Source organism: Papaver somniferum, chromosome 3 (genome assembly GCF_003573695.1).
Source record: "Papaver somniferum cultivar HN1 chromosome 3, ASM357369v1, whole genome shotgun sequence".
In the NCBI taxonomy this organism is placed as follows: domain Eukaryota; kingdom Viridiplantae; phylum Streptophyta; class Magnoliopsida; order Ranunculales; family Papaveraceae; genus Papaver; species Papaver somniferum.
This window is the reverse complement of record NC_039360.1, coordinates 55,146,515-55,218,603: the sequence shown is the minus strand read 5'-3', so window position 1 is coordinate 55,218,603 and position 72,089 is coordinate 55,146,515. Positions and strand designations below refer to the sequence as shown.

The window sequence follows — 72,089 nt, the reverse complement described above, 5'->3', positions numbered from 1 at the left end:
AGAGTAAACATTTCAATAAAATTATGTTAAAATAAAATCACATAATTGTTCATATGGGAAAAAACATTTAATTCCAAATTCTGTCGTCGTCTCAACATTAATTCCTATTCTGCCCATATATGTGTCGTAAGTCATCGCGCAAGCGAATATGCCGATTTTGACTGATATGAGTCGGCGTTGCTCAGCTCTAATTTGGGAAAAAAATCACTGTTGCCTCTAAATATAACCGGTGTCGGGTTGCTACGATGATATCATAAACATGTGGCCATTCACCGGGTAGACGCTCATCTCGACTATAATGTAAGATAATACACGTTTTTCATGATATAGGCAAGCACATCTGATTCCACATTCTAGCAGGGTTTGATGATTCCAAACTGTTGTTGAAGTACACCAATGCCCCGCTCTACGTCTTTTCTTGCACCTCCTGCATCGCTGAAAATATCTCTTTTTCCTACCAAGCGGAGTTTAAACACCATAATAATAGTAGCAATTTTTGGATATATTCCATCACCTAGATAATACGGCATGTCTAAGAATGACCGTTTACCACATAGTTCACCGGTGGTGCTTTCCGTGACCAGGACTTCGAAAAACATATGAACGGTTTCATCACTTTCGTTGTTAGAGCCTGGCATACCAAAAAAATGCTGCCAAAACCATAGATCATACGACACCACCGCCTCCAACACGATACTTTCGCTCCCTTATACGCGGTGTAAGCCCCTGATTCGGCAGATGGACATTTATCCCATTTCCAATGCATGCAATCTAGGCTACCTATCATCCCTGGAAATCCTCTATCTTTGTTTTGGTTGAGCAACAACTCAACATCACCAGCCGTAGGTTCACGCAAATATTCTTTCCCATACACATTGACAATCGACTTGCAGAACCTCCGAGTTGCTTCCAACACCGTGGTTTCGCCTATGCGTAAGTACTCGTCTATTGCATCTGCCGCACATCCATAAGCTAACATTCGCACCGCTGCAGTTACTTTTTGATGAGGGTTTAATCCTAAAACTCCACACGCATCGGGCCTTTGCACAAAATATCTGTCTTCGGCTGTAACACCTTCCACTATTCTGTTAAACAATTGTCGACGCATCCTGAATCTTCTGCGAAAAACATTAGGTGGCTGGTTTGGATACGGAGAAAAATAGTCGTTCCACAGAAGTTCAGCACCAGTCTCACGATCTCTTGGTATTTTGATACGAGTTTGAGGCCATTTAGAATTGGTAACAAGGACTCCCATACTAACGGCCATGTTATTTTTCATAATTGCTATTGAATCATCATCCGAGGAATAAAAACTACTATTAGAAGAATAAGAAGAAGATGAAACAGAAGAACAATAGTGAGCGGTATTCTCATATGCTTCCATATTCTATCCGAATCAGAATAAGTGTGTGATTGTAAAAAGAGGTGTGTTGGTATTTATAGAGTGAGTGAGGGAGATCACATGCTTCCATTTTCCATCAGGATTAATAAATAAAATAAGATAAAGTATTTGACAAATTTTGTAAACTGTTTGTCAGTGAGCTGTTTGTCGTATTGAAATGACTACTCGCTGAAATTTGATAAAGTATTCAAATAACTACTCGCTGAAATTTGATAGAAATTTGATAAAGTATTGAAATGACTACTCGCTGAAATTTGATAAAGTATTGAAATGACTACTCGTTGACTACACATAACAAAGATAAATAACATAATAAATGTCTAGTATGACTACACATAACAAAGATAAATAACATAATAAATTCAAAGCTAAACCATATAAATAGTCATCACAGGCTAAACATTTCCCGTATCCGGGGGCGCCGATCGCGGTGGGATAAAAGCCATTCTCGGAATGGGCCTGACCGAGGACGTTGAAGATGATCCTTGACTCATAGAACTCCACACTTGTGGTGGCAATGTTTGGGAAAAGGCGCCGAATCCAATGGAAGGTTGGATGGTGTGTGGCGTTCGGAAAAGAGACAGTTGATACTCCAATTCCGTGATCTTATTATTCTGGTTTCCTATAAGTTCATCTTTCGCTAATAGACACTCCATCCTATCTTTCGTTTCTCGTAATGTAAAATCTCGAAATTGTTTAGTAAAATCAGCATATTCTTGGAATAATGCATAACTTTCGCCCTGTCATGAAAAAATGAGATAGATGAGATTTTTTTTTTTTTGGAATTAGCAATGTAAAGTTGAACGAACACTTACGGGCGATAATTGTTGTTGCGGTGGAATAAGAACATGTTCATCTGGTTTTCCAAGTTCGGTAGAATAGAAGTCACCGCCGTACCCAAATGATTGGACCTCCCAATCAGGATGTGTCACATATTTTCTGAAATTAGTAACCTTTTTCCAATACTCTAAATATACTTCATACTGCACAACTTGCACCACCTCGGTTGCATCAACAAAACCGTCCGCTAGCAGGAGTTTTGCTTGGTCATCACCTAAATGCCCAATAATTATATGTAGTTTGATGGGAACAGCAAACGAGGGATGGTTTTGCCTCCAACATCTTTCTCCCATGTAAACATTATGTTGTATAACCAAAAAGGGAATATAATTGTAGTGAGTACGTTATTAATTAGATAAATAACGAAAAATAAAAAACTATGTTATTGACGATTAATATTAATGATATAATATAAAAAATCATGTCTAACTCACAACGCCATTCCAAGAAAATATCCATCTCGAGTCCGACAGCTTCCTAGCAGACTTTCCCATCTCAGAACTGAGGACGTCGGTGTATGATTCCCATGGGTGCCATGTCACTTGGTCAATCGTCAGCTGATTCAGTAAAATCCTACAACGAATAATATCATTCTGACACCTCCTTCCATTCCATCTAGAAATTACAGGCCATTTCTGTTCATTACCGGTCATTGAGATGTCTGGTCGACATATGCCTAGGTATTCATACCCCCAAAACTAGTCCATAAAATTAATGAATCAAATTAATATATCCAAGGAAATAAACTTTAATGAAAATATACTTTACGTTGAAAATTAAAATAAAATCGATTACCAAAATACCTCTAATATTTGGAAGGGCCCGCTTAGTGCCTTCTGTTGTTTCCTACAAGCTTGTCGGAGACCTGCATACAATCTCGAAAAGGCACTACCGCCCCAGTCAAGGTCTTGTATTTTATCAATTTCTTCGAAAGCAGCTAACCATCCAGCATAAATATAGTTCTTTGCATTAGAAAAGAAAAATTGACCCAAAACATACATAAAAAAGGCAATTGCTATTCTATGGGCGAGGAGAGAATCTTCATTAGCCGCCACCAACTTATCTTCTTTGAAGTATGAGCTTAAATATGTAATTGTAATTGAGTTTGATACCCACGACGCGCCTCTTGTTCCCTGTGTGATATCCGGAAAAATCTTCTCACGGACATAGTCAAATTGGTATAGGCTCGAATCATACGGAACTACATAACCATCACCGATACTCAGTCCAGTTAACATGACCCAATCTAATGGCGTGAACCCCATCTCACCAAATGGAAAATGGAACGTGTTGGTTGTATCCCAAAACCTCTCAACAATATAATCAACAACGGCATGTTGGGTAGCGCTACACTCTATGTTCAACAATTTTTCCCACCCCGCTTTTTCAATCAAATATTTAACTCTAGGACAATGTATTGAAATAAATTTATAATAATGAATTACCGATGCCAGACATCCACGATGTTTAAACTTAAATGTTGGTGCGTCTGAAAATGTAATGTCTTCAGTAGCGTGCGGCTTATCATCTTCCACTATAGGAAACCTCCCTAACCCGGGGACGTCGACCTCCTCAATTTGACCGGTAGAGATTAAGTTGTAATCAGCTTCGGTAGATTTTTGTCTCTTGTTGGTCTTTTGGCGACCACTAAACCTCGATATAAACTTGTTCATTCTACGCACAAACATGTTAAATACAATTTCATAATTAAAAGACCAATCCACGAACCATAATAGACATAAATTTAACCGAACAAAATTTCAACATCATAAAATTCCATAAACATAAATTTAACCAAAAAAATAATTATCCAATTAACTATATTTATAACTATTTATAATTAACAAAAAATTCAATTAAAATACGAAACTAAATTAACAAAAAGATAAATTAAATTAAATCACGTAACTAAATTAACAAAAAATAAGTATCCAATTAACTATATTTATAACTATTTATAATTAACAAAAAAATAAATTAAATTACGAAATTAAATTAACAAAAAAATATATTAAATTAAATCACGTAACTAAATTAACAAAAAATAATTATCCAATTATTAATATTTATAACTATTAAATAAAACAAAAAATTAAATTAAATTCCGAAACAGTAACAAAAGTAATAACATTAACAGTAACATACTATTGGATTAAGATGTGATTAACCCAATTTTAATAAGATTTGATTAACCCAATATGAATATCCAATTAGTAATAAAGTCTGATTCAATTTTCAACGTAAAAACCCTAAATAAATTCGAACAAAAAATACAATACATGATATTATTATTACACAAATTGAATAAAGAAAGTAGAAAATACATACCTTATAATGGAGTTTTTAGGGTTTTTGTGGAGTTTTTAGGGTTTTTGTGCGGTTGGTAGATGGGAATGGAGAAGAAGAATATGAACTGAAGAGGGGCGGTGAAGAGAAGAAGAATATGAACTGTGGAAGAATATGAACTGAGAAGAAGAAGGCTCGTGTAGAAGAGATGGGTTGTGGTTGGGAAGGAGAGGCGGTATTTGTGGAAGGGGCGGTTGCTTAAGAGTACGCCCGATTTCATCAGACGGACAGGGGAAGAGTACGCCCTAATGAAAACCTAATGGGCGGAAATTTTGGATACGCTTGTCTCAGGCGTAAAAATATTTTACGCCTGACAAATTCATCACGCGGACAGCAGATGTCCGTCCGTACAATTCATCACGCGGACACCAGATGTTCGCCCGTCTGATCTCACACGTGCTGTGTGACCGTGTTTAACTCGGGCGGAATTTATTTTTACGTTTCTTCGAGCGGTCATTTGGAATCCGTCTGATCAACGGGCGGAATTTAAGATTCCGCCCCATACGAAACGTAATTTATATTTACGCTCGATAACAGACGTGATTTATATTTACGCCCGTTTGAAACGTAATTTATAATTCCGCGCAGAAATGAAACGTAACTAATACTTCCGCCCGTCTTCATGCGTAAAATTGTTTTACGCGCGACCAAATTTGGTCTTCTCCCCATAACGTCACAATACAGATTAAACTCATATTTAGTCTTTTTTTTTGGTCTTTGATCTTTGAGTTTAGTCGTACCATTGCAGTCGCTCTCATACATATTAAACAAACACTTGTACTGCAGAGCTATGAATTGGATATATTTGATTTGTAGATAGTTCACAAATCCTAAGCAACTGGGAAGCAATTTTGTAAGCATAACTCCTTCTGTCTAGACATATTGCGATGTATTTGGTTTGGCTTTTTCATTAATATAACCTTTTCTTTTACGGAATTTTTTTTTATTTTTATAAAATCCGATCATCTCAAAGATGTGTGGAGAAAAAAAAAATGATTTGTGCACCGTGAGAATCTCCCGGAAGACACAACCCTAATGGAATCCCTGTTTTCTCCATATGGAATCCCTGTTTTCACGGTGAACGTAGCATTGTGGTGGAAAAAAATCTCCCGGGTAGACGATTCTTGCACCTTTACAAGTTACATCAAATCAATAGATGTTTTTATTTACTCTTTACATTGATTTGTTCCAGAACCAAATTACTTTTGACGAAATTCACAGTCATCATCCAACATGGGTTGGTGGGTCCACATCCCCCAAACTACTTGTCCAGCAAAATCATTCTTTTAACCAAAAAGAAGAAAACAACCAAACAGATTACCACAAAGAAACGAGAGAGAGAGGAGAAGAAGGAAAGCATAAGGTCCATGGAATTACCAAATCTCATTTCCTTTCCTCCTTACCTATATAAACCCCTTCAAACACAACTCAATTTTACGCCTTTCAAAACCAATACTACAAGTTTGTTTGTAGGGGAAGAGAAAGAAGAAGGAAAAACACAATGCAAGACGAGAAGAAGATGAAGGTAAAGAAGGGATGTGTTGCCGTTCATGTCGGACTCGAAGGCGAAGACGGTGGATTTCAACGATTCGTAATTCCGATATCTTGTTTGTATCATCCTCTCTTTAAACGACTTCTCGATAAAACGTACGAGGTTTACGGGTACCATTCGGACGGACCGTTAACGTTGCCATGCTCGGTCGATGATTTTCTTCATTTACGGTGGCGTATCGAACGCGAAACGTCGAGCAGTAGTCATCATCATCAACATAGTAGTAATCATCAATGTCATCGTAGTTCTTCGTTCTCCTTTAGTTCTTGTTAGCTGTTCATGATGAATACATCACATAATTTGAGGAGGTCGTTTACCGTCCCAATTTTGTGTTGATTCTACAATATATAGGAGAGATCTTACTTGATTAATTAGGTGCTCTATCTAATATTAAGCTATTAACCAGTGGAGATGGGTACTGCTACTTTAGTTAATTATTGCGATTACTGTATGTTTAACTCTTAATCACCCCTTTTTTGAGGGCTTTACACTATTAATCATAATAATGACTTTTCCATTATGTGAAACTCCATCAATTCATTCTTCCCTTTGATTCACGTTATCTGAAATGTCGATAAGCCATTCAACGGTCAATAACTAATGATGGAAGTATATGAAGAGAATTGATAATGGTGAAAATAGACAAGTAGCGATTCAATTATTGATGGTTAGTGGCGTTATAATTGCTATATACTAATCATAGTTGCGACTATGAGCACTTGGTTTATTAGATAATCAATATTCATTTGGACTTGGTTTCCGGTATGTCTTATTCTTGGATGTCGGATGGACCATTGATTCCCCGTTGACATCATTGACTCGCCTCAGATTAGCCATGTGTTCTCATATTACGCCGCAAGGAGCCAAATATATCTGAATACAGTAGAGCCAAACATATCTGCCCGAGGATTTTCAGTTTCTCCAGCTCTGGTTATCTACAAGTTACTTAGCAGGTTGGAATGAGTCAAACTTCTCCTGGGTCTGGAATCATGCATATGCTTGAGGAGGTTAATCATGTCTGACTTCACGAGACGCTAACAAATCATATTCATAACCAGAGAGACCTTTATCCGAGAACAATCACGTACATTTACTTTGCGGAAAATTCAGTTACACCGGACTCACTGGACTCATTGTCATGTCATGCGACTTAACATTGGTCACAGTGAGGAATGAGATTATAAACACGTATACGTGCTGCATTATTGTTAGCATTCTGAAACGCTACAACACCGTCTTAGTCTTACGGAGTAGTGGCAGTTTTACTATTTTTTTGTAGTTGTACGGACAATGTTTCTCCCGTCCTTTCTCTTGTCACACACAACTCAACCGAGGTATTCGAAACGACTGAAAAATCTTTCATACCGATTTCACAACTTGGCTAAATGGACTTAACACTACAGAGCAAATATTCTTGCCTGAATAATCAAGATGTTCCAGTTCCAGACCCACGTTTTTCAAGTTGTTTTTTGAACCACAAGCTTTAAATGGAGAGGGGTCAAATGAACTTTTTAGGATCCGAAACATGTCCCTTCGCGGAGTGTGTGTTAAATGTGTAGTGTCAAGTGATATCTTCGTTTGGTAGTGGTTGTTAGTTCAAGCAGGATACGTAAATGATTAAAATATTAACAGGGCCTAGACAACGCAAAAGTTTTCTCATGGCGCATTCAGAGGTTCGTTCCGAAAAAGAAAGTGAAATGGCATACTCATCGGTTATCATTTGGCAGTGGAGGATAAGCTTTTGCTAAAGCTAATCCGTGTTCTCAGCACTATCAATCTCTGATTGCTTAGAACCATTAACTGATCCATCCTAATTTCAGCCTTACAAATATGAGTTTTACGTATTTGACAGCATGCATCGTATACAAAGTTTCAAAACAAATGAAATCATTTAAACCAGAAAAATCATCATCTGAAGACAAAACAGCTGAGTTTGTAACTTAGGCCTAGGCTAATCAAGATCTTCCGTACGTTTTAAACAATAATTAGGCTGCTGGCTGCATTTGCTTCAACGAACACCACATTACCTTATTCTTATTTGGCTTCCACCCTAGAGGAACTCCAGAAGGCCGATATTTCGTGTTGGTTTTCCCCCATCAATTTGTTCCTGGATTCCTGGGCCTCATGTCTGCATTGGCAAATTTGTTGTGTGCCTCCTTGAACTTTTCCTATCAGGATTTCCCCTTTCCCACCAGAATTGGGTTAGTTATTTCAAATGGCCTAACACCAGAATTGGCCTGCAATGTATAATATCTTGCCTTGACAAAACAAAACCTAAAATATACATGTAGGTAAAGAGTTTGTTTGTATTTGGAAACATTAATTCACTCTAGTTCCTTTTGCAATCGTCAATCTTTGCTGTGACACAAGCCGACTGCCAAGCTGTTACCCAAACATATCTCGCTGACCACAATTGTAATAACTGGACCGTCAACCTCATAGGCATTGATAAAAGGGGCTGACAGATTCTAAAATGTTAAATCAAGAAGTAATGATTAAAGCTAACTCTGCACATTTAGTGAACATGGTTACGGCTGAACAGTAGATTAAAATAAGTAGAAAACTTGAGAAAACGAGCAATCAGGGAGCTGGAATTGAAAACCGCGGCGACTTGTCATGAAGACTAAATACAAGCAGGGCGGATGCCCAAATTTGACGGCACAAAAAAAAGAGTAATGAAAGTTAAAATACTACAATAAATTAGTGGGTGCACTACAAATGAGTGACAGCAGGCGAAACAAAACCCCACAATTTAATCACAATGTCACCATGATAATTAGTAAGTTCGTCAAACCCACCAACTTATGACAACACATAAGAGCAGAATTCCGATTTGATATCTGGATAGGGGGATCGCGGATGGTGCATCAGAGGTACTTCCAGTAGGTCCATTTGCTGGAGACATTCCACCAGGATGCAAACCAGTTCCTGGAATCACAGTCCCAGGATTTGTTGATATCACACCTTCTAGAGAAGGTGCAGGGGCTGGAGCAAATAATGGGTCCCTAACCGTTAATGCAGTTGGAGCTATAAGTGGGGGAAATTGATGTGGCGCTGCATAGGTAAATGAAGAAATATCAGAAAACACAAAGCTATATGTGGAAAGGGAACAAGCAAACAGATGGAAAAAATTAGGAGAAAAATGCAAAGCAGTTTTACCTGGGCATCGAGGTTGAAGAGTTGTGGACAAACTGCAGTTATAAAAATGAATTGATACATCATTGTTTCATAGGAAAACTAGATAAGACAAATAAGGTTAGAAACTCACCTGGCGACAATGCTACCATTGACAATACCGCCGTATGTACAGGCATTAACATTACAACCACCACCACTTGGTTGCGTCGTAATATTTCCAACCATGAGGTTACTGCTTTTGCATTGCATGCTTGAACACGAAACTGCCAATGAAGCAGGTTGGCAGTATAATCTGCATGAAAGTTCCCAGTCAAATAGCTTTACTTACAGGATTTAAGGTTGCAAGCAAAGAGGAAAACAAAAAGTATAACTGTATATACGCACTTTAGATTTCCAGGTCCACAACTGCACTGAACACAATGACCTGCAGTAATGGCGTAGCTCCCATTTGGCACAGTTAAACCAAAATCCGCAGAAGTTTTTGGGAAGTTTGACGCACAAGCTGTAAAATACAGAACAAGATACTCGTGAGACACCCACAATTCCATCTTTAACTTGTTTTGAGAAAATGGAACACCTATCGATCTAATAGATTTGACATCTGAAAACACTATGTAACCAAACACGGTTGCATGAAACATATGAAAGTTACCAACACTGCGAGATTTATCAATATTACTTGTCAATTGTAATTACAATATTCTGTTTTATGCATAACACGCAAAATAATAAACCCACATAGCTCCAAGTACTAAAAGATTATTAAGTACTCCCACTGTTTCAAAAAGATAGGCTTGTTTCATGTGTACATGAAACAAGCCTATCTTTTTGAAATGGAGATAGTATTAACACGACAGAATACTAGATTAGACACATAAGCATATGTCCGCATTGATTCCTCAAATGATTCAACTAGAAATCTTAAAACAGCAGAATCATGGAGCACAGCTGAGTTGATTTAACTTAGTGACACCGCCTAAAAGCTCAATTACTTATCATTGCATAACCAACTCAATCCACAAAATGATGAACTCATACAGACAAATAGCTTAATCAACTCAAATCACGAAATGATGAAAGCAAAGTTCATGAAACTCATAAACAAACAAAATAGTTCGACTGCGCCAGAAGTCCAGAACACCATTAACAGTAGAAGTACTATACTAGCCACGGAATGAAATGCCAGAATTGTTTACTCAAGATTCAGCTCAAAGCCTCAAACCAGCAGATTCATGTCAATGACGCCACTACCAGTGCAAGTACTTGCCGACTCTGAATCAACTCAAAAACCACAAAACGACGAACTAATCCATCCCCACAAAAGCAAAGTTCAAGAAATTCTACCTAAGCTAATTCACATTAGACACACCAGCCAAAAGTCACCATCAAGAGTTCGCATACTTCACCATCGACTAAAACTAGACCAACAAACAAAATTGATACAAAGAGGCATTTCCCAAAACTCAGCTATCATGTAGTAGTTCCAAGGACCAAAAGACCACTAACAACAGAAATTCAAATTTTCAACAAACTGCAATGGCGTAAACAATGAACCAACTTAAACCCACAAACATATACAATCAAAATCAGCTAAAACATCATAAATTCACCAAGCACATTCATACTTGTACCTCAAAAGAGTCGAATGCATTAAAGGGAAAAGGTGAAATACAAAAAAAATACCAGGAATAGGAACTGCAATTATGTCACCAGCTCCAACAGATGGAACACCCATAGCATTAACATTCATAAGATCAGTAAGAGTAGTGGAATACCCAGCTGCAATCTCCGCTAAAGTATCCATAGGTCTTACAACATAAGAAAGATAGACTGCGGGTAGATTATTATCACTTGAGTTGAAACAAGTACATGGCAAAGGCACGGTAAGAATCTGACCCACATCAAGAACAGAAGGATCAGAAACAGAATTAGCTTCTCTTATCTGATCAGCAGAAACCAACCCAGCGTAAACACTATCAGCTATCAAAGACAGTGTATCAGCAGGCCGAGTTTTATACCGAGTTGACACCGATTTACGAATACCATCCACACAAGAACAGGTAATGGGTATTTTCAGAAAGAGTTTAGCTGGTAGAATATGGTTTTCAACATCTGGGTATGAAATGTCTATTGCATTTGCTGTGAGTAGAGAGATTGGATCTACCTGGAATAGTGAAGCTACTTGTGATACTTTAAGATCTGTGTATAGTGTGTAACCTACTAGTGCATTACAAGAATCGGAGTTTGAACATGGTTCTATTGTTGATTTTGAGCTAACAATAGAAACACCCAAGATGAACATCAACAAGTAGAACAAGAACTGATGAGTGTGAGTATGTTTTGACATTTTAGGGTTTTGGGGTTTTGGGGATTTTTTTTTCTTGCTTCTGGTGAGTGAAGGAGTGAGAGTGAAAGGGTGAAGCAGGTTTGAAAGTAGAGAAAGGTAAAGTATCCAAAGGTGTGAACAGAGCTGTCAGAAACTCCTGAATTATGTGTCTACTGTTTTTCTCTAAAGGACCAAATTGACCTTGGTTAACTTTGTTTATTTCAAAATAACTTTGTTCATTCCCTCTCACGGGATTATCCGGTATAAATAGCGTCAACATAGCATCGTCCGGGTGGGAGACCCCGCATTTATACCCTAACGATTTACACCACTACGTGGCACCGGGGCCCGGTAAAATAAATCTAAACACAAAAATCTCTCATATCTGTGCAGGGATATTTCTTCCCAACAGGTAAAAGGGAATCAGATTAATAAGGAAGGAAAATGGCATGAATACTCAGTTTCCATTTAAAAAGCTGGTGTAATTTTGAATGGAACTTGAACCCGGAGAAGATATGGTGAATTTTCTTGAAGATGGTTCTGTGCCTATTAACAAGGTTCTTAGAACTGAGGGTTGGGATAAACCACTTGGTGAAGTTATTTTTGGAGGTGTAGCAGAAGTGCGTATTGCAATGAAGAAATACGAGTTAAAGTCTGGGTATGTTCTTCTATATACTAAGAATGAACCTAGCAGGTTCTATGCAAAGTGCTCAAAAGAAAACTGCCCTTGGGAATATAAGGTTTGTGATGTTGATGTTGAAAACATGATTCTTAAGGTTAAGAAATATGTTAGCAGTCATCCCTGTGGTGTGGGATGTCAAAGGATTTTACACAGGCTCAGCAATAAATTTGTTTCTTGTCTGATCAAGGATGTAATCAGAAGTGATCCGAGTTCCAAAGCTTCTGATTAGAAAAAAAAAAATCTAACTATGGGATCAATGTGAAATATTACCAAGCTTACAATGGAAGAGAGAAAGTGTATGAGCATATATTTGGGGATGCTGTCATGTCGTATTCGCATCCGGTATGGTATGTAGATGCCATTCGCACCACAAATCCCAGAGTAGATTGATTTTCAAGTTGAAATGGATGAAACTAAATTAAACGAGGATTGTTCAACTGATTTAGAAGTTGAACCACCTTCAAATAAGTTTGTGCATATTTTTATTGCTTTCGCGGCATGTATCCATGGTTAACATTACATTCGTCCCATGATTTAAGTCGATGCTACCTTTCTTACAGGGAGATTTAGAGAATGCCTTATGGATGCAACCACACCCAATATTTCGTTCGGCAATCTGAATGGACTAACTCCAATATGTGTTCAAGAGAATCAACTAGACAGTCAGACTCAATCTTTAGAAAAGTATATCAAAGAGTTATATCTTTGTTTCTTAATGTAATCAGCAAATCAAACAGATAGAAATCCGCGAGCCTGATTATTATAAGAAACAACTTGGACGGTATCAGAAACCAATATCCAAGTGTCAATCAACCTAAAGACTGGATTCAGGAACTGATTGAACTTAACGCACAACCTGTGATATTTCAATTATATAAACAAATATAATCCGGAAAAGGAATAACACAGACACCAGAAATTTTGTTAACGAGGAAGCCGCAAATGCAGAAAAACCCCAGGACCTAGTCCATCTTTGAACACCATATTGTATTAAGCCGCTACAGACACTAGCCTACCAATGAACTTTGGTATGGAATGTAGTTAATCCCTAACCAATCTCACACTAATCAAGGTACAGTTGTGCTCCTTACGTCTCTGAACCCCACCAGGATTCTACGCACTTGATTCCCTTAGATGATCTCACCCACAACTAAGAGTTGCTATGACCCAAAGTCGAAGACTTGATAAACCAATTTGTCTCACACAGAAAAGTCCATTGATATAGATAAATTTGTTTCCCACAGAAATACCTATGAGTTTTATTCCGTCTTATGATAAATCAAGGTGCATAGGAACCAATTGATAAACCAGACTTGTATTCCCTAAGAACAGCCTAGTATTATCAATCAGCTCACAATAATCTTAATCGTATGGAAGCGAAACAAAATATTGTGGAATCATAAACGATGAGACGAAGATGTTTGTGACTACTTTTAATCTTACCTATCGGAGATAAATCTCAAGAAAATCTTAGAAAAGATAGTACTCAATAACAATAGTAAAAGTAAGATCAGAACACGTAACTACAAAGAAAATAGTTGGGTCTGGCTTCACAATCCCAATGAAGTCTTTAAGTCGTTAACCTACATGGTTTTGGAATAAACCTAAGGTTAAAGGAGAATCGACTCTAGTCGCAACTAGTATCACACAGGAGGTGTGGGGATTAAGTTTCCCAATTGCTAGAGTTCTCCTTTATATAGTCTTCAAATCAGGGTTTGCAATAAATGTTACCTTGGTAACAAAGCATTCAATATTCACCATTATATGAAAACCTGATTAGACTCAAGTTAATATATTTCAATCGTTAGATCGAACTTATCTTGTTTACACACAAATGAAATGTACCTTCATTTGGATATGGGTAACCGTACCTAAACGTGTACACTAGGTTGGCTCAACAATAGTAAATCGAAGTTAGCCACATGAACACTTTCATATCAAACTTATTCATCTTAATCACAACTAGTTCAAATGACTCAAATGAAACTAGTTATAGAGTTGTTTAATTTCTATATCCTCATATATAAAAGTATACAAGAACACAACTGAAATAAAATCGGTTTGATTTACTCGAATCAATTCATGAAAATTATAGCCACGATTTGCAAAAGATTGCATTCCTTATTATATATAAATATTGGTTCATGACACAACCGGTTCTAGAACATAGCCCACTCAAGTATGCAAACGGGTACGCATACTTAAGTAGCCGGACTTGGACTGTGTCCGACAGTATGCGCACGGGTACGCATACTATCACGCATCGAAAACATCAGTTGAATTAGTACGCGTACGGGTACGCATACATTAGTTCCCGGACTTCAACTGAGTTCGCCAGTACGCGTACGAGTACGCGTACCAAGGCTCCCGGACTTTACCTGACCTCGCCAATGCGCATAAGGGTATGCATACCATACCGGTCTTGGATCAACATATATGCAATTACACATACTATGTCTACAATCCAATTATGGTTAAGTGTTCTAAACTCTATTTCAATCATAGAAACATTCTTAGAGGATGACAATAGTTGTTTTCATAAAGGATTAGCATCAAAGTTATTTTTAACTGATTGATATAATCAATACGAAACATTCCAGGTCTACATCAAATGACTATGTCATACAAATCATGTAAGATGTTACCAGGCGATTTTCACATGATCATATTTTGACTTTCGTCAAGGATATAAGATGAACTTGGTTAAAGCAAAAGCTTACAAACACATGTTTCGAGAAATATGTAAGCGAGTTAAACTCATCTCGAAATATCAAATGTGTATAATTGAATACTATATAGCCATACGACTTTTATCTCAATGTAGGAGATAGAGTATAAATAGACTTTCCGAGTGATAGATGAGTTTCCGTCTCTACATACCTTTTGTTGATGAAGTTTCACAAGCTCTCCTTATTGATCTGATCACGGACTAATTCTAAACTGAAGAAGATTGAAATGAGAAAGTAAAACTTAAAAATGGGTAAGTTAGACAGGGTGTTTATGCAATATTTTTTTTGGTAAGCATAACCTGTCATGCATCTGCATAACAGGTTATGCACATTTTTTACACTGCATAACATGTTATTCACCATCTTTCCTGCATAACATGTTCGTTTTTGGTAAGCATAACCTGTTATGCACATTTTTTTACACTGCATAACATGTTATTCACCATCTTTCCTGCATAACATGTCCATTTTTCTACAGAAGAGGGACAAGATGTTGATGAGAAAGTCTCTCAGTACATCAAGCTTTCCGATCCTCTCCTAAAGAAAAAAACATCTTGTTTGGCTGAGTTTCTGACTCCTCTCTGTCTAGGGAACAAAAAAATAAGAAAACTTTGTAAGGGGTATGATTATGGTTGTAGTTTATTTCAATCTCTTCTTAAAGATCGTGAGGAAGATGTACGTTCAAAGGATTATGAATGTGAAACTCTTCGTGGAAATCTCTTTATGTTGAAAGAAAGGCTTGCAGAAACCGAAGCAAGGTATGACTCCCAACAAACTTGTTTCAATGACAGAGAGAAAGTTTTTCTCTCCCGAGAAAAAGAATTGAAGACTGACCTTTCTGCTGCTCTCGAGAAGGTTAAATCTCTGGAAGAAAATCTGAAAATATTCAATTATAGCTCTATAAAATTATCATCCATGCTGGGAGCATGTAAAGAACATCGTGATACACGTGCTCTGGGCTATAAAGGTATAAACGCTCCAAGTACTGGTAAGATCAATTTTGTTCATGGTAAAAACCTTTCACAAACTGAAAATATCACTGGTAGTGAAAGTGTTAAACTTCCTTCAGCAGCAAATATCACTGGCTATCAATCTTCAAGGACTGCTCATTTGAGAACAATTAAGAACATTCTGATTCATTGTTATTATTGTGGAAAAAAGGGTCACGTCGAAAGAAGATGTCATCTTCGTTTACGAAATGAAAAACTTCATCACATTCTTGTCTGGATGTCTAAAGAAGTAATCAAACCTGCTTCTCAATGTATAGTTAGAAATCCATCTCACAATAAAGTGTTGTGATGGGACAATTCCTGATTATGAATATAACACAACTTATGTTTACAATCATAAAAAGAACAATGTTATATGGATGACTGATAATACTTAAAGGTCTGTGAAGAGAAAAAGTTTTTGAAGAAATAAAAAAACTTCAAACTCTTCTCTTTCCCTCAAAGATGATCTTGCTCCCAAAATGGGTGTTCCTAATTATATTCATATCAATAATCGTGTTTCCGAACTAAAGACCAGTATCAACAGTCTCAAGCGCAAGATCAAGAAGGCGAGAAAAGCAGCAGTTTCAGGTAACTCGTGTTCTTCCCTTGTTAATTATTTTGAAGATTCTCATAAAGCTTCTGTTTTCTGTCAAGAAAGAAAAAAAAAAAAGGAAAAAATCAATACCCTTGACGAGCTTAATGCTCATCAAATTACAACTTGACCATTTCATTATGTGTATCCTCTTTGAGACCATGAGGAGATACACATAACTATCAAGAAGATGTTCATTTCTTGAAATGGTCTGTGTTGTATTATTTTATTTTATTTTTGGCTTTGATCTTCCTCCTTGAGCCTTGCTCCAGACAGTTGTTGTGTTTTTGTCCCTCTGATGCTCTTTTTAAAACTTCAGTTTGTTCTTCCTTAGTGACAGTTGATTTCCAACTTTATGACTCATGGTTTCCTGTCATATGTTCAGAACTTGTTTATCTATCAAAATATGTTTCTAAACGCTGACTCCTTTGGTTCCCTAGTTTTTGATTTTTGGGTCATAACCATGAACTTTGTGCACCAGACCCGTTACCAAACGCTTACAAGTAATCTTAGGGTTAATTTCCTTGTGAAAATCTCTTATAAATATATATCAAGGATTCGTTTTGATATATACGCGTTCAGTAACGTCAAGACTTCACTTGGATTTATGGTGTGCATAATGGAAGAATGCAAAAAGGAAGACAAATTTGATGATGCCAAAGTTTTTGAACTTTACGAAGAACCCATCTCCATAATTTTCTTTCAAGCAATTGATCATGAAAAAGATCTTCCAGTACAGATGTCTCTTCAATTGGTTGGAAATCATCTTCAATATTTTGAGGTCGTATGTGAACAACTTGAAATTGCATCAAGGAACCTTGCTTTTCTGAAAAACGAACTAAAGAGAGCATCTGATGAACTCGCCCTTGTCCGTTTTCTGGTTGCTGACCGTGTCTAAGTTTTTCTTAGAGTTGTTTGTTTTTACTTATTGTCTAGGAAACTTTTTATGAGAATTTATTCTTGTGTTTTAAGAAGGATAACTAGGGTTTGGAATAGCAATTATTGTGATTACACATAGCTATTGCCAACGGTTTTTATTTTGCAATGTTTTTAGATTTGTTTATTTAAATTCTAAAGTTTATTTGGAAGATGATTTTGCAGTATTAATCTTTATGGTTTTACATATTGCAACTTGTTATGGGATACGTATGTTTGCGTCCGTGAACTATGATTGTCCCATATATGCTCAAAAGTTAAGTCTATTATATGTCATTATCCAAATATTGATAAAAGATAAAATGAATTTTTGACCACAAAAGTTAAGCCTATTATGTCATTATGCAAATAATTGATGGAAGATAGGATGAACTTTTGTTTACAAAGATTAAGTCTATTACATGTCTCTATGCAAATAATAATGAAAGATAGAATGAATCTTTGTTTATTCCGCAGTATTGGTCTTTCCCTTATCCACATCTTTGTGAAAGTACTGTGTTGCTCCGTAAGTTTTCTTATGTTGAGCATGGCCAGTTGAGTTGATCATTTCCTTTGTGGTTAATTTAATTCTGATTTTTGGATACAAATTCATGTTTCATGTGATTAGATTATGTCTAAAAAAATCCTTCTTTTTTTAATGACATATAATAGACTTAACTAATGATGCAGGATGAAATGCTAAAGATGACAAAACCATCAGCCTAGATTGAGATTTGTCAACAAACGATACCCAGAAAATATCCTAAAGATATACTAAGAAAGATCAAATTTGGAGCAAAGCAGATTATAATTCCAAAACCAATTTCTCAGGGTACTAAGAAAAAGAGCTCGGCGCAATTTGAGACACATGGAAATGTTTGTGCATTTTTATATTATTTGATGCTAACAACAAATAAAAAGAATATGAATGCTAATGATGCAGGATGAAATGCTAAGATATGCAAGATTTCAAATCCCTTTTTTCTCCACTGCTATAGAACATATAAAGGAACATAACGAATTTTGATCATATCATCCCCTCTCCAGAATCCCCATATGGCTAGGGATCAAAACCCAGATGGAAAAATTACTCAGAAAGCATTGAAGAGGTCTTGCTGATCAAAGGGTTAAAGAACAGTTTGAAGAAAAAGAGCCGTTTAGAGAAAGGAGAGAAGAGAAAGGAGAGAGAAAGGTTTAATAAGGATCATGCGCTACACAATGCTTATGATTGAACAAATATTATCAAACTAGTAAAGACTATGATCCTTATTTTTTGCTATCATCATCCTAACCTATATGGATTGAAACATTCTTAACATATACAATAGTAAAGTAACAATTATGTAAACATATTTTTCATTCGATTAGTGAAATATTATTGTAATTATTTGAAAATTAAACTAATTCAGTTAATCAATTTTGACGTACCATTATAATAAGATTCTCCGGTTTTCTCTTCCATGTTTGTTAAGAAAGAGAGAAAATCAGGGATTTTGGTAAAGGAAATTTCTAGTCTAAACAGTAAATGACTTTCCTTTTCTACATAAGTATTACTCGGTTAAAAGATAAGGTAGTTTCTCTATATTCATCTCTCTTGATTTAATTTTGACATGATCTCTCCCGATTTAATACCAAACTTTAATTTTTGTTGTGTCCATGTGCCACGTTTGCTCTACGTAGTGGTGTAATTCTTTGGTATATAAATGCGGGTCTCCCTATCATTTTCGGTTTTAATGTGGGCCACATGCGGACTCATGAAAATTTAAGATTGTTTCAGATTAAAAAGTACTCAATCTGAATTTTAAGATCATATACCATTAAATTGTTGGTGTGCTTAGGCAGGTTTCTATGCATTTGGGTATGGTAAACTGACAAATGTATTTAGTTAGGTGGTATATATCATTTATTCAGCTGCGATAGAGACTTCATCGCTCGGTGGTTTTTATGTAGCTCATTGGTCTGGACGTAGCTACCGATAGAATGACCATCGCTCGGTATTATGATCATCGCTTGGTTTATCATCCAATGGCCAGAACTTCACCCCTATAGGTACTCAAACTCATTTCAACTCACATCAGAATTTCTAAATCTCTTTGGAATTTCTTAATCGCACATTCTCCCCACTTCATTTTCATAATTTTTTGTAATATGGCTTCTCAATCTCAACTTAAATCTCAATCTGGCAAAAGTAACAAAGTTTGGGGATTCAAATTCATTGTCGTAGAAAATGAATGTATTTGTCGGAATTATTTTTGTTTCACCTAAAATTGTATCAATGGTGTATATACGGTGACTCCATGTGGGATAACATATTTCACAAATATAAAGAGCGAACCATGAATATATCTTGGGATTTATCTCAAAGGAGAACTCGTTAGTTTATTCTTCCGAATTCATATGTATGAATATCTCTTTAGGTTCTAAGGATATATTTACTTGAGAAAATGGTACAAAATTAAGACCAAATGAGGATTTCACTAGGTGCTGTTGTGACTATCTCAGATCATTGAGGATCAAGCCTGTCGGATAAAAGACGTCCAAGAGAAGTACTCTCACTATGCATATGATGAACTCAATCAATCTCTGAATAAAGAGCGTGGGTTCTGTGAAGCTGTTGAATCATTCTCTGGCAATATCAACACACTCATTCAAGAACAAAAACTCAGAAAATAAACGGTAGATATTCATGAGGATACTGTCAGAAAAGCAAACGTTCGAGAAAAAGGCATGATTGAGACTGATATTACTGAGATCAATAAACTTTGTATTCTAAAGGACAAGTCCGAGTCTGATCTTCTCATATATCAGGAGCAATGTAATTCCTTGAGAGAGGATATTACAACCTTAAAAGAAAATTCTCAGTTAACACCTGATATTGGTCCCAAGCCAAGGACAGACTCTAGATTATGACATTCCTACGTCTTCTCCAGATTTTGTTTACTTCAATTTTCACATTTAGGAAATCAATTTCGTCGGAAAAATGATTTTCCCAACACACTGTTCGACCTCAAAACAATGAGAACTACTACCAATAGAAGTAGATTGATTCGAGTTCTTGAAGTTATACTTGTTTGATTTGAGTTCTTGAAGTTATACTTGCAGGTTGGCACTGGTTAAACTTGATTTCTAGTTGGGATGCTGTAAACCTGTAACTTTATCATTAGTATCCTCTCACCTCTCTGTTGACTAGAGCTTCTCTTTTATAAAATTTGCCATTTTAAGTCGCCAAAAAAAAAAAGGGCAGTGGCCACATTTTCAAAACCGAGGATAGGTTGACGAGGGTTTTGAGAATCGAGATGTCTTTCAGTTTACAGTATATGTCCGGGAATTTTTTGGGATAGTCACCTAAATAAAAAATATATTGTATATTTTCCTGCCGAAAGTGATTTTCCACCAGGACCGATAAAAAAGCACAACTGCTACGATATGCACTACTGTGACGAGCAAAACTGCCAAAAGAAATCCACAACTGAGAAATCACAACAATAATCACTATCATCTGATACCCCCCTCTATTCATGCAGCATCTAAGGAGTATCGGTAGTGATTTCCTTATGATTCCGATAACTCACCTTGCTAACAATTTTTAGAACCATTTGCACGGTGAAAGAGAAAATTACGATGACACAAAAGCAGACAAATTGAAATTGCAGAACATGGAAGTACTGAAGATAAACAACGAAGAAATTCTTGTTTTTGGATGATATTAAATCCTAAATGGAGTGTATTAATAGTGTGGATACATTAGCTAACTACTGTTACAGTCACTAAATATCCCCAAGTGCTAGACATCTCTGTTCTCTTTCTCAATGGTGTTAAAACATCAAAAATATGCACACAAAAAATTCCTTCTCCAGCTGTTTTATCTCTAGAAGCATGAAATGTAAATAGATCTCCAACATGTAGGCACCTCAGATTAAGCTCACAAGAGAAATCAATAAGAGATTTCACAACTCCATAATCACTATTCTATTCCAATTTTCAAAATCTTACCTCAGCTGCAGGGTTCTTATTCTCTGTCAGTGTCGGGCCCAAAAAAACTGAATCTTTCTACAAGTTAATCAACAATGCCAGCATACCTATCCACGATCAGCTTTTCAATCTTCACGTAAAACCCCTCTACTTCAATTCTGACTCTTCTTTTTTCTATATTTTCTTTTTCTTAGAAATGGTGGACCCTTTCGGTCTCTCGTTTCCAAATAACGAGTTACCTCATCATAATAGCCAACTATGTCTCTCATTATATCCTCTCCCATTTTATCCCCCAAACGGGAAAGGTAGTCGGCAATTATGTTGGCTTGCCTTAGAGAAAATGCAGCTGAGAATTTGCCAAAGAAATTCTTATTCAACAACCTTGCAAGCTCGTCAAATAAGTCAATACATCGCACTATGGCCCAACGGGATCCCAAATTCTGTCCGCTATTTTGAACGCAAGCACTTCCACAGTTACACTATGCAAACAATTTCTCATCTCCCAGTACAATAGATTTCAGCCGCTCGGGAAATTCGCTGTCCATCATCTTAACTTCTTGCACCTTATTCAAACTTCCACCCAGTTTCATCTTCTCAAGTTTTTTTGCTCCACATTCTGCCAAATAATACGCAGCTTCACTGCGTACTTTAGAACAGTCATATGTATATTTGAACTTGATTTTATACTGCAGCTTTATAATATCTTCAATAACTGGAAACACTTGCTTGAAACTTGCAATAGTCAAACCCATTTGATTTCTCAAACACCTCTTGCAAACATCACGTTGGGAATGAAAGAAGCTATTTAGCATGTCGGGATCATTGAAAAGGAAGCTAAAGTGGTGACTAACTCTTCGTGAATTGATTGACCACTTAACTTCCGCAAGTCCCCGTTCATTTGCAATCTCTAAGCCTCTCTTCATTCCCATCAGAAGGTAATAAAGATATGATCCTCCTTTAGAAAACCCATAGTAAGCAACTACTGGTTTTCTGGACTTGTCCCGTAAAATAATTCCATATCCCCCATCTGCTCTACTCTTACGATAATAACCATAAATGTGAACGTTATACCTCTCACCAACATCCTCTTTTCCTTTTCCAGACTCATTAACCACCAACTGCTGCTGCTTATCCCTTGTCTCACGGGACTCTTCTTCATAATTACTTGCATTACATTTGATACTAGATATTGTTTCTCTGTTACCGTCAAATAACTTACTTTGTTCATCATCAACAACACCTGGATTAGTATGATATCAATACAATACTGATATGGAATATATCAGTATGTAATATTTACCTATTTTCCTACGGTATGATATCAATACAATATTGATATGTAATATATTAGTATGTAATATTCTTTTCATTCTACAGTAGATGCCAATACATATCAATATGAGACAGTACATGTCAATACGTAATGCATAGAACATGTCAATACATATCGAAATGATACAACACATATTCATACAGAGATTCTTTTTTAGACTCAGTACATATCAATACGTATGATATCAACATGTATATTACCAATAGTTAATTTTTGGATCATTTTTTTACAGGGTTAACATGTCTGACGTTGCTCACGAATCAGATTTCGCTTGCTATTCTCATGTATACCACAAACAATACCATTTTGCATATTTGGTTACATCGTCTTCTACTTTAGAGGATTTGAAATTTTCCATCTGTAATATGTGAAGCTGGTTGACTCCATCGACTATTCTGATTAACTATTTCCAGAATCAAGCGATAGTTCCTATTCTTGCCGACGGAACGCTCCAGAGCATCGTTGCATTACATTCTGCAAAAAATCGGCTTTCTTTGATTTGCAGGTGGATGTAATTTCAGCTGGCGCATCTAGTTCTTTTAGGCGTATGGAAGTTGACAGTAATGCAGACTTAGTTGTCAGTGTAAAGAACAGTTATTTGAAAGATGGTAAAGAGGTTCCAAATGTGTTTTTTTGAGATGGTTGGGAGAAGATTTTTGATGATACAGAACAATTTTTCTATGGTGGTATTAATGTCGTACGTATAGCATGCCAAAAATACTGCATGAGAAGTGGATATGAGGTAATTAAGAAGAAGAATGACCTTGAGAGATTCACCGTCGTATGCAGCGTCAAAGGTTATTCATGGAGGCTTCATGCAACTGCCATTGGTAGTTCTATTGATGTTTTTAAGATAAAGGAATATGAGGGAAGGCACACATGTGGTGAAGGTTATATGTTGAAGAATCGAAGAGTTACGAGAAAACTCATGAACAATTTAATTCATGAGCGTGTCAGGCACAACCCTCGCAAACGCCAGCAGAGATCGTAGATTATATTAAAGTTGCTGGCGGGATTAACATCCAGTATCACCACGCATATCATGCACTTGAGTTGTCGCATAAACGGATTTTTGGTAATGACGTCAAGTCTTACACTGATCTTGCTTGGTGGGTGAATGCTGTTAGGGAAACAAACCCCGGGTCATTTATTGATTTCGACTTCAATGATGCTACAAAAAGATTCAACAGACTTTTTATTTGCTTTGGAGCTTGTAGAGAGGGCTATAAACTCTGTCGTCCAATGATATTCTGTGATTGTACATTTCTTACTCGGACTTTTAGAGGAGGTCTCATGGCGGCAACATGTCTTAATGGCAATCAAGGTAACTTTTTTTTTTTTGATATGTAGTGTCTTGTAGTTAGATCACTCATTTTACTACAATACTGACAATGAGGATACTACTACATATTGACCTTACTGAGTATGAGGTAAAGCATACTGCATGTCCATATGTAGTGTCAGCTTTTCACATATCAACAAAGAGGTAAACCATACTACATATTGACCTTACTGAGTATGAGGTATACCATACTACATGTTAATATGTAGTGTCAAGCAGTTGGTTATTATTTTACTTTTAGCAAAAAAAAGACTACATATCAACATGTACTGGTTGTTTTTCTTTTAGCAGTTGCTTAACATAACTAATAATTCCTTTTGCAGGTTTTTATCCCCTCGCATATGCATTAGTATCTGGTGAAAATAATGACAACTGTGAATGGTTTTTCAAGAATCTGAAGGATGCTTTGGATGATGATCGCCCAATAACTTTTATGACTGACCGAGGTGAAGGCTTGGTTAAATATACTCCCAAAGTATTCCCTAATTCTCATCAAAGCTATTGTTACTTCCAGTTGGAAAAAAACTTACCTATCGCAAAGTCTGACGAAAAGTATAAAGAAGTGACTGATGCTTTCCGAAATGCGACATATGCGCTTTCTCCTGCAACATACGAGGAAGCTCTCCAAAAAATGGTTAATTTGGGAAGGCCTTGGGTTGCCGACTACTGCCGCAACATTCCAAAGGAAAAGTGGTCCAGTGCGTTCTTCAAGGGCTGTAGGTATGGTCAGACTTCTTCAAGTGTTGCTGAATCGTTTAATAATTGGATTAACCACGAGAAGAAGTTACATGCGTGTGCATTTGTTCACTCGATCAGGTTTGTATCAGTTTCCTTAGTCACAGTACAAGCTTATATGTAGTTTTTAAGTTTTTATTAGTTTCTTTTTGTAACAGTATTAGCATGTATGTTTTGTTAATCTACGTATAATGTAGTATAATAGACTTGGTGTTCCCTTGTCGTGTAGGCTACGTATGATGGAATTGATGTCAGAACGTCGCTAACAGGGTGTCTTGATGAATCCAGAACTACTAACCCCTGTGTATCAAGCCTTTCTTGAACTACACATTCAAATTGGTCGTCCCTGGAAAGTTAGCCAGTCAGATGCTAACCGTTATGAAGTGCATTCTCCAAGGTTAGCATTTATCCTTAATCTCTATCATCTGAATTTTAGTTATTTTCTCTTCTTTTTAAGTAGCATGCTATGTGATGTGATATCCACCAAACTAGTATCTTAGGTGTATTGAAGATAACATATGAAAATGTACTGTGTATATATTCAGCAGATAATATGACGTTTTTTGTGTGTGCAGGTCTCATATGATAGATCTAGAGAAAAAAACTTGTACTTGCCAACGATGGCGCGTTTATGGTTTTCCATGATCGCACGCTACTGCAGCTATTACTAAATCTGTAGGAAGGATGCTTGATTAGGTCGACGATTACTTCAAAGTTACCATTTTTCGTAAGTTATATTCAATAGCTATTAGACTTGTTCCTAACCACGACAGGTATGTGTCTTTAATCAGTACATTTTGATATTGTTTTTGAGTAAAAATATACTGTGTACATATTCATATGTAGTTACGATACTGTACTTTTCTCATAGGCCTGGTGAGTATCACGTAGACGATACCGTTCTCCCACCATAAGTAATTAGGGCTCCACCAGGCAGGAAAAAGGAAAAGCGTATTAAAAGTTCATGGGAGAATAGTAGAAAATCTGTCAAGTGTTCAAACTGTAATTTGAAAACTCATCACAACAAGGCAACATGCACTCTTATCCGTCAGTATGAACTTTCTGAAGAATGATTTGTGTCAGGTATGTGTTTCAATCAGTACATATTAAAGATATGTCTTGGGGTAGGATGATACAATACAATGTATTTTTTAAGTAAGGAGTGTTTTGATTTCTCTTTTTCTTTTATCACATGCTTGAACGTGCAGCAAAATGTGACACCGATGACGTTGCCATTCTTTCCACCAGCTATCAACATGTAGTCCTTGTTTTATTCTACTGTTTTCTTTTGATTCGTCAGTACCAACTGAATTTGGTTAATAACTGTTTCTTTTACAGTACATACATTATAAATGTACTGAAATTACTGTTTTTGTTGTTTCTTAGAACATCTTTTGGTTTTCAAAATATTATAAGTCTATCAAAATGTAGTTATATTGATCTTTCAAATAATGAAATATGTCGTTAAGTGTTATTAAGTGTCGAATAATGAAATATGTTGTTAGTTTATCATTAACCATATAATGAAATAGTGATATTGATCTTACATGTAAGTATCTATCACCAGTGGTGTAGTATTACATACTGATATATTACATGTGAGTATCGTAGCGTAAGCATCTTCCACTACATACTGATATGTACTGATTCTAGTGTAACCATACTGATATTGTAACAAGAATATAACCAGTACTTACTGATATGTACTGATTTTGGTGTAACCATATTCCACTACATACTGACATTTGCATCACTTAAAGCAAATTTAAACCATTCCATAAGATTAGTTTAAACTTTGTGGTTTACCAGCTGATTCACCATCTACGGGGGTCGAGGGGGCAGCGCCCCCTCGTATCAACAACACAAAATCACTAATAAGTTAGACTACATAACAAAGTAACACAATTGAAATATCACTACATTAAACTTAACCCAAGTCCAAATTAAAAATCACTAATAAAAGCAAAGTTTATGTTTTTTGAACATTCTTGAATTCATGAAATGTAACCAAGAATAAAAGGAAAATAGGTAAATATTAATATGTACTGTCAGACTACTTTTAGCAATTAGGATTTATTGTGTCATTTTTCCAACTGATTTCTGGTGGAGATGCTGTCGGCAATTTGCATGCTAACACGACCTTTTTGTTACGAATCTTCAATTGCACTTCAACATCATCTCCCAAAGGTATTCCCACAAATTTGCTTTTCGACTTCATCTTCATAAAATGCATCACAAATAGTAGGCAGTCTGGTGATTTTCCTTGTTGAGGTGCTTCACATTCATTGACTATTACATTCTTCAATGTTTCTTTATTGTTCTCCATCAAGTACAGGTTGATAGGTTTGAACATGTAATCTGTCGTTTTTGTGGCGTTTGGATAACATATTCCTCCCCATTTAGCCTTAGAAGAATTGTAGTGGTTGAACACCATTTTGTCGCAGTCATACTCAAGTAGCATCCAATGAAGATTGTTATGGCACATTGGTACAAGAATCTTCTTGATACTTTTATCCATCGCCAATATTGGTTTGTAAACAGATTCTTCTGCTCCTCCTTTGAGCTTATCCGGGAATTGGACATTGTACTGAAAACATGGATGTAGTTGAATAATTATAGATATAATTATGTTTTATGCAATATAGATATGTAGTGAACCTATTCCTACATAAAAAACAATATAGATATGTAGTGTACCTATGCAATATACCTATTCATACATACTTTTAATATGAATATGTAACGTGTAGATATGCACTGTAAGATAACAACTTACCCAAGCGGACGGATCCAGATGCAAGACAGTATTTTCTGTCTATTTCGCGCATCGTCTGGTCTTCCTGAGTCTTCTTGTTAAGCTTGTATTGTCCGTAGTTGAGAAGATATTTCTCTAAAGAATCGTTATGTACCAAGTCCTCAACTGAAGATGCACTAACGCAAAGACCACATTCTCCCGGTTTCCAAGCAATTGAGCTGGAAAATAACGATGTAAAGGTTAGTATTCTTGTGTAACAGAACATATTGATATGTTTCCAAGCATAATATACTGATATGTATGGATATCAACAGTACATATCAATATCAAATGTACATATCAATATGTAGTAGACATGGATATCAATTATTTTTTTTTATTGCTCACTACGAATATAACAGTACATATTGATATGTATTGCTCACTACGAATATAACAATACACGAAAATTACTAATCTATGGATAAATTTTGTATATGCAGATGTTCCAAATAATAGTGCCAATTAAAAACTCACATAATCAAGTCTGCATTATCGAAGAATGTGGAAAGGATAGTCTTTTGATCATCCTTAAAGTCATTATAGAATGGTGATTTAGGAAGTTTCAGGAACACCTTGCGATGCAATTTAAGTTTTTTGTTCTTCTTAAGTGGTATTGCTTCTGTTCCTCCAGCTTTCGGCTTCTTAGGTTTTTTATATGATGCAGAGAACTTACTTCCACTTTCGTAAAGATCATCTACCTTCTTTGCACGATGGGAACGAGTAACGGGTCTGCTAGGTGTTCGCTGCTGCTTTTCGGGCTTTGTGACGAGCTTTTTGTTCACAGATACCTTTTTTTGTTTCTGGCTTGGGGTAATTAGTTCCTGCATTTTTTATCAACATTTTAAAAAAAGAAACTATTTATTAAGAAAGAAAAGAAAATATCTTTTTTTTAGCTGATGATTAACATTTAAGTAGACATATCGTTCACCTGTGATGGAACCTCCAAAACATCTTGTGATGGAACCTCCAAAACATCTTGCGATGGAACTTCCAAAGTATATTGTGATGAGACCTCTAAAGTACCTTGTGGTTGAACTTCCAAAGTACCTTGTGATGGAACATCCAAAATAACTTCACCTGTAATTTCACCTGCATATCAATATGTAAAAACACAACATATCAGTATATAGTCTTGTGATTGAACTTCCAAGGTAACTTCACCTGTAACTTCACCTGCATATTTCGGTTCACTGGGTTCTTGGTGATCAGTTGTGTGTTGGATAAATTCTACGTTTTGCAAATCTCTTCCAATTAAATTATCAAAATGTTGTCGTAAGTCAATGCCAAAAAGACCAAGGTTTTGATCAGCACCACCATCTGGAAGGAGTTCTGCATACTCTTCGATGTAAACTCCAATGTCGGAGTTTTCCATGTCTATATAGTCTCCCATAGAGAGCTTTTCGATGTGTTCCAAAGTCGACATCTCAGTAAACAAAGGTACATCCATCAAATGAAACTCTTCCGCCGCCAATCCAGCGTTATACTCTGCAGATTTCTGCGAATTAACTACAACTGAAGCCTTTGTTTCTAGCATAGTTGTAAGCAACTCCTTTGCTGCTACCTGCCTAACTTCAAGTTCATCAGCCTGCAAAAAGAAATTGAAACTATCAACATAAACCACTACAAGATTATAAGATATACTACATATTGATATGTAACAGTACATAGCAATATGTAATGGTAGATACCACTACAAGAATGTAAGTATACACCACTACATATTGATATGTAATAGTACATATCAATATGTAAGATATGCTACATACTGGTATCAAGATTACATATGTAGAATTACATATCAATATGTAAGATATGCTACATAATGATATGCTACATACTGGTATCAAGATTACATACCGGTATGTAACAGTACATATTCAATATGTAAGATATGCTACATACTGGTATCAATATGTAAGAACCCAGTGAACCGAAGGACTACATACTGGTATGCTACTTAGACTACGTACTGATATGCTACTTACCTCTGTGTTTTCTTTGCTTTTTTTCTCTCTTGTATCTCTTTGACTTTTTGCTCCAAATTAGATTTAGCCCAGTTTCTAACCTCAGAACGCTGAACTTCAACATCATGGAACTTCAATAATGCAGGTGTTGTTGACAATTCAACTTCAGAGGTGGCATTAGCATGAGTTTGATCTTTTGATGTTGACAAACCAACTTCAGCATAGTTGACATTAACATTTGTTTAATCTTCCGGAGAACCTTGCATTTCGATCTCAACTGTTGGGTCCACATTCAAATCTTCATTGGGGTTGCTTTGAGTAGGTGTACATCCCAATCTAACATAATCATTCAAATCTTCATGGATGGCTTCTCTCTGCAAAGGGAAAGCTTTCAAGTAAATTTCATGCAACATGAACTCAAGCTTTGAAGCGTCAACCGTTTCGCCGTCTTGCTGCATTGTGTTGACTTCGCTCCATTTGGCAGATATTGTACTCCTCAAATCATCGTATTTTATCTTCCAATCTTGTCCCCCCAATACTGAGTCATCTTCTTCTTTTTCTTCTTCCGTTGGACATCCACTTTCTTCTTCTTTCTCTTCTTCCGATTCAGAAGATTCAGTATTTTCTTCACTGGAAGATTCATTATTTTCTTCCTCTTGAATCCTTCTTGAGATACGATTAAGGATTTGTTTTTCTTGGTTTGTGATCTCGTCTTTGAAATCAACCTGGAACTGGTACAAATCAAAGAATGTAAAAAAGCAACTACATATTAGATATTACCAAAAAAATTATCTTTCTTTCTCTATTACATGCCTATTGATATGTATCACCGCATATTCAATGCTAATAGCTACATATTGATATGCTAATAACTACATATTGATATGTATCCACATATTGATATACTAATAACTATATACTGGCACAACATATTGATATGCTAATAACTACATATTGATATGTATCACCACATATTAAATGCAAATAACTACATACTGGTACATCAAAGTAACATGATGAAAAATATCACTACATATGAATATGTCGAACTAGGTGTACTTATCAATATATATTTTTTTCGACAAAATATGTACTGCAAGTTTACCTCATACTCAGAAAGATCAACATCCTTTAGGAACTCAGTACATATTTTTGTATGATTCCACCTAGCCACTCTTGGCACATACATTCCTTCAGGTTCTGTCACTATAGGCTCGGGCTGCACCAAATGGGTATGCTCCGCAAACCATGGATGCAAGTATTGATATGCAGTGTTAGATATACTATCAAAATGTAGAAAACACACAAAACAAAAGATTTTTAAAGTAGAAAAAATCTTACCAACAAATAAACAACACACCCATTAGTGTGTTCTACGCTTTCCTCGTTTTCATTCAGCTCTCGTTCTAAATGAGAATGAATGAGGTCAGGTCATGAGATATTCTTGGCCTTCTCAAGATCAAGAACGAAACCAATATATTTTTCAGTCAAAGAGTTTGCATCACTTGTTGTGAAAAATAATGAAGTGCACATAAAGAGGCAGATAAGCTTAACAAGATCTTCGGCATCTTCCTCGTCTTCCTCAGATTCTTCAGAATCTTCATTTGATTGATCACCCACGCTTTGCAGAGACTCTTTATCAGATTTTACATTAATTGGTGATCTTTTAAGGATTTTCAAGATTGCCTTCACAATCATTGTCCTAGTCACTTTATCACCATCTTTCATCCCAACAGGAAAAGTCTTTTTGAATAATTCAGTTTCACGCCATCCACTTTTTTTATTGACAAGTGTAAGCCTTAAATCATGATATTCTCTATTTGGAATTCTTGGCATCCCATAAACAAGTGCCATTTCTTCTGGTGTGGATACCAGCTCATGCGGTGAGCCATGCCTTACAAAGCAAAATGTAAGATTGTTTGGATCTTGACTTCTCACGTAACAATGTAACATTTTGGTCATTGGATCTTCAAGCTTCAACCAATGTTCTAACTCAAATTTGGTGTACCAGAACATTAGGAACAGGTTCCCTATGATGCTTCAGAAATCAACTTCAGCTGCAACTTACTCAACCTAAGTTTTTCTTTGGTCTTAATAGTCTTCACAATCCCCCACAAGCCCCTGAAACCGGCTCGGTATAAACTTCGTGGATTTCCAGCTCATTTCTTACGCTTATTACCACCTACACAATAGCAAGAATCTAAAACCATTACACAACATATCAATATACCATATCAACATGTAGTTATAACATCAATATGTAGTTATAATATCTACATATTATTAGCAGTACATATCAATATGTAATGGTAGATACCGCTACAAGAATATAACTATCTACCACTACATATTTCTATGTAACTGCATATTATTAGCAGTACATATCAATATGTAATGGTAGATACCGCTACAAGAATGTAAGTATCTACCACTACATATTGCTATGTAACTACATATTATTAGCAGTACATATCAATATGTAATGGTAGATACCACTACAAGAATGTAAGTATCTACCTCTACATATTGCTATGTAACAGTACATATGCCATACGTATCTGCTTTGATACAGTAAAAAGTGAACATTAAAAATCACCTATTTCATATGCCATATGTATCTACTTTGATACAGTAAAAAGTGAACATTAAAATCACCATATTTCATATGTTTCACCAATTACGGGGGTCGAGGGGCCAGCACCCCCTCGTTATTAAGAATTAATTTGGTTTTAACACTACAAACACTACATATTATTGGTACGCTTTTTGTAATATGTTCACTTTTAACACTACATACCTTCTTTCAGGGGTACATTTGCTTTCCCCCTTTTTGCTTTCCCCTTTGCTTTTGGTGAAGGAGTAGCAGCTCTCGTGACAAGTGATTTGTTCCCCTTTGCTTGCGGTGAAGGATTAACAGCCTTTGTCGCCTTTTTTCCTTTTGCTTTAGTAGTTGTAGTTGCTGCTTTTCTTTTGATTTTTTCTTTACGAGTATCTGCTGCTTTATTTCTTTTGGTTTTTGCTGTTGTAAACCAAAAACAACATCAAAACAAATATCCTACATATTGATATGTAGTGTCCAACAATATCAAAATATAAAAGGGTTTTTGATATCAGTTTTACCACATGAAAATCTAAAAACACTACATACTGGTATGTGGTACCATCTTGTGTCAACAATTTGTCTAATAGTAACACTACAGACTGGTATGTATTCAACAATTTGTCTAAAAAGTATCAATAATACCACAAGTTTGCACATGCAGACTAGTATCAGTACATTACATACTGGTATGTATTCAACAATTTGTCTGAAAAGTATCAATACATACTTGAATATTTACCTTTTTCCAGGACTACATTTGATTCTTTTGCTGCTGGTGAAAGAGTACCATCATTTTCATTCGTTTTTATTGACGAAGGAGTGACAAATTGAGAAGATTTTGACATACTTCTTGTTGTTGGTGAATTTGGAGCGTTTTTTTCCTTGATTTTTGTTGTTGATGAATCAACGGTAGTTTTCTTTCTTGTTTTTTTCGGTGAAGGAGATTCTTCTACAATTACATCTCTAATTGTTCGTTTAATTTCTCTTTTCGTAACCATTTTTTTTCAGATTAAAAATTTCTGGAACAGATTAGGATTACTAAAAATGGATCTAGTTTAACGCTGAAGAAGACTTGATTGCAGTTTTTGGTTCTTCAGCGTTTTTAGAGATGATTAAGCATGGGTTTTAGTTTGATTTTGCCGTTGGTATTGTTGATTGAGAAGAATGAAGGAGTTACAGTCGGTTTTTATGAAGAAGAAAGAAGAAGAAGAAGTGGTAGGAGACAGTTTTTAACTCCACGCGTGAATGTTGAGGGTAGGCTAGTAATTTCGTAGGCTTTTAAACCTTTTTATACTACCGGATAATTTCTCTATCCCGCTGGACTACACACTAATATCGGTCAGGTTTTTGGACTAAACAGGAAATTTCTCATTCAATTTTAACATCCGCATCCGACCCAGCATCCGACATATTGGACGTGGATGATGCAATGCATTTTCACCGATATATCAATAACCTAAACACCCAATCACATCTCTCACACCACGTTGAGAGTTACGCTAACCTCCCCTCCCATTGGCCGGTCAATGGAACCCTCGCTCCTGATTGGCTGAAATCAAAGTTAGCCCCCTTACATTTCGTGGCCGTTAATTTAAGGTGGGGCTGTTTTGATCGGATGCTCCAGGCCTTAGGATTAGCCGTGAAAAAAATTCCATACAAAAATATGCGAATATCTTTCCTGAAAAGGTTGATTTTTTTTTTTCTTTTTTGGGAAAAAATCCAAAAAATTCCCTGTAAAAAAATCAACAAAAATAGGTTTTTATGAATGTACAATTAATGGAAAAACAATCTTAGAAGATCTTTGGGGTAAAAGTTGAAACAATTCTCTTTTTGGAAAAATTCAGAGAATTTCCATATTAAAAGAAAAATCAACCCAAATAAGTTTAAAGAGGATTTTTCCACAGGCAATTAATGGAGCAATATGGAAATTTAAAGTGATCTAAGTTTAGGCGATTCTATCATTGGCGAATAATGCTAAGTTTGTGTCCAAATCCAAACTATGATATCCTTGCACACATATTCAATGGTAACAAGTTCTATCATTGGCAGTAAACACTAAGTTTACATCCAAACAGTGATGTAGCTGCACATCTATTCAATAGAAACAAAAAGAGCAGTTTCGTGGGGTTTGGGTTAGAGAGATGTATATATAAGCTACATCAACAACCTAAGCACCCAATCACATCTCTCACACCACGTTGAGAGTTGCGCTAACCTCCCCTCCCATTGGCCGGTCAACGGAACCCTCGCTCCTGATTGGATGAAATCAAAGTTAGCCCCCTTACATTTCGTGGCCGTTAATTTAAGGTGGGGCTGTTTTGATCGGATGCTCCAGGCCTTAGGATTAGCCGTGAAAAAAATTCCATACAAAAATATGTGAATATCTTTCCTGAAAAGGTTGTTTTTTTTTTGTTTTTTGGGAAAAAATCCAAAATATTCCCTATAAAAAAATCAACAAAAATAGGTTTTTATGAATGTACAATTAATGGAAAAACAATCTTAGAAGATCTTTGGGGTAAAAGTTGAAACAATTCTCTTTTTGGAAAAAATCAGAGAATTTCCATATTAAAATAAAAATCAACCCAAATAAGTTTAAAGAGGATTTTTCCATAGGCAATTAATGGAGTAATATGGAAATTTAAAGTGATCTAAGTTTAGGCGATTCTATCATTGGCGGTTAATGCTAAGTTTGTGTCCAAATCCAAACTATGATATCGTTGCACGCATATTCAATGGTAACGAGTTCTATCATTGGCAGTAAACACTAAGTTTACATCCAAACAGTGATGTAGGTGCACATCTATTCAATAGAAACAAAAAGAGCAGTTTCGTGGGGTTTCGGTTAGAGAGATGTATATATAAGCTACATCAACAACCTAAACACCCAATCACATCTCTCACACCACGTTGAGAGTTGCGCTAACCTCCCCTCCCATTGGCCGGTCAACGGAACCCTCGCTCCTGATTGGCTGAAATCAAAGTTAACCCTCTTACATTTCGTGGCCGTTAATTTAAGGGGGGCTGTTTTGATCGGATGCTCCAGGCCTTAGGATTAGCCGTGAAAAAAATTCCATACAAAAATATGCGAATATCTTTCCTGAAAAGGTTGATTTTTTTTTTCTTTTTTGGAAAAAAATCAGAAAAATTCCCTATAAAAAAAATCAACAAAAATAGGTTTTTATGAATGTACAATTAATGGAAAAACAATCTTAAAAGATCTTTGGGGTGAAAGTTGAAACAATTCTCCTTTTGGAAAAAAATCAGAGAATTTTCATATTAAATGAAAAATCAACCCAAATAAGTTTAAAGATGATTTTTCCACCGGCAATTAACGGAGCAATATGGAAATTTAAAGTGATCTAAGTTTAGACGATTCTATCATTGGCAGTTAATTCTAATTTTGCGTCCAAATCCAAACTATGATATCGTTGCACGCATATTCAATGGCAACAGTGACGTAGTTGCACGTCTATTCAATAGAAATAAAAAAGGCAGTTTCGTGAGGTTTGGGTTGGAGAGATGTATATATAAGCTACAGGGAGCCGATGGCTTTTCACGTTCAGACGGAGTTTGTGATCTCTTTCTGTTTTTAAGAATCAGGGTATTTTTTGATCGGATCGGCTAATTTGGTGAAACACGCCACCGTTTTGTTATATAAGAAAAATAAATTCTAATACAACTCGAGCCCTAATTTTCTCTTTGAACAGCGACAGCGTTTTGTTTTATTACTCCATTGATTTTCAATTACTTTGTGTTTTTTTTTGATTTTTTGATTTTGAGACATTGATTAATATCTGTTTTTTGTCCTTCATGATTTAAATCAAGTTCCACTATTGTGGTTGCATTGGAGGGGATCGTGGTCTGGGGTATTTCTCTCTTTTCTGTTCTCTTTCTTATTTTTTCTGTTTTGTTTTGTTTTGATTTTTTTTTTTTTTTTTTTTTTTTTTTTGCTTTCACATTATATATTGTTCATATAGTTTACCAAAATATGAATTTCAATTGTTTTTATCTCAATTATCTTTATTGTTTCAAGCTATGTATACAACTGTTTCTTTGTCCATATGATTTTGATACAAATATCAAACCTCTGGTTCACAGAGTGTAGTTTTACACTTTGGTTGTCCTCCATGTCAAACTAGGATGCTTAGCCTAGCAGGGTGCGTTTATGCTAAACCAGTACAGTTCTTGCCTCAACAGGCATTCACTACTGACTGCAGCTCAAGCTTCATGTAAGTATCTTTTGATTTTATGCTTTCATATTTTTTGCCTGTTTGCATTGATTTTTTAATTTACCTCATCACTTTCACATGATGAGATTATTCTGATTAGCACGCCCTTGGAATCGGAAAGGAGGAGATAAATCATAACGGTATCGATCGATTTTGAGGACCAACCGTATAAAAATTTGGTGGATCATTTCTTGAGGAAATGAAAGATTGGGGCATTTACTGTGAATTCAAATTAGGTAAATATATCATGTGTATGGTTATGTTACTTTCAGAGTTGAGAAAAATTAAACGATAAGATAAATCTTGGAAAAGTTATCTCACATACACATTGTTTTTTGTTTCTGGATACAGGCCCGTGGTAAGGTTGAGCATTTTTCGCATGAATCAATTATTGTCGACTATGGAACATATTGCTCTAATAGACGTGCAGTGACCTACGGAACAACAATCTACTAGACATGCATATGTGCTGCTGCTGCAGTGTACTTAGTTTCTGTCGCAATTGTTGTTGCAATATTTGTTCTACTAATATCGGTTGGATGCTTGCATAGAGGCTATAGTTTCGTTACATCTAAATTTTTTTTGAAGCGAACTATAACTCATTTTTTTACTAAAATAGCTTTACCCCTACATCTTATCTAGATTTTAAGCACAAGGAGAATGGCTGGTAGTGTCACCATATGCTCCAATTTTCTCCGTTGCTTCACCATATTCGTAATTCAAAAGACTTATGATAGGCTGGACGTCAGTTTTGGTACATGAGAACACGAGTTCATTCTATACTTCCTCGACACCCATAAATAAAGTAGCTAAATGATTATCTGATTATTAGTGAGACACGTATTAGCTCAAACTATTAGCATGCTACAGAAGCAAGGTCACATCTTTTGGATGACAACACGAAAGAAAAATATGAAAGGTATGCATATCTAATTTCTAAGGCTATTATGTTCTTAATTTCCGTTATTATCATCATCTCTGTTTTGAAATGTTTTGAAACTTAAACCATTTTTCATTTTATTATTTAGGTTAGTATTATTTAAGTTAGAGGTGTAAGGTTTTCTGAATGGTTGCAAAGACGAAGAGGCCACAAGTTCTGTTTTTGATGTTAACTTGATTTTCACAAACTATAAACATCTCTATATTTTATTTTATTTAGCTGAACCTCATTTTGAAGCTGAACCCCCTTTCTATTTTAGTTTTGATTTTGTTAGTTAAGATTTACTGCTTCTTTTTAAAAGGTAGCATTTTTGCTTTCAATTAAATACTAATATTTAATTTTCAAAACAGATTTGATGTCTTTTTAAATGTTTTGATGTATTTTAAGGACAGGTGGAGGTGAACTGAGATCGTTAAGTACTTGAAATATATACGTTCTGGCCAAAATGCGAGGTTCGTTTTCATATGATTTCATAAATATACGCTCTCGCCAAATCGCGAGGCGTCCCGGATAGAGTGCAATGAGTGAAACGGTAAGTACTTTAGACAGACAAACATATAAATTTTGTTGTTTTTTGAATATAATCAACCATAAAGGAAAGCATTGGTTTAAACCAGAAAGTGCCAGGTTAAGATTGTATTTTATTTTTTTTGATGGAAAAGTTCATTCATGAAAGCTTACAAATGTAATACAAGAGATTTACAAGATTATTTTTGTCAAAAGTATTAGAATCGATGCTAGTTCTATGAAATTTTTGATTAAGATTCTCCGACATATGTTGTAGTCTTTTGATCCTCGCTTCCTTGGCGATGTAGTCCGCTGCTTTGTTATTTTTTCTCTTTATGTAGTTCACTTTCGCTCGTGGAAGATCTCCCAAAAGACTTCAAATCTCCTGTAAAGTATTTTCTGCCGACCACGAAATCTCCGTTGTAATCATGTTTAAATTATCTGCCAAAACTTTGCAATCTGTTAAGATTGTATCACTTCTAGGAAATAGGTTTAGAATTTCTTATTTCAGTTTTTATAGTGGGCTGAGCTCAGTTGGTGTTATTTTTGTAGGCAGTATACAATAACATATGGGTATATGATTTCTTTTCTTAGTCCTATGTACCAAAGATTTGTATGCCCTTGGCACATGAGCAAGGCCCCATCTCATTTATGACTTTAGAAAGTTTGATGCTTTTTGGCATGGAATGTTAACAAATTCTTCATCACAGCATGGGTCACATGTAAAGTCAAGGTCTTACCATCCTAGCATAGGTCACATGTAAAGTCAAGGTCTTACGGTGGGCTAAGCCAAAGTGTCTTAGGGTGGGGTAAGCCAAAGTGTTTCAGGTTTTAAATGTTCTAAGTGATTTTCTTATTCAAGTTTATCGGTGGTTGGTTATCAAAATGAGAACGAGGCTGCGGGTTTACTAGCTAACTTTTTAGATACAAATTTTACTTATCCTGTAACTTTTCAAAGCGTAATGTAAATTAGTTTGATGCAGAAGTTAAAATCTGTGGTTGGTTATCAAAATGAGACAGAGGTTGCGGGTTTACTAGCTAACTTTTTAGATACAAATTAGATATAAATTTTACTTACCCTGTAACTTTTCAAAGCGTAATGTAGATTAGTTTGATGCAGAAGTTATAAAAAGTTTTGGATCAGTGGTTTTTGAAGGTATGTACATAAACCGGACATAGTAATGTGAATTCATTGAGAAGGTTGTTGAGTGTTACCTTCTATGTTTTTGATACTCTTCCTGGAACTTGAATGATTCAATTAATTATGTGAAGTATTTTCTGAGTTCGGTAGCATTGTGTCTCACAGAGTTGTGGTGTTTCAAGATGGTAAATGTCTTGCAGAGTTGTGGTGTTTCAAGATGGTAAAAGAAGTGGTCCATGCATATGTACTTCCCATAGGTATATTTATTGTCACGATTATTTAATTTTATCTCAATATCTAAACTTTGATATAATGATCATCTGCGTTAGAATTCTGCTCTATTAACTCTGGAATTCTACCATTAAGTTGGGTTTCGTACTGGAGAAATTCTCAAATTACTGTTTACATTGAGATTTTAGTGTAGCACAGATAATGGTAACAGGGATAGGTTTAAGTTTCGTCAGAAACTTAATTAAATCTGATTCAAGGATCAAGATTTAAGAGATAAAAGTATATAATCAAATCAAATTGATAATAATCTATATTATAAAAAGAAGTGGTGTGTGTGTAGCCTTACAAATCCGACCATCGATTTCGTCATCCCACGACGGAGATTGATCGGTTATATGTCCTATATAGACGTCCGTCCGGTCCCTTGGCTTCCTAATAAAAATATGATTCTAAAGATTATTTAACGGTGTCGGATCCTTGGATTTCTTAATTTGACTGCAGCGTCGGATTTCCTAATTTGACTAAGTTTTCGTTAATATAGGCTAACACCAAGTAGATGTATTTATAGAACAGAAGAGCGTCATTTTTTAACGGTTTCACCAACATATGGTCTTCTATCTATAGTTCTTCCCCTCCATTAACGACTTCTAATTCTTAACTTCGTCTCTCTATATCATAATAATACTGAGTTATTAATACTAAGTTATTATTATAGATGATTTAAAGGATGGATACGGTGAAATAAAAGAAAACAGAGTTGATGATTTAAAAAAAAATGGTCTAAAGAGGAAAGGAGAAGAAAGAAAACCTAATAGAGGAAGAGGAGTGAATTGGGTAAGAGGTTTTATGTTTAATGCAACCAAATATCTCCTTACTAATACATCTTCACGGAAATCATATGGCTAAGGGTCTGTTTGGCTTATGTTTGGTGGATGACCCTCCATGAAGATTATTCGTATACAACAGATATACTCTGGTCCATCGAACGTTCAATCATCCAATAAGCATAATGATCTGTACCATAACTTTCTCAAGAAAATTTAAGTTAGCCTCAACTAATCTAAAAGCTATTTTTAAAAAACAAATAAAATAAAAAACATGGTAAAGATTTATGTGCGAGATTTAAGTGTCACAACCCCGACCAACAAAACATTAGGGAATGTTTAAGGGTCACGGTCGGGGCTGTAAGCCCCGGCTAATTTGACCTGACCAACAAAATACTATAGTACTCTCAAGGGACCACGGCCCCGGCTAATTTGACCCGATCAACAAAATACTATGGTATACTCAAGGGACCATGGCCGGGGCTGTAAGTCCCGGCTAATTTGACACAACCACAAATACTAGGGACGCAAGTCCGAACTAACTTATAAGCTCGATGTTTGACCGTTATAATCTAATTAGTTTTGCGAATGACTAAAAAAGATTTTGGTAGAATACGGACCAGCCGATCAAACAACAAAACGAAAACGAAAAAGGTTGATCCCCGGCCGTAGGCTAGTTTAGGTAATAAGATGTGTCCTCTAAACAAGAAGGCATAGCCTTTAAATAGTTTCACAAGAACCGACTAAAAGAAAAGAAAAGGGAAATCTACTTAAACTAGGAAAGTAAAGTACTTGCAAAGCAAGTAAACTAAAACAGATGCTAGGGATCAACGATCATTGTTGATACACGCTCCAAGGGATCAACTGTCATAGTTGATACATAAAAAGATGTCCTACATCAGTCCCCCCTTCTTGAAAGAAACTCGCCCCTCGATTTAGCTAATAAGAAAAAATTCATTCTCTCCATATATTGCTCTAGACATAGAGTTTTCTTCACAGAATATGAGTTCTTTTCCTCCATGGAAGTTGTAGATCCCACGTTTAACGGCTTACCACGATCAAACACAAAATTCATAGCTCTAGAGATCATAAACTGAAACATACAAGAAATGTGTCTCAAAGCATGATAAAAGTTGTGCTTAAATTTCTCACGATCAAAGACAAAAGTCACGTCACTAGTGTTGGTAATGAAAACTTTGCCAGCGACGACTTCCACGAGTACTGTATATGTGTCTTCCAATGTCTGAGCTACTCCTTTAAGAGCATAAACAATTGACTCGTTCCTTCTCTGGTCCAAAAATACTTCTTCGGTTGCGATATCAATATTTCTGGTTTGAAATAGCAACCACCAACCAAGTCTTTTGTTTTCAACATAACGCCTAACATCAACTGTGTGATCCAGTAAAGTCGCAACTAACGATGCAGCAGTAAGCGGTGAAAAGAATGCGGTATTAATATCAACCATGTCAACCACGTTACCATTATTTCTTACTTGGTAATCTTCCAGAGTTTCTCCATATTTCAATCTCCTTAACGTGACTGCACCTTTTATATAAGAACCTGTTAGTTCATATATTCTCATAATTCTGAAGTTTCATTTTAACCTTCATGGGGTCAGTGCTATTCTTCCCTAGTACAAATGTAATTTACACCTCAATGCTAAATTCCACTTCGTCACTACTGCCTTTTCTGCCACTTACAAGTGGTTTACGTATAGCTCCTAGTCCTAGCTGTTGCCGAGTGCGATAGGTCTTCACTTCTGGTAACAAACAAGAACCAACACAAAGCTCTTCTATTAGAATAATAACGCAAAATCCACGTACCGTGTGTATTGCAATTTCTGTTGTATTTGAGATTTCTTTGCCTCTCTCATAGTAATTTCCAACGTTGCCCGGAACACTAAATTCTGGTAGAACTATTTTATTGCCTGCACCACAAACTACCTCTTGCGCTGGTAGACTGTCGTTAATTTTATATCCACTCATGTAATTGCAATTGATCCAAAGTGAACTCGGTGTATCCGTTGTCGTCTTTCCAGTGACGTCTTTGTTAACAAAAACTCCATGAGGAATAGATTTATCTAATCTTACCATAACCGTCAGAGATCCATTAACTTCAGTATCATAATTCGAATACATAAAGTTCTTCACCAATGTGCACTTACGAGAGTATATATTTGAAAGTCCATTCATATTGATCCAAAAACCATCATCGGGTACGAATTCATGGAAACCAGAAAATACCAAAGCTTGCATACCTAATGTCCACTGGTAATTAAAACTCAGAGTATCACTAAGCCGTGCATACTCGTTCTTGATGTAATATGCAAAATTACCATCCAAACCAACGCAATTTCCCCTGTTCTTTAGATCATAAGATGGAACCAAGTACTTCTTTCGGACCAAACCATTCGGTAAGCAATCAAAACCCTTGGAAGATATCCCACACGCGACTTTATAGTATGTAGCATCTTGTCTTCTCATTACAGGTCTACTAACAACTCTGTACACTCCAAAATTTGGACCTCCACTTATACCAAAATTCATCATGATAGGGGTGAAACACTTAATAATCTCCCAGATGCTGTCATCATCTTCTGTCCAAAGTATTGAGGAGACAAAATATGAAAAGTATATTCGAGCAAGCGAAAACACATTTAATTCCACCAGGAAGATGTACCATATTCCAATCATGAAGAAGAGTAGAATTTTTGCCGCGTGCACTAGGATTGACGAAAAGAGCTCGAAGAACTTGAATTTTTTTTGAAAATATTCCTTCATGTTACCCCCGGTTTTCGGTGGATGCTCGAGTTTGCTTTCTTCACAGTGATGCTCCACTTCAAGTGCAATTTTTCGGTGGGCGTGAGCATCCATCATGTGTGCAGTAGAATTTAGGATATCGATATAGTGAACTCGAAACTGTTTGTTATCATGTATCCATACATCATCAGTTCCCATGACATCGACCATCTTTAAATTGGAGTCCCGTTTATGATCTGAAGTATGCAATATTAATTCTCTTCCATCCATTCCTTGTTCTTTATGTAGCTGATTCTTGGCAGTAACAATTACATAATCCCATTTCTCAAAACTTTCCCAAAGCTGGTGACCATCGTAATTCCACAAATGGAATTTAAATAGACGTTTCAAATGAACAAGAATCGAATAGTCATCATTAACTCCCATCACTTGTTTCACTGCAAAATTAAGCTGTGTGATGATCTTGTCCTTTAATTTAGTGTGTGCAACAACTAGTGTAGCACAAACTAATAGGTTTCTTTGACCTCCATCAGAACAAAAGCTCATAGTCTTTATACAAGGCTTCAAATTTTGACTGATGCAAAACTTGTCGACATTACTTGTTAAACGAGCCAACTTAAGTGCATCAGCAGCACAATGAAAGTCATCGTCTATGATAACATTTAGCCGCGTGCCGCTGTAGTAGTGAACAGTATTAAAAACTACTAACTTTTGTGGCAGTAAAATATCAACTTCCTTGAACTCGGTACGAAATTTAGCTTGGCACCATGGATCCATTATCAATGCATCTCCATACACACCTAGATTCGGACTTCTAATGCTAGAAGTCACTAAAATTAGCCAAAGAAACTCTCCATGAACTCTCAAAGAAAAGATGTTGTTGTAGTCATGCCAAGATTCAAAAAAAATTTGAATTTTCTTCAAAAGCCAGCTCGGATCATCTTGAACTGTATTTCCTGGTTTGTCAACAGAAATCTTCACAACTCCATTAAGCATCACACATGATGTTCCATTACCCGTAGTAGCTAAACCCTGTATAGTGTCGGCACCATATCCATCAATTGGTTTCACTAGCTCCTGCTTAAAACGAGACGAACGAAAGTCATATGAAACGGTAGAAGTTTAATGTGCAGCTGTACTTCTCGTACTTCTTGTTGTCGGGAACAGCACAAAACTCGACCATGAAGACATTTTCTGCCATAATCAATCTCTCTTTACTTGACAAGACTCGACCACGAATTCTTCCAGCATAATTTTCAATAGTGGTATCACATTCACAAGCATTAACAGATTTATGAAACGACACAGAAGAATTACCAGATGATGAATCAACAAGCTCTTCCTTGTTATGGGTTATATCGGAAACTATAGGCGTATTCGATTGATCAAAATTAGCATATACAATAACATTACGATCAGGAAATCCAATGTCATGAGTATTTCGTTGAACAACATATAGTGATGCTGTCACAGTGGTAGAAGGAACTTTAGGAAAACTCCATCCAATACCTTTTGGTGTAGACCATTCTACATACATCTCTTCATTGTGAAAACCAAAATTTGGATATGTTGTAAACTTGACGTTCTCAAAATCCCAAAGTAGCCTTTTTGCTAAAGATTGTCTACCTTTATACTTTTCTGTAGTAATATCCTCTTGAGATACTAACACATCTACAGAAGTATATGGAAACACAAAATAATTCTCTTTGGTTATCTCAACCAGTTTAGCCTTACTAAGGTTTGTATGCAATACTATTTGTGTATCCAGTTGATCAATAACTTGATTATGTTCATCCCTAGATAAAACATGCTTATCAACATCAGAAGCTATAAAGCTAAGAACCGAAGACTTACCATTCTTTGACAAATCATCCAACGAATCATGTAAAACTTCCTTCAGCTGATTTTCTTCATCCTTTTGCGAAGTTTCTTTTAAACTCTCCTCACCAACTGATGTGTTCGAAACAGTTAAGGAACCATTAGAAAACGACAACTCTTCTTGAGTTGATACTGAATCATTAAATTCCTGTGAGTCATGTGAAACCTTGAGTTGAGTTTCTTTAGGAAGAAAAAGATTCTGGTCTTCTTCGCTCCTTTCAGAAGTAACCTTAATAAGAACTGGTTCAAACGGAATCTCATTGAACTGTCTAAAACATTCCACAAAATCTTCAAATCGTGCTCTTGTAATAGGTTTATCATTAATCTCTTGAGAAACAACCGAAATTTTGTCTAACTGAATTTTTTCTTCTTCATCAGGAAGAGATGTAGACGAAACATCTTTAGCACAAAAAGATGATAACAAAACTTCGTGAGTAGAAGACGAAATTTTAGGAACAGTAACTTCTCTCTCTTCCTCGCTAACTGATGTTGTTGAAACAGTCATAGAAGTATTAGCAGACGATGATATTTTTGGAACTGCTTTACCCGAAAGTTTGGCCATAGCAAGATCATATTCATGTTTAGCTAAAGCAAACTTTTTACGTTCAGCTTCAGCCAAAGCAACCTTTGCACGTTTTTTACGTTCAGCTTCAGCTCTTTCACGTTTAGCGAAAGTAATCAGATACTCTTCAAGCTTCTCCAATTTTTCTTTTGCATCTTATCTGACACAATAAAGCATATCGAGTTTCTGTTCATCTTCTACGCGGCGATAAATTATACGACGATTCTCCATTATTTTCTCCTTATATTTTTGAATATTTGTTGATAACTCTAATCTAAGCTGCAAAAGATCTTCCATAGATAGGTTTTCAAGTTTTGTTTTCTTCATGATCAAAAACGAAAATAAGAAAAATAGGGTTTTGTAATTTGCGGAAGCGGGTTTAAGGATCTGTTTCTAAATAAAAATCTAAAAACTTTGTATCTGATACCAACTAGTGTAGCACAGATAATGGTAACAGGGATAGGTTTAAGTTTCGTCAGAAACTTAATTAAATCTGATTCAAGGATCAAGATTTAAGAGATAAAAGTTTATAATCAAATCAAATTGATAATAATAATATTGATAATAAGAAGTGTCCTCTAAACAAGAAGGCATAGCCTTTAAATAGTTTCACAGGAACCGACTAAAAGAAAAGAAAAGGGAAATCTACCTAAACTAGGAAAGTAAAGGACTTGCAAAGCAAGTAAACTAAAATAGATGCTAGGGATCAACGATCATTGTTGATACACGCTCCAAGGGATCAACTGTCATAGTTGATACATAGAAAGATGTCCTACATCAGATTTCAGAACATGACTATTTAGGAAATGATTATACACCTTGGCTACTTACTCCATAAATGAATATGAAGTAGGTTACCATCTGGTCAGAAATGTGTGGGAGATCTGAGTTGCATAAATTATTTGGATTAACTCTGAGAGGGCAATCAGATAATATACATCTCAAATAGCTGCATGTTGTTTCAGACAAATTATCTTAATGCAAAATAAAATAAAATGGCATGTTCCCTTTTCTCCGCTACAATTTGTCTTTTTTTACTGTCTTTTTTTATTGCAGATACATACTTAAAAGAGAGCATATACATGAAGTGTGAGGTGGTGAGAAACATTTTTTTGCCGAAGTAAATTCAGACAAGAAAAGCGTCTGCGAAATGTCATCCAGCATTTGCGGTGTTAATCCTTGATCCATTTCAAGTAATGCTGCCACCGACACGATATGAAATGTGATTTGTATTTGAAACATTGGAACTCACATTTTTGCAATGGTCAAATTCGTATACTTTTGGTTGTCTTGCTCTTCGTCAAGTATGTGACACCATTTTTGAGTTCAGATACTTCTGTTGGTCTTGAAGCCCGATCATGGCCTGGCTTCTACAACAGACGCGACATAACATAACTGCATTTAGTTAGTGTGTGTTTCTTTATTGTTTCCTTTAAGGCCTTTATGATTAGACAAATATATACTAACCCTATTCAGTTATGATTTCATGAGTATTTTCAAATCAGCCAATAATCTGAAAGACAAACCATTTCTCTGGATGCGATTTGACTATCGTGGTTCGCAGAAAGGTCAGGCCATACACAAGACTTTCGTTTTTCGGTTGCCATACACAAAGGAGACGCTTTGGTGCCAACTTAAATGGAGAAGCTCCGTTCATAATACCGATCAATCTGATAAGATCCAAAAGCTATTACATTGAGCTTTGTTAAATCATCTAAAGCTGAGAAAGTTGGATTCACTTGATGCACTATCTTTCGCATGTTGTTAATAAGAAATCAGTGTCCAGTACATCAGTAATATTCCAAACTCCTTGATCTGCATTATGAGCAAGAAATTAAACTTAGCGGGTGTCCAAGTAACTTTTAGTTGATCTCAGTCCAAAATATCAAGTGGACAGCTTATAAGCAAGTTGAAGTTTGAATTATCTCTTTTTAACCATGCACTTGCATCAGAATTCAGCATTTGCAAGTTCTCTTGATAAAATTATTTCAGCAATAAAGTTGTTCTTAGATGGATACCTGCATTTGGTTACTGAATTGAAATTAGTTTTTGACTTGAACTATTCAAACTGGCTGGCAGTTCTGAAGCTTCATCTAAGATGTCTGAAATCCAGATACTTGTGAAGAAGATTCAGAAAGTCCTCACGGTTTTCCCAGCCAAAACTATGAAGTCACTCTGCCAGCCGGTAATTAAAGTCTGAACTCTATCAATATATAAATCTTTTTTGTTTAAATAACTTTATGTAGATTATTAGATTTGCAGGGACATCCAGATGTCTCAGTGGTTAAATAATTGCATATTTAATGAGACACGATGGTTATGTATGCAAGGACATCCGGAATACGTAAGGACATTTAAAGGTAAAAGCATGTCTGGGTGAGGCTAACCACATGAGGAAATTATGACATATTAAGTGTTTTTTATATAAATATGGTCACAACGAATAGTCAAATAGGCAAATCTATTTCTATAAATACACATATATATAGTTTTTTCGTTTAATTAATGTTAACGAGTCAATTTCTTTATAATAATTTAATATCTGCTCATAAAATAATATTACATGAATTTTGATTTATCATACCAAATCTCAATCATCAAATAATTAGATACCTAAAGGACATTAGAGTTCTCCTATTCCTTAAGAAAAATAAACTAATCAAAACAAAAATCTAATGCATTTCACCACGGACACGGGGCGAAGCCCTGCCACACTCCCATTGATCCCGGTGCATAGCACGAGTTACCTACTGGTAATCATTTAATAATGATAAAAAAAAGTGTCAAAATAAAACAACCCCTTGTGAGAATATCACAAAAAGCCATCTTGATATACCCATCCGGGCCATCCCAATATTTTCCCGCCCGAAGTTCCCTCCATCTACATCCCGATCAGGTTTTTCATCTCAGCTCAAGCACTATTTCAAACATATGATAGGCATTCCCAAAATCCATCCAAACCCTAACAACCAAAATCCCTCCCATTTCTCTAGATCTATCAATGGAGGAGCCGACCAACGAAGATGCAGCTGTCGTAATTATGGAGGTGAAAGACAATTCCACCCCACATTCTCAGAGAAAAAACCCCCCTCGTCGTAAACTTGTTCAGTCGACACTTTTTTCTCATAAACCTCAAGTTAATGAAACCAATGTCCCGTTAAGTCAAGAAACTCATGAATATCTAGAGGAAATAGGTGATTGTAGTAGTCCAAATGGTAAGAGGAAGAGAAAGGGGAAAGGAGGAGGAAGTGCCAAAAAAACTACTCCGAAGAAGAAAGTAAGTTTTTTTTGTTACTCAGGGTTTGAAATTTTGGTTGTTTTGTTTCAATTCTGCTCAAATTGAATGCAATTTTGATAATATCTATTATCTAGGGTTGGAAATTTCATATTGAGTAATTGATGGGCATTTTTTTTTTATATTAGGGTTTGTTTCTCTCCTTGAGTGTATCTGAATGATAATCCTTAGCTGAAATTAGTGTACTGATGGTAGCTTTTTATTAATTTATGTATATTGCATGCGGCTGATTTCCCTTCTTTTCTACTAACTGAGCTAAATTAGAAATAAGGAAAGTAAAGGTAGCTGTTTTATCTTTGTAATGTACTGGAAGCCACTGTTCTATCGGGTCTAGTATATTTTAATGAGTGCATGTGTTTGGGGAGATAAACTGAATTGCATATGAGAATCTCCGGATTATACATATTGCAGCGAATTGATATCAGTAGACAATGTGAACGAAATAAAAAAGTTGGTTTGCTACTTTGGAAAACTAGGAGTACATGTGGTATTATGGATATTGAAGTGATACCAGTGAGATATCATATTTTGGGAAGGTGCTAAAGGGAGGGATATCATGAATACCAAATATAATAGAGTGAATATAGGGTTGACACGGTTAGTGGAAAACCTCAGTTTATGGAGTTCGTGTAACATTGTTATTGCCTGTGGAAGAAGTGCCTAATTTAGGTATTAAACTGGTATACTTCAGAGGGGTGCTGTTGTAGCAACTTTATTTGACAACATTACCTTACTCTATATATGTTACTGTTCTTATGTTCTCTGTTGCGATGCGAAGACTGTTGTTGGAAGCAATCAAGCTGTCCTCTATGTCGGTTTGTGTAGTCTGAAAATGCTGTTATTCTCATTGTTCTACATGCAGCTGTGCGTTGATCTGTGTCAAACTTGATTCACAGGCTCCTGATTCTGGAAAGGAGGCTGCAGCTGCTGGCACAGCAGAAGACGGGAGCTCTCCACTAGCTGCTGGTGAGTTAATATAATGGACCGGTTTATGCTGCATGCTTTCTTAGAAGTTTGACGATAAAATTTTAGCTGCATTTGCAAAGATGTTTGCTGAATATGGCCAAGAAATTGACACAGAAGTGTAGGTCATTGATGAATCTCAAACCGTTCTTGTTCATCTTAACCACTCATAGTATGGTGAAATACATGATAACAAACTGACTTTTCATGTTAAACCTCTGTAGTAGATGTGCATAGGCTCGTAGCTCATTGGGTTGCTTGCTTCACACTACTTTTGCAGTTCATTTTTGGTTTTATAAGGATCGTTTCTTTTTCTGGTAGACTAATGCTCTCCATATTACTTTAAGGAACTCATAGTATTTCACTCTATGGTGCTCCTTTGAAAGGTAAAAAGAGCAATAGGCAGGCAAAGGAGAAGTTGCAGGGGGATGCTTCCCCTTGTAAGGTCATAACACCTGGTAGCTCCAAGGGAAAATGCCGTCGACAGCTAATGACTAAATGCCCATCGGATGCTGCAGAGGGTCAAACTGAGCACGCTGAAGTACCAGTTATTGATCTAAGGTTGGAGGCAAAATTAGCTGCTGAGGTTAGTCTCCGTTCGGCATGATAATGTTTCACATTTTACACTTTCTCTCTTCTGATTACATTTTCTTGTTTCTTGCTGATATAATTTTATATATCTAGGCCTGCATGCCATTCAGGTGTTCTAATTTCTCATTTAACCTTCTCAAGTGGGGCATAATCACTTTTCATTAACCCACCTTTGGAAAACAGATATATTTTCTTTAGAGGCTGAAAAGTTCACTCATGTGTTAAGCTTTGGTTGTTCACTGTGTTTTCCCCCTATTTCTTAGGATTTCGTATGCATACTCTTATTGATCAAAAAAGGGTTTGCCTCTTTACCCACTATATTATGAACAGGCTTGTGGCTTTCAATATGTGAATTTCTGAATCTAGGATGTCAATATTTTGTTCATTCAACTGTTTTATTCATAGAGTCACTGATTAGTCTTGCATGTTTCTTTTCTACATGACAGTATTTAGTTGGATATCTTTTGTAAGCATTACAAGTTACATAACATACTATATAGTATGTCCTGTTACTTTTATCTGCTCAACAATACTAAGCACAGTTATTCTGTCAAACTGCATGTGCTCTTCATTTCTCTTTGTTTTGCTTAGAATGGGTACTGTAGTTAACCTAAATTGTCTTTAAGTACAAAAAGTGTTGAGTAATCTTATTAATAATATATATTGATAAAGAGTTTTTTCTGTCTGGTGAGTGCATTGTCCTTTCGCTTTTGCCACCTTCTAGTTCTGAGTTTTTTCTTGTTTTTATCGTAGTTTTAAGATGCTATATCTGACTGTAATTCAGGAAAATGCAAAGCTTTTTGCCGGAAAACAAACTCATCCATTTTTTTCCGCACGGAAACTTGATAAAAGGTCTCAAGAGACTGTGTTGGCAACTGAACCGGAGAGTAAGTCGTGTTTGGTTCTGCCAGATGATCTTCATCCTCCAATTCATGTATTTGAGAAGCTACAGGTATATTATCTCTGGCTTCCCATTCACATGACCTTATAACTGAGTCAGATGTTAGTCTTAAGAGAAATTAATTTCCCGTTACCAATTTATCTTTCTATAGTGGGTTTACATTGACTTTTGTTTCAGGCGCAGGAGGATGTCTTACTAAATTGGACGAATTGGTCATTTTGTGATGAAGCCTTGATATGTTCCAATAATGCTCCAGAAACCGCAAGTTCTTCAGTCTTTGAAGGCTCTGTGAAGCCCTTATCATTTAATGACTTTCTTACGATTCCAAATTTCATTGAGACCTCACCACCTAAGAATGATATGTCTTTGAATCGATGCTGTCATCAAGCACAAATGAATTCCATGTATCCGGTAACTACTCCGACTTCAGCTGGTTTGAAGGTATTACAACATGTGCAGTGCTATTAGTTGCGGCCAAATTTTTGCAGAATTGTTACCTTTTCTCGTTATTGTTCCACTTCTTTTTTCATCAAATTTATAATGTACACCATACTTTTATTAAGTCATAGTCCATGCAAAATGCAGGCTCAAGAGAGGAATGAAGTTGATTTGTCTGTGGAGTGTACAGATTCCGTAAATAACTCATTTGTTGAGCATCACGATGGGTTTTCTCAGGAAAGGTTAGGCTTCTCTTACTTGGACCATAAGTTCTTGCACGTGTATTCTTCTGGAAAAATTGCTTCATTTACGATCTCACGTGATACCTGATGAGCTGGTTGTGCCTTTTTCAGTTGGCAAGCCCTTCTTATGAGAACAATCTGCATCATCTGTGTTGAATTTCATTTTATAGTTTCTCCAGTTTTCAACTTTTCTCTGGTTCTTAGCTATATATAGGTTCTCTTGGTTATTGCCTTATTGGTGTATAATCTTTGTGTTTGTAGATTTGAATCACCCCCCTACTCACAAAGAGCACCCAGGAGACAAGGTCATGCTCAAAGTACCCCTTCACTTCCCATATCAGTCCAACCGTATCCTTTTTGGGTGCAGTTCCTCATAGAAACACTAAATAGCCAAACCCATTTTTGATAGACCAACAGGGGAAAAAAAACTGAAAATGAAAGTGGAAAAAACCCTAGTAACTGAAATTGGATAGCTTCACCTAATTAGATTAGAGAAAGATTAACTAAAAATATTCATTTTTGAGATTACTAGTTGAGAATTTAAAAGACTTGATAATTTTCTGAGTTCCTTGTTTCGTCGTTTCTCACATTTTGTTTTTTTAATGGAATAAACAGCAGGGTATTGTACACGTTACTTGTGTATGGATAGTATTGTGATACGTGGCAGTGACTTGAATGTTAGGAAGTTTTGAATCTCAAAGTTTGCTTGAGAAATGTCTAACCAAAGAATTAGGCCAACCAACAAACTATTGGAAGTTGAGGTAGTTTTATTCTAGAGAGGCAAGTTTTTGTCAGGACCAAAGTACTTACAGAATTTATTCACAGGTGAAAGTTGTCACTGTGATTGCTTATACCCTTATAGGGATATTTGAAGTTTGAATTGAGTCATATTTGAGATGTTGTATGCTTCATTCTCTTCAGCTTGTAGCCTTAAGAGTTTGACTTAGTTAACAAGATCCATGATTCCGTCTAAGTATGAATCATCTGTCTTGTGGGACATCAATGAAACTAATTGGATTCTAATTTTACTCTGTTCTTCCTTCGTTTGCAGAATGCCATCATATAATATCTGTTCTGGTAGTCAGCCTGATAGTAGCTTATGGGCAACCAAATACCAACCACGAAAGGCTTCTGAGGTCATATAGCTTAAATTTATGTTTCTTTTATCGTTGATTATCTCTCTTGTATATAAATTATATCGTGATTTGAGATCAGATGACTTGCTCACACTCTTCTTTGATAATGTCATTGTGCAGGTGTGTGGTAATGGTGACTCTGTGAAGTTTCTTAATGAGTGGCTGCAGTATTGGCGTCAAAAACGCCCTCAAGCCAACAAGAACTCTGCTCTTAATGATAAAGTTATTACTCTAGATAGCGATTGCAGCTCAGACGAGAACTATTCCGACGCAGAAAGTGTTGATGAAGAAGGACTTAAGAATGTTCTTTTAGTTACTGGACCAGTTGGGGTACGTTCCTCTTTTATTTGATGAAAAAAATGATGCTCATCTGTTTCTTCTCTGTAGTCTTTAGCTTTATTATTGGCTTAAAGGCTTTATTTCGCGATGCATGAAATTTTAAATCTATGTATTGTGCTATAAATCTCAGTAGCTTTACCAAGGAAAAGAACGTTTAACATAGATTTTGACATATCAATTATGTTTATCTGACCTTGTTCTAATTTTCTATAATTTTACACGAAGCTTTTGGATACTAGCATTCAATTTTTTTGCTATACATAAGATAAGATTGTTTATCCTAATCCTTTCGCTTTGTGATTCGGTGTAGAGTGGGAAATCTGCTGCTATCTATGCGTGTGCCAAAGAGCAAGGGTTTGAAGTTATTGAGGTACCTCCATAACTTGACAATGATGTTTATATTCTGTTTTACTCTTATGCTTCGCTGTCCTGCTATGGTTTCAGTATATATGCACACACGTTAGTTGTAACCTGTAGCACATAACCGGTGGCTATCATTAAGTTGTGGAGTTGGTCACAACGTTTTGCAGAATTACCTCTCATGCTGTCCTACTATTTGACAAGGGTAACAACATCCATAAGCTGTTCAAATAATGGGCTCAATTCAGAAGAACTTGACAAACGAGAATTGCGAGTTTTGATGTCCTTGTCTAAGTTGGCTTCCAAAAAAATCATAACTTGTGGGATAGCGTCTGCACAACAAAAGATGGAATTTCTGATTTTTCCTCGATCTTTCCTTCTTAGTTTTTCATGGTTCTCCCCAACCTTCCTGTGATGACTTACTTAAGAGTTTTCTAGAGAACTCCCCTCCTTGGACTGTTGGAACCAGTAAACCGAGTTAAAAGGAGGTCCACAATCTGCTCTTGCAATCCCAATAGATGGCATTTCTGAGCGCTCAAAAAGTTACCTTTAATTGCTATTAGGCCAATATTTCAGACCAGTTCTCCAAAGTTTGAAGCTAAAAAGTAAAAACATTTGCATTCGGCCACAAGAAGATAACTATAGAGATATATGGAATTTGGATTTTTAAATTCTGCGAATCATTTTATGACCTGTTTATTTTGTGCCGCATAACTTGCTCACGCTCTTGTTGAATTGCATAAAATGCATGCCCTAGCTCATTAACAGTTTTTTTCTTTCTTCTTGGGGTAAGAATAAGGAGGGATAGATAATTGCTTTGCAATTTTGGGAACCGACCCCTCTTTGAATTACCAAATATTGATAGCTAGACAAAATTTCTTGGATACCCCCATCTTATAGTTAAACCTGACTCTTAATCTATAACTCCCACCATATTGAATCAACATATATTTTTCTTCGATCTTTGATTCCTTTTATCTTTCCTGAATAACAGTTAGGACACTCAGCTTAACTGATATACATCAAGTTGTCCTAATAACATTAACCATGTCAAATATCTCGCCTTTTGATTTTCCCTTTTTTATTAAACCAGACCAAGATTTTTTTTTTAAATATGATAAGTAAATAATCTCGTTTTTAATCTAGGTCAGCGCATCTGATTGGCGGAATGGAGCTCATGTGAAACAAAAATTTGGAGAAGCAATGGAGTCGCATCGTTTCTCAAAATGGTTTGTCATCAATATTTAAAACTATTACACATTTGTGCACCCTCGTCTTGGTTCGGTAGTTTATAGTTCATGCTCATGCTTATTGTGATTTCATATTATCAGGAGGGTTATTTTCTTTATTTGGTTGATTGCATGCTTTCGTTCCCAGTAGGAGAGATTTCTCATTTTTCCTCATAGTCTAAAGACTAAGTTCGAAATTATAACATTTCATGTACTCGTAGTTCTTTGGTTAGCATTGAAACAATGTAATTAGTGTTGTTTACCTCTCCATTGAACACGTCTAATAATTTTATCTATCCACTGTTTAACTGTTAGGAATACAATTTTGAAAGTAACAAGTTAATAACCTAAGTCATAAACTTATTTTCTACATGTCTTCTCTTGATCTAAGTCAGCTCTGAGCTGTGGGTTCGCTGGATCTTTAGATGTTGGAAACTGAGCTTAAATGATGAACTTGTGACACAGTAATGCATCGGCCTGTGGACTCTGTGACACAAGCTAGCACGGTTGCTTTGATGGGACGGACACTAGTTATTGGGTATCATGTCATAACATCTTGGCTGCAATGCCTTGGTTTTCTGTTGATTACTTGCCTTGAGAATAGACTTTAAATAGGAGAAGTGGGTGTGAAACTAGAAGAGTCTTAAGTTGGAATGTCATGGAGATTGGAGCTCATACATTTGGAAACTTTTAGGGAATACTTTTTATACCAAAAGCTAGATCGTGTATAAGTGGCCTGGAAAATACATATTCCTTGAAACCATCGTTTAGCATTATGTCATACCAAATTTGTAACTAAAACTCAACTCTACCAAGTTTGAGGTGCAAAAGTCCCATTCCTGAGAACTGAGTTCCTCTCTAGAGCAGGTTGCTCTAGAGGGTTTTCAATGGGTACTGCTGAATTGAGGATCTAATATTCATGACCATCCCAGAGGGTTCCCGCTTCTAAAAGAGGAGCCAACAACTCCTTGAAGGCTACTGTTCTCAATTGGATCAAGGGTTAGTAAGCTTTTGAACAATTTAAGTTTGCAGACATTGTTAGTTGGGATAATTTATGTACGGAGTGATCAACCCCTGTTTCATTTTGAGATTGTTTTTTTTTTTTTTTTGAATCTTGTACTCGTTTTGTTTGGTGCTATCTTCAAATGTATCGCATTTTGCTTGCTCAAAAAAAAGAAAGAAAAAGAACTTCTGAGGAATTCTTCATAGGTAACTTCTTCTATGTGTGCACAAAATAAAAGTTACAGCAGAAAGAGAAAAGTATTAACGCGAAGACAGTCTGGACTTGGTTAATTTACCATATTGCTCTTTAATGTTCAATTGTGCATGCCATTTTCTTGCTTGAGTGTCTTTAGCAATAGTATTCACTCAAGAAGCTCCATGTATACCAGTCTTAGGAATTGTGCCTTGCGAAACTGTGCTCATTGCTCAAAGAACTATTTTGCCGATCTCATCTACTTTTTATTGCTTCTATAGGTCGTCAGAGGATTCTGCAGGCTCACAGATAAAGAATATCTTATCTGTTTCCTCTGTTCAGAATGGCAACTCCTCAGATACTCTGAACACCGATATTGTTGAGGTGATTTCAGAAACATGCCTGGAAGAGCCAGAGATTGTAGAAGTAGAAAGGGAAAACTTAAATATCTGTAATCGGGTTACAAATAAGAGTCTGATTCTCTTTGAGGACGTGGATACTATTTTCGATGAAGATCGAGGTTTTATCTCTACAATACAACAACTTGCAGAAAAAGCAAAGCGTCCTATGATACTCACATGCAATAGTAAGTGTGTTTTAATTAATACACCAAACCTGTGTTGTTGGCATCCTGCCTATCTGAACAATTATCTTCTGTGCTTGGATGTAATTAATTTTAGGTCAGGATCCTGTCCTGCCTTATCAGTTGGATAGACTAGAAGTGCGTTTTGAAGTTCCATCAAGCGAGGAACTTCTAACATGTTTACAGAAGGTACGTGCCTCCATCTTTACCCTTTCTCAATCTCCATACTTTTATGTGTAAATATCTGAAGCTATTGTTGTTTCTCTCCTTGTAGATCTGTACGGCAGAAAATGCAGACATTCCAACGTTGTTACTCGAGCGATTTCTTGGGTGCTGTGAAGGTGACATTCGGAAAACCATTATGCTGCTTCAGTTCTGGTGCCAGGGTATAAGAAATAAAAAAGGTCAGGAAAGTTCCCTTGAGTTAAATAGTTTCATCAAAAAGCACGAATCTTCAAGTTTGATCCCTAAGAGCCTCTTTAGATGGATCTTTTACCTTTTACATTTGCTGGTATGCCAGCAACTGCCAAGCACAGAATTATGGATTTAGTTGTTTGTTCTACCTTCTATTTTGGGTAGTATACTCATGAGAAGGCTATTAAGCCTCTCATTAAATGACACAATTGGAGTTACCACAGAAGTCCTCACCACGTAGATCAGCATATATTAAAATCAGCCTGTTCTAAAACCTCTAATTTCCTTATGAACCCACTTCCTACCCCCAAAATTTCCCCCCATTAGGTGTACTACAATTTAAACCCCTTTTTGGAATGGTGGGTCCCACACGAAAGCCATGTATATCCAATGAATGAGCGACACGCTATGGTGGAAGTGTTTTTGAATTCCCTAGGTGTTCCTTTCTCTGACAAACTTTTCTAGATTTAGAAAAAAATGGCGGTTTCCACATGATATTCTGATTAGCAGCTGGGCAAAAACAGTTTTTGGACGATGGATTCCACAATTACTGGGGCTCCGCTTGGATTTGCGATCTCAATATCACTAATCTTTCTCGTATAATTAAATGAATAAGATCATATATATAATTAATTAAAAGCTATATTTCCCAATATGCAGAAAGGGAACTCCAGCTGTCTTATCCGCTACAACTTGACCTTGATGCATGGCATTGGGTACTGCCGAAGGTAATACCTTGGGGCTTTCCTTGTCAACTATCAGAATTAGTGGAAAAGGAAATAGCCAAGTTGTTCACTACGTCGAGACAGAGTACCTCATTGCTGGAGATAGTAGAGGAAGAAGAGCTTAGCCTTGAGAAAATGCAGGATGCCTGTGAGATAGGTTATGACAATGAAACAGATAGTATTGTGGCTAAAAAACAAGCTATGTTAAGTATGAACGGATCTTTGCACGAAGGCAATGGTTTTTCCACTCAATTTAATGGTGTTGCTGAGTTTTCCAATTCCTCAGGATCCCCAGTTGCATTTACTCGGCGTAACGCAAAGAAAAGCCAAAGTACAGTATTTTCTTCCCTTTCTGGTGATGAATGCACTGAAAATATTCCAGCAACTTCACATATAATGCCGAATTATCCTGATGATGAAATGCCAGGGGGTGATTTTTGTAAATACCTAGCTGATCTAACACCTGTCCAAACTTCCGTAGACGTATATACAAGCCAGCAACACTACTTCAACGGAGAACTATCAGAACTAAATTTGCTTAGATATTCTGAAACAGAAAGTCAACAGATGTGTGACATATTTAAATCAGTAGATGTATCGTGTGTGCCTGAATCTTCTTATGTTGCAGAGACTGAATTTAACGGAGTAGGGTGTAATTCCAATACAGTATGCTATGGCGAGGCTTCTGCTTCTTTCGGAGCAGTTTCTCTGAATGGTGCAAATTCATTTCCATGTTTTTCCATGGATGCTAACAACCCAGATGCAGATAAAATTTCTGATACCATAGTAAGAACTGCCAATGATAGAGACGCAGAAACAGCTCATGAAGATGAGAAAACAGGAGATACACATATTGAACACTGGGAGAGTCCAATCAGAGGATATCAAGGGATGGATGAGTGTAGTCGTGCAGATTTTAACAAGACCTCAACCTTATTTGAAGAGGATAGTTGCCCGGAGGAGATTAATCCAGTTGAAGAAGCATGGAAAAAGTTACGTTGTTGTCGGGAAGATCTAAAGTCGCATGTCACCTCAGAAATGAAAGAAGCTTCTCAGTTTCAAGCACTTGTTTCTGGGATGGCGGATCTAATCTCAGAAGCTGATCTGATGCTTGATTGCTGTCAACCTCTTCTAAGTGTAAGAGCCTTCAAACCTTTTAAATATATCAAATTCAAAAATCACTAAGCATATAATCACACATTCATGCATGCCCGTGGGGTCAGCATAGAGATGCATTCGGGCAAATTTTAGTGATGAGAACTGGGAATTGTGGGATCTCCTTCCCATGAAACTCTTTCCTATAAGTCAATATATTTATATACAATATTTGAACCTAATAGGAATTGAAACATAACTCCGAAAATCATTTCAACGTATATTTGCTGCTCCACTGCATAACTTTTAAATTTTATAAGTATGATCCCCATATTGAAGGATATTGCCATTACCACCACGTTTTTCTCGGTTTGTGTTACAGGCCTAATGGTTTTCTACAATGCGCTGTTGCAAATATATTTGTTTGTGCTCAAGTGACCACTGAAACTACATGCAACCTGATCAAAAGTGTATTCTTGTTTCACTTAAGGCCATTAGTTTTTCATCATTATGATCAAGTAGACATTACACATTAGTAGGGCTCAATTTTCCAAATGGGTTCCGGAATCACATAGGTTATCCTTGTGAAATTCATCATCACCTATCCAAAGGCTGAATTCTTTTCAAGCTTGGATCTTATTAACAAAACTGACATGGTTAAGATTTTGAAGACCCTTTCTCGAATATGAGTCTTGAGATGATGGTGACAAAACATAGTACGGAGAGTCAACTTCTAAATATTTTGGTACATTTATTTATTAATCATGAGATGATGCTGAGAACAAACTTTTTTGCAGGACTTCATTGAGATGCCGATGGTATCAAATGTGGAGCCAGACACCGCCTACTGGTCTGACAAGCAATTGGAGATGACATCAACAGCAGTGCAACATGGCCTTGGCTACTTTGCGAAAGAATCTGGTAAGTGTGGACCTAATTTTGGGTTAAAGAAGACGGTAGATTTAGCATGGAAGATGTTTGCCTGCACAACCAATACAACAGAACTTGGTAAGGTCCTTACACAGGACCTGACTGCAAGTCAGATTTCATGTGTTGGAAGAGGTTCAGAGAATGGGCCACCAAGAACTGTTATTTCTTCTAAAAGGTACCAGCTTCTCTGTTTCACCTTCCATAGTGTTTTGGACCTTTTGGTATATGACCTTCTTAGGTTTTTTGGGGTGTTTCTTCTTCTTTTTCTTTGTTTGGTAATTGTTAAAAGAAATGATTTTGAGGGTCCTCTTTGTATAGCTAAAAACCAATCTATTTTATGTCACATGACTAATGGTCATGTTGGAGTGTATATAGATTTTCAAGAGTTTGCGTGCATTTTCACTTACCATTTTCCATGGTTCTAATAAATCTGTCATCGATATCTTTTGGTGATACAGTGGAGTACAGGAGCATCTAAATAATACAATTCAGGGTTTAGTTCCTTCAAGACTGTTGTTGGCATTGAGAGGTTCTGCGTTCAGCGATTATGTATCTTCCCTTTGCCAGATTTCCAAATTTGAAGCTTCTCGGTTGTCAAATAATATTGATAAACCGACGAACCGACGCAGGTAGGCCACATTAGGTGTCTAAACATTCTTCATTTTATTAGTTTCACTTTTCCTGAAACAGAGGTAGTATGTTATTTGGTATATGAATCTCTGTCTAGGAACCTACTTGTCCTAAGAAGTAACCATTTTCTGGGAACTTCTCATCATCTTGACCCCATATTATTGGCGTAGCACACAACAATACAGATCATATCCATACTCTGGCATGGCCTGACTAAAAATAGAGTTCAACTTAACGGGCCAGCAAGGCAAGACTTCACTCCGAAACAATTGCCTTATCTATATTCTTGTGGTATGCTTTGCAGGGGGAGAGGGGCTCGACACTACCTGAGTGCTGGCCAACTGATGTTGTCTCCTGAAGATGTGTCATTACTGGCTCAACAAAACTGTTACGGCAACGTGTCAGGGGAATAAAACCTATACAATTTAATGTTATGTTTTGTATTTATCTGTGCTGTTGTCACTGATGAGTGTTAAAGAAGGCAGCAAAGTTCACTTCATGAGACAACAATTTAGTGGAGCAGCAGCGACCCAAAGTGCCTCACTATAGCTGGATCACGCGTGACCCAAAGTACCTCACTATGTCTGACCTGTGAAGTCCAAGTACAATCCCACCCTCATTGAAGAATTAGATTTAAAAAGTGTAATTAGGTTCTTAAATCATGTGTTAATCACTCTGAATCTTAATTATTAAATGTGATTCAATTTAGTGTCTACAAGTAACAAGTGTTGTAGGACAATAAAATTTATAAATCCACAAATGGGTATAAGCCTTTCGGAACACTTTCCTTTCTTGAGTGATGTTTATGCAGGGCAAACGGTTCTAAGCTTTTCAACGTGGTGATCTATCAACCATATTTGCTTCAGTAGCAACAACCTTTAAGTAAAGCAAAAGTTTGTTTTGAAGCAGAGTATGCATGTGAGGAAATGCATGTTTTTGGTAGGGATATTTCCATTTTCTGAAGAGGCTCGAGTATCAAGACTGGGACAGCTTGTGTTCCCTGAATTTCAATCTTCTGTAGGACCTTGGGTTCTAAGTGGGGTTTGGTGAATGTGAATGGTTTGGCCCCCAAAATTAATTCTAGTGGATAAGTTTGCCAGTTTGGATTCTGGATGTGACAAATTCAAGAGAAAGAAGAGTTGAATTGTGTTATCCAAATGGATGTAGATAAATGTAGTTGTCAAGAAGATTCGTTGAAAGATTTTTGGCAGCAGATAAAACAAGACCAAAAACATGAGAAATGCTAGGATTGCTTTCCTATTACTTTACTCGAAATTGAGAGGTAACTGGGCCATCATGACTTTGTTTAACGCAGCTCAACTCAATCATCTTGTCTTGTTTAATGTACAGTTGAAAGACAAGGAGTTGCACAAAGCATTGACTTCTGGATCTCTAAATTCCACTTTGAAGGTATCCTTCACGCCACAGGAAGTCTTGTTAAGATGTGCACCATTTTGTAAGCTAAGCAATCAAGGAACAGCTTGCCACATCTCTCGCTTCCATAGCGAAAATTATAGTGTATCCATGGCCTCATTTTGCTACCGAACTTTCTGGTTGATGATCACCTTACTTGGCTTCATCCTTCGGAAGTCTCCATGTTTTAGTTTGACCCCTTGTTTTACCTGTCACTATTTACTCCGTCTGCGCACGCACACAAAAGGATGGCAGATTATTCTTTCTTTTATTGGGTTAGTTGAATGTAATTTTCACGAGGATGACGAGCCAGAAAAGAATATGCTAACTGAGTTGGAGAATAAACGATACAAATTCACATACACAAAAAAAAAAAATTTGAAAGAAGGAATATTTACATCTATACAGACGTCAGCATCCATGGCTACAAATATTAAATACAATGAATAAAGGGTTAGGTCAGAGACTCAGACTTGAGGACGAACCAGAAAATTGCACTTTTATCATAGAAAATAAAGTTCGCAGTATATTTTGGCACTGACAATTAGAAAAAAGAACTGTCGATTTTCTGTCGCTTAGTTAACCACCAACACTCCCAATTGCCTGGTAGTTTCGTCTCATTTTCATGCTCTCTCTCTAGTCTAGTGCACAACAACCGGCAACTTTGGGTAATAAGTCGATTCATTCATTACTGTACCTTTTTCAGGTTTACCTGTTTCTGTCCCCGAAATTAGCCAATTAAGTCACTCGCATTTTACTATTACAATTTACAATGCTACGCCGCTACGGGCTATCCGAAAGGTGTAACGAGAATCTCTACTTTCGGCTCGCAGTGGACTCTTGGTGAGTTGAAAGAGCATTGTCAAATCTGTTTGACTGTCCTAGGAGTCTATAATGCACCTAACCATTGCGAACCTGAAAGAGCGCTGATGCACAGCGCCGTCTTTTGAATAACTATCATAGCGATATGTAATTCTTTTTCTTAACTTTTTTTTTAAAAAAAATTGCAAATAGAAGAATGGTTTTATTCATTTAATTAATGCATCGTGTACAGTTTTATTAAACAAAAACAAAAGGAGAGTTCTTACATTGCAGGCAAGCGATCAACAAGCTGCACCGCAAATCCTTTTTGAATTGCAAAGTCAATCCTTTTAAAAACAAACTCTCTCGAAGCAGGGGTCATGACATTACTGTGCATGACTTTCTAGACTCTTTTGAGGAGTCCAAGCCAAGAAACCAAAAGTATCAAAAGCAAAGGGGATAAAAGCGTGTCCATTATCGATACATGCTTTCTCATGCTTCACTATCTTACCTGAGGCAGCCCTCAGCGCTGCTTGGCCAACTGTAAAGGTACCATGTCCAATGCCTACTAACAGAGAAACCCCCCATGTGGTCAACACATGCGTGTTTGCCATTAGCCTATCCAAAAATAAGTACGTCTGCTCGCCTGAGTGTGGATCTTCCCTCCAGTGGGTTTGTCAAAAAGTTGACAGTCGCTTCTTTCTTTGCTGAAATACCCGCTCGCCATAACACATCATATAAGGTATCTCTCATATGATCATGTCTATACTTAAAAACCAGGATCTACCTTATAATGGACTGCATGTTCCCCATATGTGTCTAAGCATCACGTGAAGCAAGCAGGGCAGCGTGAATCAGAAGGGTATGAAGGGATCATTAACCTGTACTTAAGGATGGATCGGTACTCCACGGGTGATATCTTCTGTCTTAGGCCCTCAATCGGAATAGCTAGAAGGAAGTATTGGGCATGTCCTGCTCGTAGGCAACCCTAGACAGCTTTCTGCATGTTTGATAACTCGTAATCCCGATCCATGTTTTTAACCACTTTACCAAGAAGAGCACTCGCCAGGTTACTTTGTGATTTAAGGAGGGCGGTGTCCTTACTAGTGAAGCTGCTAAAGTCATAATCAGGAAGAGTTGCTTGTAATGCCTCCAAAGCCGTATGAAAATTATCATCCATGCCTTCCACTCCACCATCCCTTAATATGTGATCTTGTAAACCCCAGGATTGCACACGTGATGCAAGAAAGGCATAATATGACGCCTCTTTAGCAATGCATAAGCCAAGGCCTCCATATATAATAGGTAGGGTGGATAACCTCCACTGTAGATCCCCAAAAAAAGGACCTCCACAAACCACGATACTGTATACCACCTCCCTCAATCATCTATCAAAAATATCTATTGCTTCTGTAGTGTATTCTGGACAGCAAATACGAAGCCCAAACAGCAGCTTGGAGATGCCCATACATGCACGAAAGAGTAAAAATTCCACTCTGAGGATCTCAGATCTTGGATAAAACTTGCATTTAATCTACTGCCTTCTCAGCTCTCTTAATGACAAGTCCCTTCACAAACCCATCATCAAGGCTGACCGCACCACCCAATAGTTTGACCCCATCACCTGGCCTTGAGATTCCAGCAGGGAACATCCCATCTCCTACCTTTCGTCCATCACATGAAGGCCAACAAATTTCTATTTTCTTAATATTCAATATAAGCCCTAGCTCAGGCCCTTCTGTATGGACAATCGTGAGTGCCTTGGCCACTTCTACAGTGTCACCAATAATAGTAACATCATCAAGGTACCAAGTTTGTAGGGATAGTGTGCACTGTTCATTTATCTTTGCTATAAGTTGATGAAGCACCAAAGCAAACAACAATGGCCCCAAAGGGTCCCCTTGTTGTACTCCTGTAGACGAATAAATATAATAGTCTCCCACATACAATCTTGCGAGTTGTCCATACAAGTATTCAACCTACGACGAGATAGATGAACATAACTTACGCACCTCAAGAAGCATGGCTGTTCGGTCGACTAAATTAAAAAAATTTGTAAAGTACACAGTTAACATGGTAAGGCTAGCATCTGTATGATGTTTGATGACATACATGTTCACAACGTGTAGAATTTCCTCAGCACCTCCTGAGATACATACTCCAAACTGAAAGTCCTGTAAGTAAGCTGCCATGTCTTTGCCAACCCCCTTCATTGCTACCTTGGACACAAGACGATGCCAAATCGCCCGACAACAATATGACATATGCTTTTGTCTGGTTTAAGAAGTGGTGTTAAGGGTGCTGATGCAATGAACTCTGCGAGGTTAAGTGGGCATCTACCGCTCAACCACAAATTGACCACCTTTGTTATTGCCGTGACTAAGTCAGCAGCAACAGTGGAACCTTCTCCACAAAACGCATCCAGCAAATGTTGTGCCCGAAGGCCATCCTTTCCACATGAAGTTCCTTTGGGAAATGACTTAATACAACTTAAAACAGTCCCTTATTCAGCTAGCAAAGGTGTCTCATGCAGTGGAATGGTTGGCTTGCGTGGAGGGGGCATGATCGATTGTTTATCTTCAAGTGCTTTCTGTGTCTCGGCATTGTTTGGCGCTACCCCGGATGAACTGATGGCCTTGACTGCAGCAATGAAGTGTCCATCTACCACTTTACGTGAACAGGTTGAAACATTAGTTAGCTTGTTCTCTGTCTCTTTATCGTCAGCATCAACGCCCCTAAAACCTTCAGGTCGTGGTATCTGTAGGACCTCCTTAACAAGTTGTTGTGTTCCACCACTTTCACTCCAAGTTGCCAGTGCCCGAAGTATTTGTGTCTGTTGCGTGGCTTTGCGATTCCCTGACCTGCACTCTGTTCTACCCTGTGGTTAGAAAACTCGCATCGTACATCGAGGAAGTAGCAGCAAACGAACCCAATTTCTGGTCAGATTAGGTTCTGCTGCGACCTTCTGAAGTGCAGTCTTGAAAGCGTGAGAAAAAGCCAACCTACACCCTCTTGGAATACTTTTAACATTGTGAATAAGATATCGAAAGACTGCGTCTAACGTCTCAGCATTAAGATCAATGTCACGATTCATCTGAAGTGGAACTGAGCCAGGCTGTGGTACCCCTAGAATTGTTTCGACTACCTCACAACAACTGTTACGGGCCTAACATCCATGTCTCCATGTTTGCACGCCCTACTCCAGGCTTGTATACTCATGCAGTCGAAACACAACCATTGCTTCAATGTCCTCAACGTATTCTCTAAACCCACGAACACATCCAAGTCACAACTGATGGCCTGCTGGATTGCATTCTTCCTCTCCATGTTGCAGAAGTGTAGTCTCTTTAGTTGGGGGATTAAACATGCAAATCCCTTACTCCCGATTCCCCCATCTGGGCACCCATGGAAATCCTTAAAGGGGCAAAGCATAACACCCCTGCCAGTATGCATCAGTCAGGCGATAGACCAAACAGTTACAACACAGACACAAAAGCACGTCAGGTCCGAAGAACATGCAGTTCTTGTAGTATCAGGTATTTCTCAAACGCATACAATTAAGCAAAAAACTATACAATTAAGCAAAAAACTAAGGGAAAGAAAAAAAGGAAGAACACTGACTTCACAAGAAGGTAAAACAGCGTAGAAAACCCAAAGGAAAAACAAACGTCAAACGTAGAACCCCCTATACCACCCTAACCCATCGAGATGATGGTGGTGGTGTTGGGAAGTTGAAGGAGGTGGTTTACCGACGAGTTCCTTTGTTCAAAATATTCCAATTTCAATTAGTAATTTATAAGGCACTGACTAAATATAACCCACACTTGGGTTAAATATAATCTTAATTTTACTTTTAAAATTTTTCGTTTATCTTAGAGCTTCTCCAATGGTAATTGTGTGTATTTCCTAGGTGATAACACAAACAAGACATCCTCGTTCCAATTTTTCTTAAATAGTTCATCTCCAATGGTGTTGTTTGTGATTTTTTATGGATTAAATATAAATTTTATTTTTAGTAATTTTCAGATTTTTTTAGAGCTAAAAATGGTTATTTAATATATTGGAATTAATTTTGGTTAAGCAAAAGCGTAAAGCTTCTCCAATGGTTGTTGTATGTATTTCCTAGGTGGCAACACCAACAAGACATCTTCATTCCAATTTCTCTTTAACTTTAGGTGAAAAAAGCTATTCATCTCCATTGGTGTTGCCTGTGATCACTTTTTTTATTAAATATAAATTTTATTTTTAGTAATTTAAAGATTTTATTAGAGCTATAAAAATGGTTATTTATTATATAAAAATTAATTTTAATTAAGTAAAAGGTTACTAGGATAGCTTGACATTGTCAAGGTGAATGTCTAACAAATAAGCGATGTCATCTTCACATTGATTTAAGAAGTTGGGGTTGGAGAAGAATTTTAGGAAAAATGAATGTCTATTCTATGTGGGTTTAAACATTTATCTTTATATACATTCCATTAGAGCTTCTCCAATGGTGGTTGTGTGTGTTTCCTAGGTGGCAACCCAACCAAGACATATTCGTTCCAATTTTTCCTTAAATTTAGGGGGATAGTTCATCTCCAATGGTGTTGTTTGTGATTTTTATAAATTAAATGCACTTTTTATTTTTAGTAAATTTTAGATTCTATTAGAGCTAAAAAATGTTATTTAATATATTAGAATTAATTTTAGTAAGCAAAAGCTTACTAGGACAACTTGACATTTTCAAGGTGAATGTCTAAAACTTGACATTCACCTTGACAATGTCTAACAAAAAGTAAGCTACGTCATCTTCACATTGATTTAAGAACTTGGGGTTGGAGAAGATTTTTAGGGAAAATGAATGTCTATCCTATGTGGACTCAGACATTTATCTTCACATACATTCCATTGAAGAAGCTTTTAGTTTAAAATAGATTAAACACAACCAAAAATAATGTAAACCCTAATTATGACCCAAAAATAACTACCCATTTTTTCAATTAACCCCTGTTTCAAATCGTCTCCATATAAACTCTAACAAAAGTTAATGCTTGATCGATTTTTTCTGATGAGTTAACCATATCCGTCATTGATCTAGAGGTACAGGAACTATGTTAATCATCTGATGGATGGATATGTGATTGCCATATGCTTTTTTTTGTAGGTTTTAATAAACTTAACGAATGGGTTTGGCTAAATTCATTTCGCTGGATAGTGTTCATTATGTAAACCCACTTTGTGATTGACATCGCTGATCATTACCTCACGTATTTAACGATTAGTGTTAATTATTTATTTTACTAACTCTTATTTGACTAGATTAATATCCATGGTTAACCGTGATTCATAAGTTAATCGAGGTATTTAGTTAATCATAAATGAATCTATGGTTTTAGTATATTTTAATTTTGGATTAATGATGGTGGTGTTGACAACGGAGAGAGTTCGGGCAGTGGACGTGTTGTCGGCGTAAATGACAGTGGTAGTTTTATCGGCAGAGGTAATGTCTTGGTATGTGGCGAAGATAGGGTTTTAGATGGGTTCGGGTCCTCCGGGTACTTGATAAATGCATAATTTATATGATTTTAGTGTCCATTTCATACTTGTTTTAGCTGTAATTCTTGCATATTATCTTGTTATTACTCTTTTTTTCCTTTATTTGTTTTTATTAGGTGAATCATCTCAAGAGGAGTGAAAATGGCTACAAAAGAGCTAAGAAGTGAAGTACTTCAAGTATCTAAGTGTTCAAATCAAAGACAAGTGGAACAAGTGCGACGTAATGGAGCAAAAATTGTTCAAAAACATGAGAAGAGTCAATCACCAAGTTCAAATCACTCCAATCCAGGAATTCTCAATACCATTTTGAAGAGAACGAAAATACAAAGTGAACGACGAAAGAATGAGGTCTCCGAGTTCGGACAAAGAAGTTACGGGCAAAACAGTCAAGATAAAAAAACTGCGATCTACAACACTACAGTCGGCATTGCTACTAACAATACCGACTGTAAACTATCTCGGGAAGAAAAGCTGTATTTTAGAACCCTACAACCGGCATTGCTCATAGGAAATCTACAATGCCGGATGGAGCAAGTTTTCGGCAGATAATTGAGTTATTTTGAGCCCTATAGTCGGCATTGCTCATTGGAAATCATCTATGCCGACTGAGACAAATACTTCCAAATTAAGGAAATTAGGTCCCGAAAGGATTCTAAGACCTAGATCTCGTGATTACTATATAAGAGGACTTCCACAACAATAAGAAGACATCGTTTACATTACTTTACAAGCTTGGAGAGGAGAAAAAACATAACAGAGCAAAAGTTAGGGTTTCAAAGCGGTTCTCATCAATCGTAGCGATATCTCTTCAATTTTCTTATATGTATAACATGGATGCTACTACATTCACGAGTAGCTAAATACCCAATTTATTGAGGATGGATTCTAAGTTCTAGACAAGATTTGAGTTATTATATTAATCTATTTTGAAGTTCTCCATATGATTATCGCTTGTTTATACGATTATGAATGTTGATGATTGATTGATAGATTGTTTAGGTGGCCAACTGAATTGATTTGTTGATTTAATCTAATGCTAGTATTGAGTGAGGAGATAAGTAATCATCAAATAAATTTTGCACAAATAGAGAACACGACACCTTGCACAGGGATTCTGTGGAGCGATTGTGTGTATGAACGACACTAAAAAGTGGACATTGATTTAAGAGTCTAACTAGTAGGATCAACTTATAAATTCATAAAGAATAAAACATTCGACCAAATTACACCTTGAGTTATCTACTACTAGATGGTTCAGACGAGTAGAATCTGGTAGTCGAGAACTTCATTATCCAGTGACATAAGAGATTTTGGGGATAACACTGATCTCGTTGTTATTCTACCGTTGGCGATAATATATGATTAACAATGATTAAATAATTATAATATCTCATTGACGATTTAGTAACAAATAAGGATTCCTCGACCATCTCTCACTTTATATTGCTTACTGCTGAGATTAGTCCCACATTGTATAGGTTATCTACGATCCTGCGATTTATAAGCCTTGAGCAACCCTAACCTTGAAAGACAGTTTTTGAGGTTAGTTAAGCCCATAGACTTCAATATGGTATCAAAGCAGGTTATTCATGACGAGTCGTTTGATCGCACCTTTAATTTGCATCACCCGATTTAATGTCCACGTGTTAGACCCTACGAGGCTACATGTAAGGGGACGTGTTGAGATTGGTCCCACATTGTATTGGTTATCTACGATCTTGTGGTTTTTAATCCTTGAGCAACCCTAATCTTGCAAGCCAATTTTCGAGGTTAGTTAGGCCCACGGACTTAAATACTTACAACTTAATCTTTTAGTTACTTTGTTTGATTGTTCTAAAACTCAAAACAAATGCCCAATTGTAACACTTTGACAACTAAAACTCTCTGCTCTTTGTGAAAACAAACTTGACTTCCATTATATTATTTATTAATTAAGTGGATTTAAGATCACTAATTCGATTGTACTTATGACTCGCGTCAGTACCATTGGACCGACAACCTAGTTATAAAAGTCGCGTTCGGTTCCTAAATTTGTGGACCTAAAGACGGGTCCCTTTAAAAACCCCGAATACCCGTTGGGCATTAGAAAATTATCAATTTCTTCCTTCAAATCTTGATATCTTTTTTTTTTTTCTGCTTGAATCCAAATTATTCTTATACGAGTTTATTATTATTTTTTGTTAATGTTCTAAATAAATATTAAAGATAAGTTAAAAATGGAAAATGGGACAAAATTAAAGTCAAAACTAGACAAGTCCTTTCAATTTTGCTAAAAGAATAAAATTAACGAGTACCCGATAAGATTTTGGGTCCAAATCGAATATACCCATTGGGTATCTAAACGGCTAATGGGTCTAATTTTCCGGTTCCGGATAATTGGGTAACTATTGAAAGCCCTATTAATGATATTCCACCAAAGATGAGTTTTATGCTTTGGCAAGCTAGTTTGGATTCTTTGCCCACGATGAAAATACTTCGAAAACAAGAGATCTCGGTAGGGAATGCGAATTGCAAATTTTGTAACTTGGAGGAAAAAGCGTAGAACACTTATTCTTTTATTGTAATTTTTTTTTAGGGAATTTGGTATGTTTTTCTTATCGGTCTATAAGGTTAAATGGTTTTTTTTTTTGGGATTCTATTCAAAATAATTCCATCGCTTGGCGGCGTAAAATAATGGTAGAAAACATTATGGACATTTGGAGATTTTCACCTTATGTTGTTTGTTGCATTATTTCAAAAGAACGGAATATAACTGCAACAGGAAAAAGATTGAAGACTAAGGAAGAGATCATTTATTGTATTAAGACCATTATTAGCTTATGGTGTTCTAATTTAGAGGTCTTCAAGGGCATTTACATCGAGATTGTTTTTGTGTGGAAACAATTTGTTAGATATTAGTTTGAATTTTGGCTTGTGAATTGGAATTGTAAACACTATTGAAGTTTTTATGTAATATATCTAACCTTTCCTCCTCAAATTTTTTTAAAAAAATATAACAAAAATTTCTCTCCCCGTCTTGGAATTTCAATACTATTGATCAAATGCCGAGCTCGGTTCAGGATTATTACATCGTTTTCAGGTCCGTTATATCATTTCTCAAAACGGATTCATCATTCCCAAATGTCTTGAGATTTTTTATCGATATCGACCTTCTACAACATTTTTCAGGTTCGTTGAGCCCGATTCAGAATCATTGAATCGTTTACCATCCCCACCAAGAAGATATGTTCAACTCGGTTCAACTCATGCAATTCATTGGCTTTTATTACTTAGCACTTAACTTTATAAATTACAAAGTGAAATTGGTGGTTCCCCTTCTTTTTAATTGAAAATAGACTTTGAGGTTGCGCTTTTATCAACTTCTAATGCTGCTGGGGAATCGGTTGAGTTGAGGTGAGAGAGTGTCTGCGAATCGGTTGGGTTGAGGTGAGTTACTGTCTGCGAATCGGTTCCTCAACTCAGTTTTCTTCCTCTTTTTTCTTCGATTATCATCTCAATTTTCTTCAAGATTCGTGACATTCTTTTGTGTTTGGGGTATTTTAATGATTGATCTATTCATTATGAGCTTTCATTAGTTCGATGAGTGACAATAATATGAATTTTGAAGACAAATCTAGTGATTCAGAGATGAATAATTCGGTCGTTGATTTATCCATATCTTCTGAAGTTCATCCATCTGTCAATTTGGATAATGATCAAGCGAATTCCAGGTATGATGTTTGGAGATTTTCATTGATTGGTCGTTTAGATTTACTTCGACTCAAGTTCTTAGAAGCTTCTGCTATTTTAAGTAATCAATAGAAATTAAAAGGTAAATTTCAAATGATCCCTTTGGGTAAAGGTTTTTTTCACAATTAAATTATATAATGAGGAAGATAAAAACTATATCAAAGCTGGAAAATGGGAAGTGTTAGATCAAGTTTTAAAAGTTAGAAATTGGA

General features: G+C 36.4%; 2 protein-coding genes and 1 long non-coding RNA gene across 6 annotated transcripts; 2 read left to right on the top strand and 1 right to left on the bottom strand.

Annotated features, from left to right (window-relative positions):
• Positions 1-8,668: 8,668 nt before the first annotated feature.
• Positions 8,669-11,725, bottom strand: LOC113356192 (lysM domain-containing GPI-anchored protein 1-like). The gene is made up of 5 exons (XM_026599247.1): positions 10,962-11,725; positions 9,663-9,780; positions 9,409-9,570; positions 9,300-9,331; positions 8,669-9,194 (listed from the first exon to the last, which is right to left on the bottom strand). Exons 1-5 carry the CDS (start codon positions 11,623-11,625, stop codon positions 8,929-8,931), a joined length of 1,242 nt encoding a protein of 413 aa, XP_026455032.1. The 5' UTR covers positions 11,626-11,725; the 3' UTR covers positions 8,669-8,928.
• A 24,484-nt stretch (positions 11,726-36,209) lies between these two features.
• LOC113361266 lies at positions 36,210-38,597 on the top strand. 2 transcript variants are annotated; one of them, XR_003365043.1, is made up of 4 exons: positions 36,228-36,488; positions 36,589-36,724; positions 36,840-37,407; positions 37,821-38,597. It is a non-coding gene; the product is annotated as an uncharacterized LOC113361266 (long non-coding RNA). The 2 variants fall into 2 exon arrangements; XR_003365042.1 differs by having other exon boundaries at positions 36,210-36,724.
• A 9,582-nt stretch (positions 38,598-48,179) lies between these two features.
• Positions 48,180-61,114, top strand: LOC113356191. 3 transcript variants are annotated; one of them, XM_026599245.1, is made up of 17 exons: positions 48,180-48,607; positions 49,522-49,591; positions 49,975-50,174; positions 50,964-51,131; positions 51,258-51,491; positions 51,666-51,760; positions 52,812-52,896; positions 53,017-53,226; positions 53,546-53,605; positions 54,742-54,824; positions 56,301-56,605; positions 56,700-56,791; positions 56,877-57,006; positions 57,677-58,878; positions 59,634-59,941; positions 60,225-60,395; positions 60,701-61,114. In XM_026599245.1, exons 1-17 carry the CDS (start codon positions 48,332-48,334, stop codon positions 60,807-60,809), a joined length of 3,798 nt encoding a protein of 1,265 aa, XP_026455030.1. In that variant the 5' UTR covers positions 48,180-48,331; the 3' UTR covers positions 60,810-61,114. The 3 variants fall into 3 exon arrangements, with proteins under 3 accessions (XP_026455030.1, XP_026455029.1, XP_026455031.1); XM_026599244.1 differs by having other exon boundaries at positions 51,258-51,521; XM_026599246.1 differs by having other exon boundaries at positions 48,395-48,607; positions 49,488-49,591; positions 51,258-51,521.
• Positions 61,115-72,089: the final 10,975 nt, after the last annotated feature.

Excerpts from the sequence above, each read along its gene's own strand:
- LOC113356191 (XM_026599244.1), top strand. The coding sequence starts at position 48,332 with ATGGAGGAGCCGACCAACGAAGATGCAGCTGTCGTAATTATGGAGGTG. Across the intron at positions 53,606-54,741 it reads AAGGGTTTGAAGTTATTGAG|GTCAGCGCATCTGATTGGCG; the intron begins GTACCTCCATAA and ends TTTTTAATCTAG. Across the intron at positions 54,825-56,300 it reads TCGCATCGTTTCTCAAAATG|GTCGTCAGAGGATTCTGCAG; the intron begins GTTTGTCATCAA and ends TTGCTTCTATAG.
- LOC113356192 (XM_026599247.1), bottom strand. The coding sequence starts at position 11,625 with ATGTCAAAACATACTCACACTCATCAGTTCTTGTTCTACTTGTTGATG. Across the intron at positions 9,781-10,961 it reads AATTGCAGTTCCTATTCCTG|CTTGTGCGTCAAACTTCCCA; the intron begins GTATTTTTTTTG and ends TGTATTTTACAG. Across the intron at positions 9,332-9,408 it reads AATGGTAGCATTGTCGCCAG|TTTGTCCACAACTCTTCAAC; the intron begins GTGAGTTTCTAA and ends TTATAACTGCAG.